Genomic DNA, 72,089 nt, shown 5'->3' with positions numbered 1-72,089 from the left:
GGTGTTTTTTGCACCTGTGTTGGTGTGTCACAGTGTAGGGACAGTTGCATAACCTAGTTGCTATCGATCCCTTGGTTTACTCCCATACTGCATCCTCCCTTAGGATACAGTTTCCAAGTAGGTGTTGGCTATTTCATAATCAATAGCTGTGGGGGAATGAAGGTATCAGAGAAGTCCATACTAAGCCAGCCCCCCAGTTCTATATTATTTTTGTCTAAACAAGGAATTACAAAGACTGAAGAAGTCTTAGGGATACAAGTTAAACCGGAAACGCCAAACCATCTATGAACGTGTTGGAAATGCCTTCACATAGTTTTCTGGAATCTACATATCTGACTTAGCTCTAATGACAACCAAGTCTTGCACCGGTTCTGATTCAGCATCCACAGGAAAAGGGATTGGTAGAAGGAGTAAGAGCAGATCACTTTCCAAATGGAATTATGATTTGAGAGCGCATTCTTGATGTGGAGCTGGGTGGGAGGAGAGGGCTGAGATAAATAGTAAAGGAATGTGGGTCTCCAAGATTTTTAAGGGGGACACAAGAGGTAAAATACTGGCTGACCATATGGGCTATTGTATCCTCGTGTTCTGTACATAAGACGGTTCTGGGAAGCCCTGCGGTGGGGGCAGCTGTCATACTGCACAAGTAAGCGGCAGCACTTGAAGTAGGGTCAGGCAAGTGAAGCACAAAATTTAAGGGAGCACCAAAAAAAAACAACACCTCAGTATTCAAGAATCAAGTAATCAAGATTTTTTTCATCAAAAATAAACATTGGGGCTTCCCTGGTGGCGCAGTGGTTGGGAGTCCGCCTGCCGATGCAGGGGACACGGGTTCGTGCCCCGGTCCGGGAAGATTCCACGTGCCGCGGAGCAGCTGGGCCCGTGAGCCATGGCCGCTGAGCCTGCACGTCCGGAGCCTGTGCTCCGCAACGGGAGAGGCCACAACAGTGAGAGGCCCGCGTACCGCAAAAAACAAAACAAAACAAAACAAAACAAAATTAAAAAAACATTGAATGCAATACTTAATAAAAACTCATGTAAAAATCCCTGATGAATAAAATAGCAAAATTCTACATATAAACAAGCTGTTACTATTTTTTTTAATGATCCTGTTTTACAGCCATTTCCAATCCACCCTTGGTTCCTGGGTCTGCACTGACATTGCGTCCTCTCCGGTGTGTGTATGAGGGTTGATACTGGTGAGCAAACGAAATAGGTATCACTGGGCTTTATATATAGATACGTTTTTTTTAATTGTAGAGCTTTCACTAATGTTTTCCCTTGGCTCAAAATCTGGGAGGAGATTTCAGTAAGTGTATATAGGTACACACACTTTTCCTTTGCCTCAGGTTCCAACAGGGCTCAGCCTGATACTCAACTGAACAAGATGTACCATAAGTAGGACTGAGTAGGGAAAAGCCGAGAACACTTGGACTGAAACCTTGATTCACAGAGGGGCTTTTGAGAATTCAGGACGAGTTGATTCACAGCTGAGCGGCCAGGGAATAACTGGCTGCAAATTCATAAGAATAAGAGCCCAGAACAAAGGAGACAGGTGGACTCCGAGTGGTGATGGAGCCCAGATAGCGGGGAGGGCTTTGGCCGAGGAATCAGCTACTCATTCCAGCCCTGCCTCTAACTTCCCATGGTCCGGCCACGGCACACCCTTTCTAAGCCTCAGTTTCTACACCAGTAGAATAGAGTGTCTTCTGACTTGCTTTAGCTGGGGGCCCTTTCTCCAAATAAATTGAATGTGACAGCCATAGTTAGAAGAATGGCTGATTTGGTTGAACTTGGGGTGTGAAACCAAGACCCTGACCTGTTCAGCTTTTCCTGACTCCACCATCTCAGGGCTCTTCAGAGGACAGTTTGAAACACTGTATTAGGGGATCATTGATGTCAATTCCAGTCTTAGCATTCTATACAAGCTGAGAAGAAAGCCCTACCTGTATTTTCATGTTGACATTTTGACAATGAAAGTTTACTCACATCAAAAAACCAGAGGAGCCTCCAGCCTTTGGATTGCACTTCTTCTGGGTGTGCCCTGTTCTGTTTCTGGGCTCTTCAAACCTGCAGGGCTCATGGAATTAGCAGAAGCATCAGGAGAATTTAGTCAGCCTTGCCATGGCCAGTACAATGATACAGTGAAATGAGGCATGCTGTCAGGATTTTAACATGAAGCAGGCACCCCTGGGAAACACTGAGAAGTGACCAGCCATTGTCTACACATGGCCAAGAGCCAGTGGCAGCCAGCTGGGCCTTCCTTTCAGATAAATATGACAGTTCCAGACCTGTAAATATTCCAGGACTGGAAGGGAATGAATTCTAGTGGTATTCAAAACAACAACAAGGTCCTTGTCATCTTTATTAGAATTGTTATCCTCTTGATTACTGTGGCTGTTATTCAATTGTTATGGATCTTCAAGGACATAATAGCCTTCTCTTAAAACACAGGTGGCAGGGAGGCAGCAGGAACTGCAGAAAGGGAAGGAACTTCAGGGTCTGACAGATCCAAGATGGAACTCCGCAGGTCTACCTCTTACGAGCTGTGTGGTTTCGGTCTGTTTTTTTTTTTGCAGTACAGGGGCCTCTCACTGTTGTGGCCTCTCCCATTGCGGAGCACAGGCTCCGGACGCGCAGGCTCAGCGGCCATGGCTCACGGGCCCAGCCGCTCCGTGGCATGTGGGATCTTCCCGGACTGGGGCACGAACCCGTGTCCCCTGCATCGGCAGGCAGACATACAGTGCCAGTAGAGCTGTAGTGAGCTCCATCGATTGAACAAAACTTGTACAGCCTAAAAGTTTTGAGTTACGCTTTACTCGGGGACCTTACTGAGAACTATAGCCCAAGAGACAGCCTCTCAGATAGCTCTGAGGAACTCTTCCAAAGAGGTAAGGGAGGAACTAGAGTATATAGAAGTTTTTTTGCTGAAAAAACAAACAAACAAAACACGTAAAAAACAAAAAATAAGCCATGTAGTCAAACATCAAGAGATTACTGCTATCCACAAAAATGCCAGGCACTTTCTCCTTCTCCTCTTGGGATGCTCACTCTGGGAATCCAGAGTAGGGAGGAAGCCCAGCAGCCTCCCAGAGAAGCCATGGGTAGGAGTTCCAGCCAACAGCCAGTACCAACTTCCAGTCAGGATGAGTCTTCAGATGGTCCTGGTACCCAGTCAGGTCACTTCTGGTTTTCAGACTACCCCAGCTGATACCATGTAACACAAACTGTCTCAGAGAAACCTTGCTCAGACTGTAGATTTGTAAGGAAAATAAATGTTTTCAGCCACTTAGTTTGGGGTGTTTTTTTTTTATGTGGAGCCTGAATCCCTCTTCCCAAGCTGGTGTATCCATCTCCCAGGTACTGTGAGTGTGGGCTGCTAAGAACTTGCGTCCACGCCCTTCCACATAGACTTGCCCTGGGCTGGCTGGGGTCACAGGGGAGGTTATGTCCACCACCCTGCAGCCAATGACTGATTGTCACAAAAGGTGGTCCCCTTGCCTCAAGGCAGCATTGGTTCTGGTACAATTCACACTCCGGTGGTCCCTGTGGGACTAGGCTAAGGCTAGATCCCCGGTGAGGCCACATCCTAGGCTAGCTCTTTCCCTGCCCCATCTCCTTCTCTCCCCACCTTTCTCCTGAGAGCACCCTCACTACTTCACATGTGTTAGAATCCCTGTCTCAAGCTCTATATCTAGGTACCTGACTAAGAACAGGCACTAATGGATGTTTTAAGTAGTGTAGGGGAGAAATTTTTCCATGCCATCTCCTGGTGCTTCCGCTACCCAGAGACGTTAATATTTTGGTGTACATGAAATTATCTAATACTAACGATAGGGCACTTAGTACATTCCCTGGCAGACAGTAAGCCCTCAATAAATGCTAGCCATTATTATCATATCTCCCAGGGCTTTTTTATATATTTGATAATCACGTTTTTATTGAGCACATATTAAGTGTCAGGCACGATTCTAACAACATATTTCATGTATAACACACTTAGTCACACAGCAGTCCTATCTAGTGAGCATTACCATGAAAAACGAGGCAACTGAGGCCCAGAGAAGTTTAATAACTGATCCAAGGATACACAGCCAATAAGCGACAGAGTTAGATGAGTTATATACGTCTACATTATATTTTAATCATCATTTCAATGATTACTTCTTTGTGGCAGATTGCTTCAGTGTGAGGCTGGATACTTTGCTGCATTTTAAAGGACTCAAGTATGCATAGTAATTCACTCCAGCTGTGACTGTCCCCTCCCTGTCCTGGGAAGTACTCTGCTCGTAATTTCAGATGGGTCTCTCTTCCTGGAATGGCCTCACCTCTTCTCTAATTATCCAGATTCTAACCTCCCTTCAAGAGCCACATCAAACCTTATCTCCCCGTGTAGTTTTTCCTGATCTCTCACTGTCCTTCACCTCTTCAGTTACAAACTCCTACAGCTTTTATTGTATGTCATTTCTGTCCCTAACAATTTCCTGCCACCACCGGCCCTGGCACATTTCCTTTCAATAGAGGTTATGCTTACAGATGGGTCTGTTTCCATCAGCTAGACTGCAAGCCTTTTAAGGACAGAGTCGAGACTTCTTTGCTGTTTCTCCAGTATCTCCTGTAGTGCCTGGTACAAAGGAGATTCTTCACAAAAATTTGTTGATTGGATGAATGAATCAACAAACTATTTCATGTGTGTGTGTATGTTTCTTGTTTTTTTGTCTGGATTGTAAGGCCCTTAAGACCCGGACCCGGTTTTCAGTTTCTTTTAAGACCCTCATGTTTAGCAAATGGTAGGACCAGGACAGAAATATTCATGGAACTGAACCAGAATAGTCTGTCCTAAAGATGGGTCACACTGTGGTCTTGCTCTGGGAAAAGGACAGCTCTCTATCAAAGGGAAGCAGTCCCATGTGAAATCTTACATGGAAATAAGAGAAATTTTTAATCTCTGAGTTTGGTGTGTGGCCGGCCCATGTTGCGTGCTGTTTCCATAACTGTGCATGTGACCGAATGTCCTTGACTTGACCTTGTGGGAATATGTAAACTGTGGGATTCAAGGGGGGGATGTTTGTGGGAGGAGGGGACCATGTGATGTGGCGCAAACTTTGTTTGTAATTCCCTGACTCAGGAGTGACTTCTGGGCAGTAGCAAGAGGTGACCCTGCGAAGAGCCTTGCTGGCCTCTTCAAAGACAAGACGTTTTAAGGAGAAGTCCCCCTGCCAGCCTGACCGGAAGTGGAGGACAAAGGGGCAGCTGACTGCAGGTCTCATCCTGACCAGCACCAGCTTTTCTAGGCTCAGTTTTAGCATGACGTTTCTCCTTCAGGAGGGGAAAACCTGAGCTCAAGGAATACAGCTGTGTCTCTTTGTCCTGCAAGACCAGATTCACGTATCTCTATAAATAAAAACTAATTTTTAAAATGCATCAAAGAAAAAAAAAATTGGGCTTCCCTGGTGGCGCAGTGGTTGAGAGTCTGCCTGCTGATGCAGGGGGCACGGGTTCGTGTCCCGGTCTGGGAAGATCCCACATGCCACAGAGCGGCTGGGCCCGTGAGCCATGACCGCTGAGCCTGCGCGTCTGGAGCCTGTGTTCTGCAACGGGAGAGGCCACAACAGTGAGAGGCCCGCGTACCGCAAAAAAAAAAAAAAAGGTATCAAAGAGCTGGCAAGTCAAAGTACCCCAGTGCACACTGTTCCAACATGGACCATCTCACCTTCCGCACTTTCCAAGTTTATCTATTTTGCAAGCATACATGATCACATGATCAATGTTGGGCCTTTTTCAAAGACATATAAATTTATCTTTAAAGAATAGGGAAGAGGCCGTGAAGTACAGGGGGTTAGGAAAGTTCATTATGCTTTGGAGAATGTTTCAACCTTGATCTTAAAGCAGTGGCCAGAAAGCTTCCCATTCAACCTCAAGGTCACTTGCTGTACCGCGCTGCTTTAGGCCAGAGAGGATGAGGGCTCCTTGGATTGGGGTCAGGGTTGGGATAGGGTAGGGAGAAATTCTGGGCATTCACAGCTGTAGGAAGTGCTTGTTTTCTCTTCATTTTGTTTTGCTTAAGAAGAGAAAAGAAGTTCACGTCTCTTTGAAGCCCCATGGGGCTGTTTTCACTGTGAAGGCACAGAGAAAGCCCATGATTGTTCCTGGAATGCTGGTCTCACCATTTATTGTCCTTGGATTTAATGCCTGCTTTGCATTTGGAATAAAGATTCATTCATTTCTGTGCCAAGAAATAAAGAATTCTATTGTCTCCCTGCCCAAATTGTTTCAAGACCATCTTTTTTTTCTGAGGCTGACAGGGCCAGATAACATCTTGCTTGGCCCCATGATCTGGTCTCCAAAGGAGACGTTGTGCCCTTTTTGGGCTGAGCTTTGCTGCCACAATCATGTTACACAGAGCAGATCGGTCCCCTCGGTACCGGGAACCTTGCCCCTTTCACGAGGATCCTTAACAAGCTCTGCGGATTGCCAGACCAGACTTGCACTAATTCTCCACCATAAGGACGGCTATGTCACTTGAATTAGCAGGTGATGATGAGCCTTGGGTGACCCATAATTCGATCCACGGGGAGAAAGGAGTGTAGCGGATTTGCATGCTGTAACATGCTCCATCCCAGAATATTCTTTGATGACTCACCAAAATAAAGGCCAATCTAATTAAAACGAACACAGAAGTGTGGAAAAATAAAGGGCAAAAGAAGTTCCAAGGAAGCTGGTTATCTCTTCGGAGGAAAACTTCCTCTAGGGGCTGTAGCCAAAACAGTTTGTTCTTAGGTAGTTTCATTCCAACCATCATGACAAAGGTCATGTTGCCTCTTCCGCATCTGCTCTCCTAAGCCTTCCTCCCTCCCCTCAAGCCTCCTCTGCCAGCAATCCTCCTGGCCTCTAGCCTGGGGGAGAAGATGAAGCCACCTGGAACCCTACACTTGGCTCTTTTCCTCCGGTTTCAGACAAAGGCAGCCTCTCTCCAATTTACTGCTGGTGCCTCCTGTTGTGCTGTTCATCCGAATGTATCCTCCAGGGGCTGGTTCCCAGGTATGTCTGCTCTGCACTGTGGTGTCCTTTTCTTAGTCACCTGGCTCCATTTCCATATGCTATGAAGATACTCAAGTCTCTCTCAGCTCTTAAAAACACCCTCTCTTAACCTTTCTCCCCATCTCCCCTGATAGCTTCCCTTTCTCTCCCCTTCCCAGATAAGATCTTTCAAAGGATGCTTCATATTTAACACCTCCACTTCTAGCCACACTTCACCTGCTTCACTCTTCACGACTACGGTATCCTCTTTAAACCCTCAAACTCCCTGACAACAAGCTTCCCACTTCCAGCTCCCAAGGCCATGAAAACGATTGGAAGAAGACAACATATTTCATGTATAACACACTTAGTCACACAGCAGTCCTATCTAGTGAGCATTACCATGAAAAACGAGGCAACTGAGGCCCAGAGAAGTTTAATAACTGATCCAAGGATACACAGCCAATAAGCGACAGAGTTAGATGAGCATTTGTGGAGTGTTTACTGAGTGTTAGCTAGCACAAAACATTCCCTGCTGTTAGTCAAACATTAAAATGGCTAAGCGCTTTTAATGCACTTTAATATTTTGAAGATAAAATTACAGTTTTGGGTCAGGGAACACTTTCGCAATTTGGATTTATGACTTTTGCAAATGGATTTGTATTTGACTGTCATGTACTAGCAACACAACTAATTTGAATGTGTGTTCTGCTATTTATTTTTCATAAGCACAGGCTCACTGAAAGCCTGTGAGGCTGTGAGGAATGCATCTTCAGGTTCATCCGTGTGAAATATTTGCCTAAAGGTGGCAGCAGAAAGACACATCATACCTGCGACTACGTACTGAGCATATATACTCTGCATATACTCTGTACCAGGCACTTTCATTCAATCATTTCAATAGCCTCGGGATGCAGGGGTTCATTTATGAAAGAGGCTTTACACATGCCATTCGGTAGAAGGGTTCCTGTTCAGCAGTGGGGTTTTTTTGTTTCTTTTTTTTAACATCTTTATTGGGGTATAATTGCTTTACAATGGTGTGTTAGTTTCTGCTTTATAACAAAGTGAATCAGTTATACATATACATATGTTCCCATATCTCTTCCCTCTTGCATCTCCCTCCCTCCCACCCTCCCTATCCCACCCCTCCAGGCGGTCACAAAGGAGCGAGCTGATCTCCCTGTGCTATGCGGCTGCTTCCCACTAGCTATCTACCTTATGTTTGGTAGTGTATATATGTCCCTGCCTCTCTCTCGCTTTGTCACAGCTCACCCTCCCCCCTCCCCATAACCTCAAGTCCGTTCTCTAGTAGGTCTGTGTCTTTATTCCTGTCTTACCCCTAGGTTCTTCATGACATTGTTTTTCCCTTAAATTCCATATATATGTGTTAGCATACGGTATTCGTCTTCCTCTTTCTGACTTACTTCACTCTGTATGACAGACTCTAGGTCTATCCACCTCATTACAAATAGCTCAATTTCGTTTCTTTTTATGGCTGAGTAATATTCCATTGTATATATGTGCCACATCTTCTTTATCCATTCATCTGATGATGGGCACTTAGGTTGTTTCCATCTCCGGGCTATTGTAAATAGAGCTGCAATGAACATTTTGGTACATGACTCTTTTTGAATTATGGTTTTCTCAGGGTATATGCCCAGTAGTGGGATTGCTGGGTCATATGGTATTTGTATTTGTAGTTTTTTAAGGAAACTCCATACTGTTCTCCACAGTGGCTGTACCAATTCACATTCCCACCAGCAGTGCAAGAGTGTTCCCTTTTCTCCACACCCTCTCCAGCATTTATTGTTTCTAGATTTTTTGATGATGGCCATTCTGACTGGTGTGGGATGATATCCCACTGTAGTTTTGATTTGCATTTCTCTAATGATTACTGATGTTGAGCATTCTTTCATGTGTTTGTTGGCAGTCTGTATATCTTCTTTGGAGGAATGTCTATTTAGATCTTCTGCCCATTTTTGGACTGGGTTGTTTGTTTTTTTGTTATTGAGCTGCATGAGCTGCTTGTAAATTTTGGAGATTAATCCTTTGTCAGTTGCTTCATTTGCAAATATTTTCTCCCATTCTGAAGGTTGTCTTTTGGTCTTGTTTATGGTTTCCTTTGCTGTGCAAATGCTTTGAAGTTTCATTAGGTCCCATTTGTTTATTTTTGTTTTTATTTCCATTTCTCTAGGAGGTGGGTCAAAAAGGATCTTGCTGTGATTTATGTCATTGAGTGTTCTGCCTATGTTTTCCTCTAAGAGTTTGATAGTGTCTGGCCTTACATTTAGGTCTTTAATCCATTTTGAGCTTATTTTTGTGTATGGTGTTAGGGAGTGATCTAATCTCATACTTTTACATGTAGCTAGCTGTCCATTTTTCCCAGCACCACTTATTGAAGAGGCTGTCTTTCTCCACTGCACATTCCTGCCTCCTTTATCAAAGATAAGGTGACCATATGTGCATGGGTTTATCTCTGGGCTTTCTATCCTGTTCCATTGATCTATCTTTCTGTTTTTTTAATCAAGAGCCTGCTTTGCTTTTGGTGATGTCTTTGGACAGAGTGTGGTAAGGAGGCAAAGGTGCTTATCTGTGAACCCTTGCCAATCAATGGCCTATGGTACCTGCCAATCACCTTGGGTATTGCTCTGCCCTGAGACCTCCATCCTTCTCTAGCCACCCAACATAAAGACCTGGTTGTGTCATTCTACCCTGCTTCTTTCACCACTGGTTTCCATGCTTCCTGATGACCTAAATGTCACTTTGTTTCATCCTCTGAAATTCAACACCTCGGAAATTCAACTTGAGCCAGATGTTCTTTTGTTAACAGGTAATGGGGGAGAGTCAGAGAATCTCTATCTTTCCCATTCATATAGAAAATTTGTATTAAATGCCTTCTTGAAATGATGTCACACAGTGTCAGTGTCATTTAACCAAAGGATGCGTCTTTGGGTAAATGTCAAGGTATGAAGTGAGAAAGGGTGATGTCACAGTTGGCCGGAAGATACACTAGCGTAAGGAAAGTGAGAGGCCCGGAGGTGAGAAAGTGCCTCAAATTAGCTAGAACAGTGCTGTCCAGTAGAAATATCATGTCAGACACATAGTCACACATGGAATTTAAAATTTTCTAGGAGCCACAGTGCAAAATCGTAGAAAGAACCAGGTGAACCAAATTTTAATAATACACTTTATTTAGCCTAATCAATTCAAAATATTGTCATTGCAACATATAATCAACACAAAAGACATTTATGAGATAGTTTACATTTTTTTACTACTGTGTCTTTGAAAGCTAATAATGTATTTTCTACATTGGATGAGCCATATTTCAAGTGCTCGATGGTTAGTGGCCATCCTATTGGATAGCACAGCTCTAGAATCCCAGGGCAGAAAAAAGACTCAAAGTCATTAAATCCTACAATTCTTTGAGGTTCAAAACCCCTATAGAGCATCCGGGTGAAGTGTCTGTTCTGTCCATGGGTGAGCACATTCCGTAACAGAAAACGGCCCTTTCCAACATTGGGATGTTTTGACCTTTAGCAAGTCTTTGGACTCTGATCCCCCAAGTTCAGAGAAAGGAGAAGGAGAATCTTTCAACTACCTTAAGGCCCTTGTGATCCTTGAGTTTGTGCTTTAGGTTAAGCTTTCCTAATGTTTTCAACTGCTCTCTGTATGAAGGGGAGGATTTCCAGAGTCAGAGGAGGTAGGCACAATGATTCCTTAAGTGCTTTCCAGCTCAAATGTTCTATGACTTCAAATATTAAGCCACCACCTTAAAGACTCTGCATAAAGTAGAAGTGAAAACATTCAAGGGAAGAAATAAGGCAAGTCAATGGATGAGTCATGTGTTCCTGTCCACATGTTATAGGACCTAGAACCAATTAAAGGGGAAAATTGTGATGTTTCTGACCCCATCAACAGGTTGAATCTAATTCCCCTCTCCTTGAGCATGGAATGGTGTTATGACTCACTTGGAACCCACAGAACTGGGTAAGAGTGCGTTTTGCAGTGCTTTTATTTTTTGTTTGTTTTCTTAAAAACTTGATACTACACTTACCTTACATTTTTAAAATTAACCTTTTTATTTTGAGATAATTATAGGATCACATGGGTTATAAGAAACAGTACAGAATAACCCAGTGTACTGTTAACCCCTAAGAGTAACATCTTGGAAAACTATAGCTCAGTATCACAACCAGGATATTGACATGGATACAGTCAAAATATAAAACACTTGCATTGCTACAAGGGTCACGAGTGTTGCTTTTTATAGTCATATACAGTCTCTTCCCATCCACATGTCCTCCTCAACCCCTGGAAACCATTAATCTGTTCTTTGTTTCTGCAGTTGTGTCATTTCAAGGACGTTATATAGAAAGAGTCATACAGTATGTAATTTTTTTATTGGCTTTTTTAATTTTTGCTCAGCATAATTCTCTGTAGATTCATCCAGGGGTTGTTGCATGTGTCAACAGCTTTTTCATTGCTGAATAGTAGTCCATGGTATACGTGTACCACAGTTTGTTTAACCAGTTACCTGTTGAAGAACATTTGACTTGTTTCCAGTTCGGAGCTGTTATGAATAAAGCTGCTATGAACATTCATATACAGTGCTTTGTATGACCATATGTTTGTACAAATGCCCAGGAATACGACTGCTTTCATATGGAAATACAACTGATTTTGCATGGTGATCCTGCAACTTTGCTAAACTCACTTATTAGTTGAAGGAGGGGTGTGTGTGTGTGAGTGGTAGCTTCCTTGAGATGTTTTTATGTAGATAATCACAGTATCTGCAAAGAGGCACAGTTTTAGTTCTTAGTTTCTGTTCCGTATACCTTTTATTTCCTTTCTTGCCTTTTAGCGTTGGCAAGAAGTTCCGGCACCACGTTGAAAAAGAGTGATGAAAGTGGATGCCCTTGCCTTGCTCTGATCCGAGAAAAGCGCTCAGTCCTTCACCTCTAAGCATAGTATTAGCTGTAGGCGTTTTGTAGATGTTCTTTATCAAGTTGAGGAAGTTCCTCTTTACTCCTAGCTTTCTGAGAGGTATTTTTAAAATCATAAATAGATGTTGAATTTTGACATGTTTTCCTGCACCAGTTAATATGATGGTGTGATTGTTCTTCTTTTGCTTTGTTGATGAAAAATTAATCAGTTGATCTAAGAAAGAAATGGAAACTTTGATTCGAGCCAAATTGGAGGATTATAACCCAGGAAGAGCATCTCAGAAAGCTCTGAGAACTGTTCTGCCCCTTAGAAGTCAAGGCACAGTTCTGTAAGTTTTTTGAGGCAGAGGACTGTACATCAAACGACCCATTATTGACAGTTTATATCGTCCAGATCTAAGTGCCGTTGCAGTGGGTCATGTGACCCCTTACGAGATCCAGAAGACATGTTATCTTTAAGGAGTTGTCTTGCTGATGCGAGGAGAATGTTGCTGTTTATGATCGAGCAGGTATTTCTGCCAACGGGGGAGGTTTGGTCGACGCCAAATGCAGATACACAGCGCACAGTGCGGGGAGGGGGGAGACCAAAGGGCAGAGAAGAATTTTTGCTTAAATTTTTCTTGTCTTGCCATAAAAATATGAATTTTTGACTGCTGGTCGCTGTCACCAGGGACCTTCTCCTGCAGCTCCTAGGCGAGACCTGGAAGACCACAGCCCTTGCCTGGTTACAGATTGGGTCAGGACTCTTTGATCACGAATCTCTCCCTCCTCTCCAGCCAAAGTAAGTCTCCAGTCGCCTCTTCTGTCCGTGTCTCATTCCTCCTTGAGATTTGTCACCAGGTCCATATTAAAGGAAGCAGAGAGCTGGCTGTCTCTCTCAGCACCCTTCCAATTTACAAGAAGTCTAAATGGCTGGGGCTGTCCTGTCCTTGCTGGTTATTTCCTTTGAGACAGCAGCCAGAGGAAGGGGTGGGAGTCAAGGCAGGCAGGAAGAAAAATGTTGTTGAACACAGCCCAGCTCAGCAGATGAAAGCCTGCAGGCCTTTGGCTGAGGATAGCATAGAAAGGGACAGGCAGAGCCAATCTTCAATCATTCCTTCTCAGTGTTTACATTAGTGAGCTCTGGGCACTGCCCTGCTGGCAGCCTGGGTATTAGTAGCTGTTGGCTCGTGGCCTGATTGGAAAGAGATTCCAGATTTTGGAGGGAGTTGAGGGAAACAAGAACAACATGTCCTGTTCACTCAGAGAGTATGGAGGCCTCCGGCGTGGTCGTATGTACAGGGCGCTCAGCTGCAGGGTGATGTAGCCTCCGACACCCAGGGCCACACGTGTCAGGAGAATCCCAGATCTGGAGCTGGAGGAGGTCCTACGTTCGGGTATGGTTCCACTCTCTGACCTCAGCTTGGGAAAATGGGAGCTTGCCCAGTTTACAGATAAAGCAACCAAGGCCTGGCCTTATCTTGGGATATACAGCTAGAAAGTAGATTGAGGGAGAAGGATGATGGTAAAGTAGAAATGCGGTCTGTGGTCCCCTCTGTCCCCTCCTGGGGACACTCTGGCAACCTGGCCAGCCTGGACCAGCATAAGCGACACTGGGGAAATAATGCTTGCCTGTCTGCCCCGTATTTACCCCAACCCATCCAAATGCCACCACCTCCTTTTCAGGCACTGTCAGCATCTAATAAGCCTATTGTCCAAGGCTTAAGTGTGTAGTGTGGGTTACTTACGGGAAGTCGTTCCCGTAAGAGCTGGAGTAGTCAGGGAGAAAGTAGCCAGGGAGAAGAGAGCTTGATGCAGGCTTTAAAGTTGTCGACTGAAAGGAAATGCACACCCAGAAGTTGAGAATTATGTTTGATTCACAGACTTGGCCTTGCTGAGGACTAAAGCCCAGGAGGCAGCCTCTCGGTTAGCTCTGAGGGACTGCTCTGAAGAGGTAAGGGAAAAGCCAGGATCTAGGAATTTTTGCAACAAAAACCAGGTAGTCGGAACATCCAAAGACTCCTGTTAATCAAAGAAAACCAGACATCTCGTTAATGATTTAGCACTTTTCTGTGTACGGGAAGATACAAGAGTCTGGGCTTGTTGAAATCACTCCTTTGATATGCATCTTAATTATCTAAGGCCGGTATCCTGTTTTTCTCCACCCTGAACCCCTCAGGGTACACAGCCCGGGCTGGCTGCAGTGGCTGGTGGCTCCATGGCTGCAATATCCTTTGTTTACTGATATGGCAGGCGACATTCTTCATCCACAAAGTCTGCGTAGGACTTGAGGAGACGGAGAAGAGGGAAATGGGCATTCCAGGAAGCTACTTTTTAAAAGCGTTTATTAAATGCTAGTCATTAGCAAAGCACTCTACACATATTACCTCATTTAATCTTCACAACAACCCTATAAGGTAGGCATGAATTCTTCTAGGTTTATGAATGAGGCTGGGGGAGGGAGGCAGTGAAATATTTCATTCAGTATCATCAGATGATGAACCCAACGGATGTCTCCCTGAGCCCTTATTCTTGACCCCTGCCCTATACTACTTCTCATGGTGGAACAGGAGAGACAAGAGGGTGTCCTGAGATGAAATGGGAGTAGAGATTGATTGGCAGAGTGGGTGCAATTGACATACATTTTTTGTGATCAGACATGGGTTAGGTGCTCAGTACTCTTTTGGGCATCTGCTGATCTAACACTTAGCCATTATACTAATGCTCTAGAAAATCCTGCTGTGACAATGGAAACGGCATCCTCCAAATTCAGGTTCAAATGGTGTAGGGTCAATTCATTGGGAGGCTAACGAAATGACCTGGATGAATCTGCTCATCATCAGTCCTATTAGACCCGAATTCCTGTTATAAGTGACGTGGTATCACCCTTCTGTCTATTTGTTCGTGCCCTTTTTTAACTTGTATGTTCCCTGAGGATGAAGATTGTTAGTATTTAGCTCAGTAAGTCCCTCAGTAATGGAAGGAACTCTCCATGGGCTCTCAAGTTGAATTAATTAAATCAGATTATTTAGTGGTAATAATTTCACAGTATATGCATATATCAAATCATCCCATTGTACACCTTCAACTTACACAATGCTGTATGTCAATTATATCTCAATAAAGCTGGAAAAAGAAGAAAACATTTATTTTCAGCCATGTGATTTTGAGTAGAGTTACAGAGAAGTTAGACTCAGAGCTTCCATTGTCTCCCTCTCAAATGGTTGAACGCTTTTTAAGGATCTAAAATCCTTAAAGGATCTAGCAATTAAAATTTATATTCTGGGACCCAAATGAAACCTCTGAAGTGACATCTCTTTTAAGCAATAGGTCCACAAACTTTTATGCATTGTGCATATTGGAGAGGAGATTCGTCCATTGAAATGTCTCAAGACTTCTTGTAAAGTTTGCTTTTAACCATGTACTTAAGGTCTTGTGATTCCTAAATTTGGACGGAGAGGCACTAAGGCATGATTTCAAGATCAATCATGAAAAGCTCAGGAACCCAAGGTGGATAGACCTGACTTCCGGGGTCAGCTTTGCCACTGGTTGTGTGACCTTGGGTCAGCTGGCTAAACGTTCAAAGGCTGGGTTTCATCCTCGTGCAAGGGAAGAAAAAACGGAACCCATCATAGGTGGTTGTTGTGAAATTTAATTGAGAAAATATATCCAGAGGATTCCCTGGCACTAGGCAGTGTCCCATAAATGTGAAACTAGAAGATGAAATAAATTAGTGGTACTGCCTCGGCTATTTTCATTCAGAGGCTATTTGCGTCTCCTAGGAAGGGGTAGGTGGCAAAGGAGGCTGGGTGGGTGGAGGAAGTGCTGTGGTGTGTTTGTTGTGGGACAACGGCATGGAAAACCACTTTAATGTGTTGCATGAGTCGGTGGGGGAAGTGCACAGGTGCTGTTACCCCTGAAGAAATTCACTGCCTCTCGTCCCGAACCCCCGCCCCAGAGAGAGGGAGAATCCTCACATGTTCACCGAAGGACAATTCTCCTTGTTCCTTAGTACAGAAACCTGTTCTGTGAATCATTACACCTCTTTCCCAAAGGCCACCCAAGATGGTCTACCCTCAGCCGAAAGCTTCTTTTCCTTGGATTTTGTTTCTGGACTCTTGTGTGCAAGCCAATACCTGAAAGTGCCCTAATGACTAGAACTTATATGAGCACCTCTGAGTGTATTCCCCATGCCTAAGTGGTCCCTCTGAAAATACACTGCCCTTGGAGACCTCTTGGGATGTTGGGTCATGGTGAACACAGTAATGATGCTTGGTGAGTACATCTGAATGGTCCAGATATTGTTTAGCTAGTCAGAGTTGTTGGGGGCAGTTGGACGTAGTGTTGGGCCCGTCATGTGCTGTGTGTCCTCTGATTGAGGTCGTAGGAGTCATCTGTGGGATGAGGGTGGCTAAGGTGATGCAGGTGAAGTGCCGGAAACTTTCCATACCATTGACCAAGGATAGCAGGTTTTGATCTGTTGATGGCTTCTGTGTTATGCCTGTACCTCCTTGATTCTTATCTATTTCTGATGGGTTAACTAGATGGGTCGCAACAAAAGGGTATAATTTTATGGTTTTTAAAGAACGTGGTAAAAATTATGTGGAGCCCTGGAAGAGCAGCATGAAAAATCTGGAACTGTAGACTCTGGGCTGGACCGTCTATAGCTAGTTAGCTCGGTGCAACTGTTCATTTTATGTGTCAAGTCAAATGGGACACAGCGTCCCCAGATATTTGGTCAAACATTATCCTGGCTGTGTCGATGAGGGTGTTTGGGGATGGGATTAACATTTGAATCGGTAGACTGAATAAAGCAGATTGCCCTCCCTAATGTGATGTGTGGCTCTCATCTAATCAACTGAAGACCCGAATAGAACAAAAAGCCTGACCCTCCTGTGAATAGAGAGAACATCACCTGCCTGATTGATTGAGATGGGACACTGGTGTTTTCCAGACTTGCACTGAAACCTCTGCTCTTCTGGGATCCTGAGACAGCCAGCTTTTAGGCTGGAGCTTACTTACACCATTGGCTCTCCTGATTCTTCGGCCTTTGGGCTCAGCCCACAGCTACACATTGGCTCTCCTGGGACTCTGGCTTGTCAACAGCCCATCTTGTACTTCTCAGCCTCCATAATCACATGAGCCAAGTCCTTATAATAAATCTCTTTGTATCTATATAGATGTATACGTATTTCCTATTGGTCCTGTTTCTGTGGAGAACCCTGACGAATTACACTTGGTAAATTATGCATGCTTTTGTCTGGCTGTGTTAGTGTCTTCAGGCATTCAATGGGTCACTTAAATTTGCTTTTCTGCATTTAAGTATCTGCACCCCAAACCCTGACCTGCTGCCTAACAGTGAGCTGCTGTTATGTGAAGGAAACGAGAAAGGGAATACGGATTTATAAAGATAAATTTAGACCTCCTCCTAAAAGCTTCTAAATTTATGTGGATTTTTTTTAAAGTTTTTGTTACAAAGTTTTGCATATGACAAATTACAAACTAGGTCGCCAGCTTGCAAAGTGTAAGCATGAGACTGTGTCCAATCAATTTATGAATAAAGGCATACAGAATATATGCAAGGAGCACTAAGTTGGAGACTATTCTGCATAAGAGTGTGCTTTGAGGTCTAACAATTAAAGTTAAGGCAAATTAAAGGCACTCTTTTAGGAGGGGTTAAAATTACTTCCATGAGATGCTGCCACGTGCTGAAGACAAAATAAGTTCAGCAAAGGGTTAAAAATTTAATATATGATAACACTGTGTTTGTTGGTTTACTAAAATAAGCAGGAAAACCAAAAGTTAGAGCCCCAATCTGTGGAAGATGACATCATAGGGCAAATTGGCTGTCCCACCACGTGGAAGTGAGAGGGGACCCGCAAGTGTGGCATAGCTTAAGGTTTTGATTAAGTTCTTATGATATTGAGGTTATTATTCTGCTTGTTGCTTTTATTGAATGTAAGCAGGTAACAGGCATTGGAAATGTTCATTGTAACGTATAACATTGTTCTCAATTTTTTTAATGCATTAGTGCTCTTTCCCATGCAAAACTGTCAGCTCCTTACATCCTGGGACCTGGTTTATTTCTTATTGTGTCTCTCACAGTACTTAGATATTAGTACTTTGTGCCGGGCTCCATGCATAGAGGGTCTCGGTATATACTTGTTGAATAGAATTGAGTTTATCATCCATTCAAACAGGCATGGAGACACTATAATTCAAAGTAGGATGAGTACAGATGTAAACCAAAGAAGGCATACCTTGTATTTGTACAGCATTGTTCTTGCACAGAGCACAACTTCCTTGTTATACCTTATGGGCTCAGATATCATGCTAAGAATGTTATATATATTCTGAGTAGTATTCCATTGTACGGCTATATCTGAATTTGTTAGTCCCTGTGCCTATTGATGGAGATTTGAATTGTTGCCAGATCTGAGCAATTATTAGTAAAGCCGCTATGAACATTGCATACAATTCTTTGTGTGGATAGATTATTTTCATTTCCCTTGGGTAAATATCTAGAAGTGTGTTATGAAGCTACAGCAAATAGTGTTGAGCTGGTTCTTGAGTACATACAGACGAATGCAAAGAATGTAAAGTCCATACATAGACACAAAGAAACATGGGAATTTCGTATTTAATAAAGGTGGTACCTCAAATCAATAAGGAAAAGATGAATTATTCAATCAACAGTGTTGGAACAAATGGGTAAATAGCTGGAGAAAAAGTTACTAGCTTTAATTGCTTTGGCTGGTTTAGACTATGCATTATAAGAAAAAGATGGCTGTTCTCAAAAAGGAATAAAAGGACAAAAAAATAAGTCGCCAAACTCCAGGATCTGTCAGACAGAAGATGTAACTAATTCCCATTTCTAACTGGAAAAATATAAAACCGAGATGGCCTTTGAGTGATTAAGGCCAATTACTACTAAGCCTCATGACAAGAAGCAAGTCAAGGGTATGACCATCAAAACCTTTTGCTTAAACATCTGGAATAATTAAGGTGGTTCTAAGTAAATCCTTTCAGTTGGACAAAATTGCTCCGGGAAAATAGACCAAAGGTACAGCTCTCCCACCAAAGCCTGATATGCTCAATATACCTGCCTGGAAAAGAACTGGGGCATAACGATTGGCACATAAAGCTAATTGAATAAAATAGATAAAAAGCCAACTACGTTTTTAAGAGAGTTACACTGTCAAGAGAGCCACTAGCTGTGCTAAAAGGGGTTCTAACTTCTTTATCTAAGACCACAAGCTTATTCAGCATATTATTATCTACCAGACAAGTTCTCACAAAAGTTTTACTGCATTACATAGATTGCCTTCAATTTAGTCTCCTGTAACAGTTTCTTTGTTGCCCATTAGCTAGACCAGAAGCAAATGCCATTAATTTTCAAATTGCTCTTATGGAACTAATTTCTGTATTAGCCAACTAAGTCAATGGTGGTAACAATGAAAAAGAGTGAGTCACTTATAATATACATACAAAATATTTTCCCAAATAATTATTTATATTTGGATGCTATTTATTGTGGTTTTTTGCCATGAAGAATCCCTCCCACCTGTTTATATAGTCAAATACCGTTTGGTTCTCTTTGTCATTCTGGGTTATGGTTTTACTCTGAAAAGGTTTTGTCATTAAATCAACAAATTAAGGGACATAAGAGCAACAGCTCCTTGTTTTCTTCTAGTATTTTTATAGTTTCATATTTTAACATTTTTAACCCAGATGAAATTGATTCATGGTGGTAACAATTTCAGTTGTTAAAACAAAAAAGGTTTACATTTTGTGCATATAACATATTTTAAATAAATAGAAGCCACGACACCTATTGATGGACTTTTGTATTGCTTCCAATTTTCACATATCACAAGTAATTCTGCATTGGACATATTTGTACAGATATCATTCTGCACGTGGGCAAGTATATCTGTAGGTTCTCTTTCTAGAAAATAGAATTGCTAGGTTAAAGGATATGTACATTTTAAAATTTGGCATAGACTTACTGATTTATACTCCCACTAGCTATATATGAGACTGCCTATTTCCTCCTACCTGCAACAATAGCATTAACCTTTTTGATCTTTGCCCCACCTGAGAGGTGAAATGTAATATTTCATTAATGTTCTGTTTTTTATTTTTTCAAGTTAGATTAGACTTTTCCTTGCTTTTCATATATTTCAGAAGTCTTTTTACCTCTTTTTTTTTTTTTCATATCCCTTTTTCCATTTCTCTCTTTGGTTGTATTAACAATGGTTAAAGAAGACAATTTAGTTGATCCAAACAAGCTTTATTTAACACTTCATGAAGTAGACAGTCTCCATTCGGAGAGGTGCAAAATGGGGTAGAAGGCAGGAAGCTTTTGTAGGTAAAGAATAAGGAATAAGGAAGAGAAAAAACAAACCTATCTGATTGACTGGGGCTGCAGAGTCTACCTTGTTTGGGGTGAAAAAGAACAAGGAAATAAGGGTAGATCCCGGAGCTGACTTGGTGTTTGGCTAACAGGATAGACTGCATTTCACGTCAAGTGGAACATTTACAAGGACACAGAAGTCACCCAAGTTTGAGTTTGCCTCTGTGGCACTCCAGGCAGAAGTGGATCCATTTTGGGCCCAGAAAGTTATTTCAACAGACGTAACTTTTTCTTATAGATTTATAAGAACTATTTACATAGGCAATAAAAGACTCACTTATGACACACATTGAAAATATTTTTCCAAGTAATTATTTATATTTGGATGCTGTTTTTTGTGGTTTTTGCCGTGAAGAATCCCCTCCCACACCTTTTTATATAGTCAAATACCAATTGTTTCTCTTTGTCATTCTGGGTTATGGTTTCACTTTGGAAAGGTTTTCTCATTAAATCAACAAATGAATGGATATAAGAGCAACAACTCCTTGTTTCCTTCTAGTATCTTTATAGTTCCATATTTTGTTTTAACATTTTTAACCCAGATGAAATTGATTCTGGTGTAAGTTGCTAGGGAGGGATACATATTTATACAATACCTAACTGGTGAGGGTGGGTGTTTTTGTAGATGATGATCTGTGAGCTGTGGAACAAGAGTTGTAGAAGATTAATTTTCTAATGAATATATTTTTGTAATTTTGGGTTTTGTACCTCGTTCATGTAAAATCTACCAAAAATTCATTGAACTAATTAAATTCTTTGCTGTGATGAAAGAAAGCAACAGGAACATGGACAGTCTCTGCTCAGCTTCAGTTAAATGTCACCAAGGCAGAAATATGGAAACAGTATTGTCAGACCTGCCCACTTTTCAAAAGAAGCTGAAATCTGGATTTTCATGTGAAATCCCTGGATGTTTAAATGTTAACAACTAATTCAGAGTTTTAAAAACATTGCCTGGGCCAAGCAAACACATCTGTGAGCCAGATGGGGCCCTCAGGGTGCCAGTTTGAGACCTGTGGTTTAGACATGTTTTCCTCTTACCCTCAAAGATTCATTTAAGTGCCTCTTCTAGGGGAAGCCATAGTGTGGTCAGCCTGTATCACAAAGGATTTTAATTGATTGTTGGTGGCCTAGTTTTTCTATTAAACTCAAGCCTTTCTATTAAGTTATAAAGTTAGAAATATTTATAGATTTTGAGATCCCCAGGGCCTAGCACAGTATCTTGTACCTAGTAGACATTTAATATGAATGTATGTTGAATGAATAAGTAGATGAATGAATGAACTCCACTGCAAATAGAATCCCTGCCAAACATTTGGACAAAGTAGCTCAGGTTCTCAGAGGTTACCTCCCCCCAACCCCCCAAGTCCCCCAGTGCACTCATGGCAAGCTGAACATTTGTACCCGATTTTGTTCACAGGTGGCCTCTTCCACGTTGTGAATCTTGGCCACTAGATGTCTCGCTTTGCTTAAAAGACATTCTGGACCCCTGGGTTCAACTTGTGGTTTGCTACAAAGAAACAATACTTAAGTAAAAAAGAATGCCTTAATCTCAGGCCACATCTTCTACATATGTTTGTCCTCTTGAAGAAGCTGAAGACAGCCACAATATCAAAGAAAAAGTGCCTAGGGATGGAATCAGATTTATTTTGTTCTGGGAGAATTTTTTATCCACAGGAATGCACCCTTGGGGGCACTGAATGACAGTCTGTTGGGTTTTCGCCTCTAATCCAGCAGATTCATGAGTGTTCTCCACAAGTCTTGTTGGTGTTACTTTTCTCTGCTGCTTTCGGCTGGTGGAGAAATGCATCTTACTGCTAAGGGTCTGGGACTCTAGAACCCGTGTAGTAAAAGCAGAATTCTTGTAAGCTGCATCAGGACAAACTCCCCCACTGAGGCTGCCCAGATGCTCATTTGAATTCCTGAGCTTCACGTGAACACAGGGGATATGCTGGTGCCTGTGGTTGTGTCTTTCATGTGCCCAGTGAGGGTCTGCTGAGCTTGGAAAGGTGGGCTGCTTGGTGCTGTATAATTCTTATTTTCTTCTTCTTCTTATTATTTTGGCCACACCCACGCAGCCTGCAGAATCTTAGTTCCCTGACCAGGGATCAAACCTGGGCCCTGGCAGTAAAAGCACCTAGTCCTAACCACCGGACTGCCATGGAATTCCCTTTCTTTTTTTAGTGCTCTATAATTCGCGTTTTAAAGACAGGCAGAGTAAGGGGTAAAAAAAAGCTCAATACTTTTATAGCCCATGGCTTTCTCTTCTCAGTGTTACCTCTGGCATTCAAACACAGTACATTCTGAACTGATTAAGGGCAATGGATGGAAGATTGCCCAACCCTGTTAAATGCACCCAGGGCCTTGAATTGAATGATACTTGAAGCTACTTGAATAAAATGGAACTGTGCATTCTATGGGGCTCTGGTGGCTCTCTGACTTATTATGGAAGGTTCAGATGGTAAGAACGCTGTGTCTCATTAGCACCTGAGACATAGCCTTGCCTTTATCTTTTCTTTGGTTATTTTGCAAGGGTTTGACACTTCTCTTTGCATTTCTCATCTGTCTTAGAGAAGCAATGGAGTGTAGGTTCAGAAAACAGACTTTGAAGTCAGCCTGTGTTAGTGTCCTGGCCCACCATTGAGACTACATCAATTTTGATTGTTTTACCGTATTTGTAAGACTTACCATATTACTCACGGTAATTTACATTTTACAGTCAACTCTCCCCCTCTTTACTTCTCCTTTCAGTTGTTTTTTGTTTTTGTTTTTTTTTTGCGGTACGCGGGCCTCTCACTGTTGTGGCCTCTCCCTTTGCGGAGCACAGGCTTCAGACGCGCAGGCTCAGCGGCCATGGCTCACGGGCCCAGCCGCTCCGCGGCATGTGGGATCTTCCCGGACCGGGGCACGAACCCGCGTCCCCTGCATCGGCAGGCGGACTCTCAACCATGCGCCACCAGGGAAGCCCTCCTTTCAGTTTTTCTTTCTAATTATACCTGAATTTTAAAAATTGCATTTAACTCTTTCACAATTATGGAATAAAGCCACTGGAAACAGTTCAGGACATATCCCTCCCTTGAATCACCATGTCATTCAATGTGGCCCTCTGTGTTTGCAGCCCCTGGATCAGAGCTTCTCAAAGACCAAACGCAAAGGATACCCAGCACTTCTGATGGAAGGACACTCCTCAGAGTGGCTACATGTCCTTCGCAGGTCCACCTGCTGATCAAATTCAGATATTGTCTCAAACCCACTCAGGGAAAGGTTGCCATCACTCAGGGAAAGATTGTTGAGGTCATAAGAGTTAGATGACTAGTTCCAGTAACACGATTCTGTTTGCTATTTCCTTTCTCCTAGGCCTCAGTCTTGTTGCTGCTTATTCCTGTGACTCTTCTCTTTTGCTGGGAAACCAAGCCGTCAGACCAAAACAAACAGATGGAGTTAGGAGGCCTGAAGCTCTTCCTCAGCCCCCGGTCTTTCTTCTTGTTCTTCTTCGGCATTTGCAGGATGCTAGACCCAGACTCACCAAGGAAGCTCTGTGGTCAAGTTCACCAGAGGAAAAAAATGTCAGGTTGACCAGATGGACCAAAACGCATTGGTTTAGCTACCTTTGTACCCTCAGGTGAACAATTTTGTTTCTGCTTCATAGGTTAGTGGGTGAGATTTGGGGGCAGAAGGAGCATTGCCATTGCACCAGAGCAGCAACACTTCCTCAGCTCTGCCTTCACAGAAGGTGGCTCTTCTTGGGCTCATAACAAAGACATGTCACAATGCCACCACAAGGCTCAAAGCATGCTTCTTCTTTTTGGTCTTTGTCCTCTGCAGTGATGGGGGAGCCCCATCCCCGAACCAGGAAATATTGAAAAATTCAGCATCGCGTGTGTTAGCATATTATTAGGAGGAAGCTGGAAGGGGTGATTAAATGGCTTGGTGGTGAGTCATCGGTAAACCCTCTTTGTGAAACAACCTGAATACTGGGCATACTATGATCTCCTTCTATAAAATATGGAATTAACTATTAAACACATACATTTATTTGAATTCAGGGTTTCACCAAAATCAATGTACTCATGAAATCACTGATGTTTATTGGTTGCCTAGTTTTCTAGTATCTGCTGAATGGTTTTGAACTAATAAGAAACTGTAGGGGTCCCTTTGGTTCTGAGGACTATACACCAGCCCCTAGGAAGCTGCTGGGCTTCATGACAAAAAGAGCTGGAAGTGAATAACAGAGCTGCCGTACGAGCTGCCAGCCCTCACCACGCTGAGCTCCACACTGATCGGCCACTTGGTCTGCTCTTCTGCTGTTTCCTTACCCCTCCCCCTCGCCCACCACCCAATTCCATAGCTACTTTCTCCCTAAGTAATTAATAAATTATTAGTCCATTTTATAGACACATTCCCACTGAGATGTCAGTGACTTATATGTTCCTACAAGCTCCTGAATTTTCATACAGACAATAGGAAAAGGGCAGCACTGAACTGCAAATACGGCATCTAATCCTAGGATGTTAGACATTGGATCAACTGAGTAAGAGTATATAGTTCTAGAAGTCCTCTACCCTTCATATTGAATGGAAATTTGGTCTCCACGTACCATAGGTGGATCCCCAGAACAGGCAGAACCCTGCAGAAAAAGCACATGAGGAGAAAGGAATTCACTTGACTAAATGATGAGATCAGCTTTATTCCACCCAGGCTGGTGGGGGACACAGGAGAGATGGTTGATGCCCTTGAACTATTGGAGGTTGTCGGAATGGCTTTGTTCTCTTGACAGCTCTTCCACTGGACCAGATCCAGACCTGGTCATGAAGAGACAGGATGAGGACCAAGTGGCCCAGATGGTGTTGGAAACAAGAGGATCACATGAGTTCAGGCCTGATTGGCACTAAAGGTATTCAGAATGAAAATATAGACCCTAATATATGGGAATATTGTTCACTCTAAAAAAAAAAAAAAAAAAAAAGAGAGAGAGAGAGACTTCTGTTAGGTTTTAGTGCCCGAAGACCATTTTGTCCTTCCTGAGAAAATGGCTGCTTCCTCTTTTCTGATAATAAGAACAATGTATCTGACTAGCTTCCTCTTTTCATTGCTAGGAAGCTCTGTTCCTAGAGTTACATTTTAAATTTACAAAACACTGTAACTACCTCATAGGTTTTTATTTACATTCTTTTTCTTAGTTGACTCCCTACTCTTTTTTTATTTTATTGGAGTAAAATTGCTTTACAATGTTGTGTTAGTTTCTGCTATACAATGAAGTGAATCAGCTATATGTGTACCTATATCCCCTCCCTTTTGGACTTCTCTCTCCCCCCACCATCCCACCCATCTAGGTCGTCACAGAGCACCAAGCTGAGCTCCCTGTGCTATACAGCAGGTTCCCACTAGCTATCTATTTTACATATGGTAGCGTATTTATGTCAAACCTAATCTCCCAGTTCATCCCACCCCCCCCCCACCATGTCCACATGTCTGTTCTCTATGTCTACGTCACTATTCCTGTGACTCTCCACTCTTATAGTTTCCCCTTCTTATAGTTCATGTACATACATATAGTTTATGTATAGAACGTTTATGTTTCTTTATTTCTATTCTAATGTAATTTTATGCATTAATATTGTAAGCTGCCTCAAATCATTTGTAAGTTATAGAGTGGTTTAAAGTGTCAACTACCTCAAGTCATTGGTAAATGTGGAGTGTCAGCTTTCAAATCGGATGACTCCTTAGAAAGAAACTTATGAAAGAAGTTAGTAAGGTTTAGCTCGAGGTTTTCTAAGGACAAAGAATATACCGAAAGCATTTGCCCTGGGCGTGGACGCCGTTGCTCTCTTTTGCCCACCTCCATTACATAGTATTCCACCCAGAAGTCCGAGGTGCCTTTGTCTGGGAAAGTAGCAGGTTGATTCTTCAGCCTTGAGTGAGAAAGTGGGAAAAGGAAAAATGATATCTACCTCTCCCCGTACCTCCCTGGAAAGACCCACCTCTCCCCAGCTGAAATTTATGCATGAAAGGCTACATTCCTTCTGCTTTATGGGCTATGGCCCTGGGTGTCCAGAGGCTGGATGTGAAAGCTTGACAGAGTGGCATCATGTGACACGTGAATCTAGGACAGAAGTATCCTGCATTCCCCTAGAGCGTTTTTCTCCCATTTTCCTTCTGTGATTTCTGTGTGCTGGGAGAATCATTAGGTCTTGGACTCTGAGCTCTTTCCTCTTACCAGGCCTCTTAGGGACTTAAGTGGGAGGGAGAGTCAACATAAAGGTATTTCTCTCTTCCTTCTTGAAGGGAGTGTGTTCTGGGCTTGTCTGCCTACTGGGCAGCAACGTGCTGCAGGAGTTGCTGGTGAATCAGTGGCCTGTACACCTGCCAGCGAGCCCCTGTGGCTCAGATATTACGATTATCTTTCCAAACAGAACAAGAAGTGATTGAGCCACGGTTACACCAGAGGAAGGGCTCCCTGGGGCTGTGATGTGAAGAGAGGAATCACAGGTAAGCCTCAAAGCTGTGATTTGATTCCTTAGAATGTGTCTTACTATCATCCTTATTACCTGTTAATCTGAGATGATTTTTCCCCTCCGCATGAGGAAAACTCTGATTTCAATATCCCATTTCCTAAAGAAGGGTAACTAAAGGAAGAGAGAGTGGAAAAAACAATGAGCAGACACGACAGAGTTCAGCTTCTCGGTAATTATATAAATCGAGATGTTTGGTGAGTCTCAGACTAGAGGTTTGCTGACTCAAAGCGCAGCCTTCTCTCTGTCGATTGCAACACGGTAACCCCTATTCTTGGGGGTGTGCCTGGGAAATGGATTGACTGGAATAAAGGGTAATTGTTAAAACGTCAATCTCGCGGCTTCCATGAATTAGTCATAGATTTCCCCTCGCCATCTCTTGAAATAAAAATATTCTTGATAAGATCAAGTTTATTTTCACTTTAAGACGAATTAGTTTAAGCTTTGACCCATTTGGTATATTTCCAGGAAGTGCTTCCCAATTTAACTCCTTCCCTAGACTCTAAAAAATCCACAAACTGACCCTTTTAATCCTTTCCTCTGCTCCCTCCCCAAATAAATATAAAGTGATACACTATATTTTCTGACAGTCCTTGAAAATTAGTCATTTTTCTTTTCCCTTTTCTTCTTTTTCATGAAGAATTAATTTATGCAAACCTGATATTCTATGTAATCCATCCAGGCCAGATACTAAATAATGAGAAGTTACCAAAGGAGGTATAGGAAGAAGGTCAGGGTGGAGAAATGTGGAAAAATGATGACTTTGGCATTTCCATGGAGAAATCCATTAAACTAAACCTGATAATAACACACATAGGCTGGAAATTACAGAGACAAGAGAAGTAACAAAAACAGATAAAAGTACATTCTATAATTTATCAGAGTATTAGCACAAACCTTTTGTTACGTTCTTAATAAAACCACTATTAATTATTCAACCATAACTCAAATTTAAAAGGATTGTATATTATGTAGCCACATATAGTACTTTATTCAACCATTAACAAGTAACATAATCTTGAGCAAATTATTTAGCTTTCCTAATTCTGGTCACTTGATTTGCAAAATGATAGCCATGAGCATGAAATGTTAAAATGAGAGCCTGGGGCTTCCCTGGTGGCGCAGTGGTTGAGAGTCCGCCTGCCGATGCAGGGGACGCGGGTTCGTGCCCCGGTCCGGGAAGATCCCACATGCCGCGGAGTGGCTGGGCCCGTGAACCATGGCCGCTGAGCCTGCGCGTCCGGAGCCTGTGCTCCGCAACGGGAGAGGCCACAGCAGTGAGAGGCCCGCATACCGCAAAAAAAAAAAAAAAAAAAAAAGAGAGCCTGTTTGTGTTGAGTCTAAGAAACTTGACTTTCAAACACTCCTATTCTGTGCATGACCACAAGTTGATGGAAATTGTTGCCGACAGGCCTCAAAGGTACATATGTCTTGCTTCTCTAAAAAGACAGTGTATTTCTTTATTCCTTTTTAAAAGCAAGGACAGGGTTCCCATCACAGGGTTTATCTCTTGTGGTGCTGAGGGTTAGGCGAGCACAATACTTTGGCATCCATGTGCCCTCTGGTGTCATTCATTGCACAATTAAAGGGATACAAATATCCTCCTAGAAAAAGTAAATGAACACATTCATTCAAACTAGGGTGTCAGTGACATTTTTTAGCAGCTTGGCTGGGAGCAAGTGTGAACTGGATGAAGCAAGAGGGTACTGGGTACAGAAGGACACGAGCAGTGGCAGCAGTGTGTCCCCAGGGTGAACGACCCAGAAAGTAGAGGGATGGCATCCCTAGGACAATGTCACTGAATTCACAGTTTTGCTTATAGCCGCTCCTTAAGAAACCACGTTCTACCCAATCTAAACGTATGTCTCTGCCACTTTCAAAATGGTCTGCCTTGTTCTCTTTCTAAAGGTCTTTGGCAGGGAATACCCATAGCTACATAGAGTGTGTTTGAGCAGAGATGTGCTCACAGGATGTCAAGGTCTCCATAGTTCTGGACTGGATACACGGTCTTGATAGCTATGAAAATAATCTTAGAAACCTGGAGGGATGGTGCAAAAGATCTAGAACATCATCCTCTCTCCCATGCCCAGCTGGTTCTAGCCTTGCTGAATTCCACCACTGTAGTACACAGAACTGGGCGGGGAGGCAGATGGGGTGGGGGTGGGGGTGGGGGTGGGGGGTGGCTTCTTACCCCCCACCCCCACCCCCCGCCCCAGCAAGCCACAGATAATCTCATCAAGGCTCCAGTTCAACGGCAGATGAAAACCTGGGCTCTGGCATGTTGAGGCCAAAAATCCATAAGAATTACTAAGTGTGAAAGTGCCCTGGCATTTCCTAGAATTATAGTAAATTTCCCATGCACAGTCAGTTGAATGAATAAAATGCAGAGGTGAACAGCCATGAGGTATGTAGCCCTAAAATGTGCAAAATATAGTTAAATCTTGTTGACGAAGGTCATCTTGTCTTCATCGTGTCTCTGGGTCCTCAGTGAGAATGTCAGTCTTTGATCCCCAGAGACTCACAAACCATGGAAACTCTAGTGTTTTGTTTTGTTTTGTTTTAAAGAAAGGCTTTTAAACTAAAAACTTTAAGTAAAGTCTTGAAGATAATTTCCTTATCACTTGCTTCTTTCTTATAAGACAAAATTTTTAAAAACCTGATCATACGAATTCCTTTATTATTAGGGATAAGCAGGCATTTACTCTAAGTTTGTGGTGTTAGGACAGCTTTGTCACAACAGAACAGATTCACACCTGCAAAGTTTTGGGTAAAGAGGGTTTGTATTAAGCAGATTATATTTTCCATGACGACTTTTCACACTTGTGTTTGTACGTTAGCCTAATTTTGCTTAAAGACATTCCTGTGCTTAATCTCTTAAGAGAATCGGGCTAATTATTTCTAAGAGAACAACATATTTCTTAGGCATATAACACTCTTCTACATTGTCGACCAAGATGCCAATTAAGCAAGTAACTAGCAAAAGAAAAGACACAGCATAGAATTTAAAAAATATTTAGGTTAGAATTTTATTATATGACCATGTGCACCTTTAAAATTGATAAAGAATTTTACAGGTGGTCTTGATAAAGAATGGTTTAGTCAAGAAATGTAGTTAGCATAACTGGTTGTTCATTTGGAGGAAAATGAAAGTAAACCCCTATTTTATACCAAAACCTAAAATAACTCCAGAAGGACTGAGAATTTTAAAGTATATAACAAATGAACTAACTCACTGAAAGAAGTGTTAGAAGATAATATAGGAGGATATGTTTACCATCTTTTTATAGAAAAAAAATTCTTAGCATGACCCCAGTTTAAAATCCATAATGGAAAGGATTGACAGAGACATTCATTGATGAATGTCTTAAACTTTTGTGCCGAACAGGACGACGTAAAAAGTTAAAGACCAAAGACAAATGATGGGCACATATCTATAACACGAGTGACAAAGAGCTGATATCCATGCTATGATGAGCTCCTAGAAGCAGTTCTTAAGAAATAGGTGAACATTCCAATAGAAACACTTTGGACAATGACTTAAATAGTCAAGCCAGAAAAAAATATATATAAATGACCAATAAACATCTGAAAAATGCTTAGTTTTATTAATAATCAAAGGCATAAAAATTAAAGCAATTAGATAAATATTTGCCTATCAGTTTGGCAAATATTATAAAGATGTTGGGGCCAGTGTGATGAAACAGGCATTTCTACACCTTACCAGGGACTGTAAATGGGTACAAATTAGGAGGGCCATTTGGCCATGTCTATCAAAACTCAAAATGTAATAACCTGGAATTAAAGATGCGCAAGAAGAAGGTTAACAGAAGGAACATTTGAGGCAGATTATAGGAGTCTAAATAACAAATTTGCCATGATAACGTGTTAGATTTTCATCTGTACGTAACGTGAAGCCCAGAAGGTTTTTGAATGTGGATTGGCATGACATTTGCAGGATAGGTAGAATGCCAGGCAACTGGCTTTATTTCTAGAAAAATCATTTGGGGAATATCATTGGAAAATGTGCTTTTACTTATTAGGAAATTATGATGAAAACACTGTTCATATGCTTAGGGAAGCTTAAAGAGTGAGTGTTTTTTGGTAGATTTGAAACAACTGAGGTTTAGCAGTGTGAGCACTGAATGAAAAGTCAGATATTGTTTCACTCTTATTTAAAAATAGATCACGCAAGAACAGTTTGTAACATCTTTAATCTGACCTTTCACCCATGAAGGCCCCACAAAGCCCGTTCTGTAGGTTCTTTCCAGTAGGCCTGATGAGTTGTGTTTTCTCCCTTGAAGAGCTGAGTTTCTTTGGACACTGGTGACACTCACATTGTTAGGAGGATAGCTTTGAAACATACATTCTTCTTTTTCCTGAATAAAGAAAGCTTAATTGTCAGGAACTCGGATGGGGATCATGTTAATAATTGTGACTCTATTAAAATCATGGCCTAAGCAACAAAACGAACTGGGCCCAGAGTCCGAGAGAAATAACAGGTTCTTTGGGGAGAGAAATTTAAGGAAATAGTCAATACATTCTTTCTATTTAGAATTTAGGTTTACCCTTCTCATTTTACACAAGTGTAAAACCCAAATAATTCCCACTTAACTGCCAAATAATCAAAGCAATACATATGAAAGTATTTTGTAAATTAGAAAGAATTGTCCTATTTCTTCTTATGTAAATATCCCCGCCCTTGAGTGCGGTTCTGGTACATTTTTCAAGCAAAAGGTCCAAGAGGAAGGTCAGATTCTCTGGGCTTGTCAGTAAGCAAATTCGAGTGGGGAAGATGGGAAACAATGACCTGGGGATTCCAGGAAGGCTGGGTCCCCAGTTGCTAAGCTGAAGTCTTGACTGAAGAAAGAGCTTGGCACCTTTCCTGGAATGCCATTAATCATGCTTTAAGGGCTTGGTGGTAACTTGTGTTCTACTGAACCATGAGTGACAGGAGCAAATCCTCAGTTACAGGGGGTTGGAATAGAGCCAACCCTTGAGGCTGGCAGTCAGGCTTTTTACGACAGAATTGAGCTAGACTTGTCTGTGAGTGATAAACTCAACCAGTACACCCAAAGCAGTATTGGGTGATGAGCTAAGAACGACGAGTCATTCTGTATCTCTTCTAAGAAACAAAGCAGAGATAAATGAATTAAAAAAAACCAGAATCCTTGTGAGGAGGGAGAAGACAGCTGAGCTAGGCTGACAGCACCAGCAACAGGAGAAATGCTCTCTAGCTGAAGTTCCGATTCGTGGCAAAGGACAGAAGGCCTCGTCAGAAATGTATCTCAATTTTTGGATGGAAAAGAATCAGATAAGAGGCATGGCCACAAACTGGACTCTGAAGGGAGATCCATTCAGTGAAACATCAGAGAGTTTAAATAGGGAACAGAGAGACCCCAGCAACCCAGCAGTTGTTTTCAAAAGTAGGTGTGATCATGGCTCTTGGAGTTTCCCCAAGTGGGTGGCACGAACACCCTGCCTGGGAAATTGGAGGCGCTCAATACACAAGGCTCTCGATACACAAGTGATTGGACAAATCAAAGTTTAGCAGATTGGTAAAGTGTTGCAAGGAAAGGGACAACTTAGCTAAGTAATTCCTTTTGTCTCTTCCAGCCTTCCAACTCCGTAGGTCTTAAAAAACCTACCGCTATTCTCAACCGAAGGGCTTAATTCTTATCAGGTTCTCAGCCCATCTCCAAAGATGTTCCGGAATGATAATAACCAGTATGAGGAGGACACAGGAACAGAGTCCAGTAAAAACAATTTAATCTTTCTAGACTCAGATTTGCTGACTGACAGACACTAATGAAAAGAACAATTACATATACAAATAGAAACTGGGAAATGGGCATATAATAATGGAATCTGAATGTGAACAGATCTGAGGGCACCCTATTTTCTTGCTTACTTTATAGAAAAGGAAACTGAGTCCAGCAAGTTTTCTTTTTAACTTTCACAAATTCTAGCAGATAAGGGACAGTGCTGAAGTTAGGGTCTAATTCATCTAGGTCTTTTCCCACTGAGTTTATTCAACATGAACACACTAAAAACATGCTGCAATATAAAATATGTGTTTAAAATTTTACTGGGAACACATGTTTATACAGACACTCACTGAACTTTTAAATAACTTTATAGTCCTTCCAAAAGAAGTTGGTCTAGCTCATAAAAATTACCAAACCACCAAACATTTTTCCGTATATGACATTGGTTATCTTTTCCGTCTCCCACCTATATCCCCACCTGTCTTTACCATATCTGCCTACTGAAAGGAATGCAAAGAAACTCTTCTCAAAGGCAAATGGCCCAAGGACTCCTATCCAAAGGCAGATCCCAATGAAAATGTGACCAAAAACTTATAAAATAAGACATAAAATAAAACCGAGATTTTAAAGGTCCTCTGCCTATTAATCAGTTCTATTTGAATCCTGATTTCTTTCAGATCCCAGCTGGAGATCTGTTCTTTCCATTTGTGTGTGTGTGTGTGTCTGTGTGTGTGTGTGTGTGTTATGCATGTGTGCACATGTGAGTCCAAGGCAGAGAGGAGGGTGACAGTTCTACTGGGAATTCTTCTATTTATAGAGGAAGAAACATAATACCATACATATTGATGCCAGGAAAACAGCCCAAGAGTTTAACTCTTCTTAAGAATAGAATGTTGCTAAAAATGCTAGAAAATGTATGTGAGAGTGCTAGTTAAGCACCACTGTTGATAAGGAGACAGCTGTTGATATAAATAAATGATATTTGGATCCATAAATACATAACTGGAAGATTGAGGAGACAATGGGCAGCTGTCTCCAGAGGCGTAATAGCAAATTCTAATGATTGTTCTCTAAAAACTGAAGGACAGGGATTATCAGGAATGAATTCATTTGAATGAATTCAAGGAAGTGAGGGGAGTCCCACCACGGCCAAGTCTTCCCATGGATGCCAGGGCCTCCCATGGACGCCCGGGCCAACACAGCTGTACGTCAGGCATCACTGGCCCCCAGCTGCACAGAGAGACGTGTGTTGTAGACAAGCACACACACTCTGATGACAAAAACAGCTTCTCGTCTATGGCAAGGGAACGTGGATTCTGAGAATTTTTTTTTAAATAATCAGGACCCTTCCAGTTTAGAAGGGACGTGCTGAAAATACCATGGGGTTTGCCTCTAGGGAAGGCAAAGTTAAGTTGGATTTAAGATTACACCTCAACACACACACACACACACACACACACACACAGTATTTCTTGACCCTCTTTAGAGTCAGATAACTAAGTTACTGTAAAAATGTATTTTTACTACCTCCAAGCTGGGATCCCTCCATTGATACAGTGCTAGCTATCAACCCAGGGGCACCTCTTATTTGACCAGTTAATTTGCCTCAGATTGAAGTCAAATTCTGACACAATCCAACAAGTAACTACAAAAACTGGTGGTGAGATTGAAACGCTAGTCATACTAATATTAGCAGCTATCAATCATTGAGGCTCACCACCTGTCAGGCGTTGTTCTGAGTCCTCTATATTCAATTACTCATTCGATTCTCCGAAGAACCTCTGAATTAGATACGACTTTCCCCATCTTATAGATGAGCAAACCGAGGCATAGAAAGCCTAAAAAAGTGTCAAAAGGAGTCCGGTTGATAAACGCCAGGACCTGAAGCCTTTGCAGGCTAGCCACAGAGCCCGTTTTGACCCATGCACCCGGAGATAACGATTCTCCTCCTTTTGATTAGTTGTCAAATACAGCCCAGTTAAATTTGAATTTCAGAAAAACAGTTGTAATTCTGGACAATGAATAGTGTCCCAAATATTGTGTGGCACATACTTACACCAAAACATTATTTGTTATTTATCTGAAAGTCAATCTTCCAACCCTACCCCAGAGGGAGCTGAGTGCACCAAGGGAGCAAAGAAAACATTTTGATAAATTTGACGTTTGGTCCCAAATCCCAAAGGAGAATTCAAATCACAGTATTAGCCTCGGGGCAGAACTCTTTTTCCCTCTCCTAGAAGCAGTCTAGAATAACAGCTCTCAAAGCTGTCTGGGGGTCAGCCTCGCTTGGGAAGCTTTAATAACCTTAATAACCTTAAAGGTTTAATAACCTTTAATAACCACATGGCAGTGCCTGATCTGCATAAGATTTAGTAGGCTTACTGTGGGATAGGGGCACCATTATTTTCAAATGAGCCCCTAAGTGTTTCCTTGTCTCCTTCCCAGCTCCTCCCCCTTTTTCATAGTCCGGCTATTCATGACTGGCCTATAGACCAGTGACTGGGAATCACTGGTCTGAAACCCTGATTATAAGTTCCAGTTGACCATTTCTAGCCAGTCCAAGGAGACAGCCCAGGCTCCACCCTCCAGTGTGGGAAGAAGAGAGAATTAACAGGCTGAGAGGATGAGAGAGTTTCCTCACACGCTTGGAGCTGTCACCCAGGCCTCCTCACGGTGGGTTTGCAGCCTCAGGCCTGAATGCTACATGCGAGAAAGAGATTTTTCAAAGAGAGAGAGATGGAGAGAAAGAGCCATATGAGGGCCAGGCCTCCCGTTTGGAAGCAGGCCCTGGCGCAAGAGAGAGGGTAGATCATGTTAAAAATTGTCCCTGGAAGTGGAGGAAAATTGGGAAAGGGGCTGGAAAGAGCACAAGCTCTGGCAGCACTCCAGGAGGGTACTGGGAAATAAATTTAGCAGGACGTGGCAATTCACCAATAAATAAACAAACAAACAGATATATAAATAAAAACAAATAGAAAATATCCAAAGGGCACAGAAAAAGAAGTTCTATTTCACAAAACTGTTCAGTTATTTTACATATATATAAAATTTTCATTATGTGTGAGTATATATATATATCTATATATATATACATAATACAGATATATACACATTTTATTATGTGTGTATCTATACCCTCATGTTATAAAATATGTTTCTTTCTATGGGGTCAAAAATATTTGAAAAACACCACTCCAGAGGCAAACATCCATCCCTTTTGGAAAGCAGAAAGCACAGACCAGAGCGAATAGGACTCAGAGCAGCTTTTGGGAAGGAAGATGGGGAAGAATGATCTGGAGACTGGACAGCTGCCCAAAGAACGTTAAAGCTGTCGATTTAGGGGGAGTCTTGGCAGGCAGGTGGATGGGAGCACGCGAGGACCATTCCCTAAGGGGAGAAGGTAAATACAAAACGGGTATGTGTCTCATGGCTTATTTTTCATGCTGCCCTAGAAAGCCCTAGAAGGAATCTCTGCTGACATGTAGGCACATCTGTGGGAGTCGTTACCCTGTCTCTAATGCCTTTTCTCTTTTCTTCTTTTTAATCAATATTTTTTAAAATTGAAGCATAGTTGATTTACAATGTTGTATTAATTTCTGCTGTATAGCAAAGTGATTCAGTTATATGTATATATAAATTCTTTTTAAAAATATTGTTTTCCATTATGGTTTATTCCAGGACATTGAATACAGTCCCCTGTGCTATACAGTAGGACCTTGTTGTTATCTATTCGATATATAAAAGCTTACATCTGCTAATCTCCGCCTCTCACTCCATCCTTTCCCACCTGTTCTCTTTTCTTGTAGGTCAGAGAGCAAAGCCTGAGGCCGCACTGTTGGGATGGCAAGGCGTGTATGAAGTTTAAAGTGCACCCAGGAAGCAAGGTAAGGGCTGGAGAACCAACCCTGGGCTTCTGTGCTGCTGTCCCCAGGCACTTATTCCAATGGTGGGTTACTGAGCTTGGGAATCATAGCTCTTCATCTTTTCCTATGGAGATGTAAAGAGAAAGGGAATTTTATGACCATGACTATGGACTTTTGTCTAAATTATTCTGAGATAACCATGAACTTGAGGACAATTTGTTGCTAACCACATCAACTATGAGGAAGGCCACAGGGAAGTATTCCTTCATGTTCTGTCAATACTGGCCAATAAAACTTTTTAAAAAATTTTTGTTAACAAAACCCCACACAACATAAAACATACCATCTTAGCCATTTTTAAGTGTAAAGTTCAGCAGTGTTAAATATATTTACACTGTTGTGCCACAGATTTCTAGAACTTTTCCTTTTGGCAAAATTGAAACTCTATACCCAGTGAATAACAACTCCCCTCTACCCCCTCCTCCCAGCCCCTGGCAACCGCATTCTTCCGTCTATTTCTATGAGTCTGACTTCTTTAGATCCTCATATAAGTGGAATCATATAGTACTTGCCATTTTGTGATTGGCTTATGTCATTTAACATAACGCCCTTAAGGTTCATCCATGATCATAGCACGTGACAGAATTTTTTTTCTTTTTAAAGGCTGAGTAATATTCCATGCCCAATAAAATTTTTGGCAATGATGAAAGTGTTCTGTGTCTACACTGCCTAACATGGTAACCACTAGCCACATGTGGTTATTGAGCACTTGAAATGTGGCTAGTATGACTGAGAAATTGAGTTTTTCATTCCATTTTATTCTAATTAAAATTAAATTTATTCTAATTAAAAGTAGACTGTCACATGTGGCTAGTGGCTACTACATTAGACAGAACAGTTCTAACTCGTGATTTTTTTCATTGCCACCAAATAACCTGTGTGTAAATGATTAGATCTTGTGACCATGACTATGGGCTGAGTTTTGTCTAAATTATTCTAAGATACCCATGAACTTGAGCACAGTTGGTTGCTAATTACATGAACTATGAACAAGGAACTTTGCTGGATTGGTTCACTATTATTTTTATGCTGAAATACTCAGAGTCTCTCTTTATATTAATGGTTCTACGGTCCTTGGTTATTTGAATGCCTGCCTTTACTGAGATGAAAAGAAAACCTCAGTGAAATATAAAAGGCTGGATGTTAAATGCACCCAGCTACAAAGTAAAGCAAGCCATGATTTTAAAATAGCCTGTGTTGAGTCAAATTTGATCACTTAGATCAAACTTAAACGTAGAAGAGAGTTCTGGAGAAATTTTCTAGTAGGTTTGTAAGAGAAAAATTCACTAGTTCTGCAGTGGGAGTGGAAGTGATGTTGTCTCTGGTGGAAAAATATAACCATATGCTCAGGGCTTCTGATGAGCCCAGCTAGGCTTTACCCCTGTGTGCATTTAAAAATGTTGGCTTGAATGACTTGTTTTTGTGCCTCAGCCTTGCATGGCACACACGTCTAGTCACAGACTGTGACTCCAGCTGTTCTTGTCCTGTCCAGAAGCAGGAGGGGCCAGGGGAAGATGAGAGTTCCTATGCCCTGGCTCTTCTCCTTCTTCATGATCACCGAGGGCTGGAATGTCTTCCTGGGGGTGAGTTTGCATACGTCCCGTTTTCTTCTCTACCACCTCCCCTCTGTCCTTCTGGCACTTTGAGCGTCTGTCACTCTCTAGGCAACTGCAGTGACAAAATTTCATAGACTTGGCATCAGAAGTGCTGGGTTCTTGTCTCAGCAGTACCAGCATTAGCTGTGTGGCCTTGGATGAGTCATTTCACCTCTTGGAGCTTGGATGACCTGACTGCAAAAACCGGGATCTTGGACTAGGCCATACTGGAGATGTTTTCTAACTCGGCGCATCCTCTCCTATGGCCTCTTTGATGGAGGAAAAGCATAGAGATCGACATTAGCAGTCCTTGGCCTCTTCCCTATCTATACTCACTTTCCTTTTTTTCCCCCAATAACCTTTTTTTTTAATTGAAGTAATAATTTACATATTTTAGTTTAGTTTACATAGTTAATTTACAATGTGTTAGCTTCAGGTATACAGCAAAGTGATTCAGTTATACATATATATATGTATACATATATATATTCTTTTTCAGATTCCTTTCCATTATAGGTTATTATAAGACTTTGAGTATAGTTCCCTGTGCTATACAGTAGGTCCTTGTTGTTTATCTGTTTTATACATAGTAGTGTGTATCTGTTAATCCCAAACTCCTAATTTATCGCTCCCCACCTGCCCCTGTCCCCTCTGGTGACCATAAGTCCATTCTCTAAGTCTGTGAGTCTGTTTCTGTTTTGTAAGTAAGTTCGTTTGTATCATTGTTTTAGATTCCCCGTATAAGTGATATCATATGATATTTGTCCTTCTCTTTCTGACACACTTCCCTTAGTATGATAATCTCTAGGTCCATCCATGTTGCTGCAAATGGCATTATTTCATTCTTTTATATGCCTGAGTAATATTCCACATCTATGCCACGTCTTCTTTATCCATTCATCTGTCAATGGGCACTTAGGTAGCTTCCATGTTTTGGCTATTGTAAATAGTGCTGCTGTGAACACTGGGGTGTATGTATCTTTTCAGATTAGAGTTTTCTCTGGATATATGCCCAGGAGTGGGATTGCAGGATCATCTGGCAACACTATTCTTAGTTTTTTTAAGGAACCTCCATACTGATCTCCATAGTGGCTGCACCAATTTCCATTCCCACCAGCAGCGTAGGAGGGTTCCTTTCTCTCCACACTCTACTCACTTTCTTGATGCTTTCATCTGGGGTCATGGTTTTAATGTTCTCTGCATGCCAATGACTCCAAAATCTGTGTCTCCTTCTCACACCTGTTCCCCGAACGCCACACTCACCTATCTACTACCTACTTGGTATCTCCAGTTGGGTGCCAATATCCCCTCAACTTAGTATGTCCAGAATTAAACTCTCGTTTTTTTCTCACCAAACCTGCTTCTCCTTGCCCATCTCAGCAAGTGGTATCACTGTCTCTCCAGCTGCTTAGGCAGAAAAATTATTATTACGCTTGACACTTCTCATAATCCACGTCTAAACCATTAGATCTTTTTTTCTGGTTTTCTCTTTAAAATATATCCAGAATCCAAACACTTCTCACCAACTCCATGGCTACCATCCTGATCCACACCTTCATCATCTCTCACCTATATTATCTCGGTAGCTCCTGAAACGCTCTCATTGCTTCGGTGCTTGTCTATCCCCAACACGGCTGCAGGATTGAGCCTTCTAGAAAGTGGAGCAGAGCACATCTTTCCTCTGTTCAGAACTTTCCAGCGGGCTCCCATCCCACTCAAGCCAAAGCTAAGCCCTTGCCACAGCCCGGAAGGATCTACAGGACCTGCCTCCCCAGAGATACTCTCTGACGTCACTTCCTGCCCCGCCTCCCCGACTCCACTTAGCTACTCTGGCCTTCGCGTGCCAGGCATATTCTTATACCAGGGCCTTTGCACCTGTTCCTCCCTCCTCCTGGGAAGTTCTTTCTCAGGGATCCTCACTTTCCTGCGTCCTTCAGGTTTGTGCTCAAAAGGTGCCTCAGCGATGTCCTTTTCTGCCCCCCTCCCCCACCATCCCTGGCTTGCATTTTAGATCCATGATTTCAGTTTATCTGGGAAATCCAGCGAGGCCTTATGAAATACAATATGACCAAGCCTCGCTGTAATTCTTCTTCTTTTTTTTTTCTCTTAACAGAGTGATGATGGCATCAAAACAAAGCAAGAACTCATTCGGAATAAGAAAAAGCCTCTAGGTGAGACTCCCTCAGATAGCACGGTACAGTACACCCTGGAGCCCAGAGAGCAGGGTTCAAATCCCAGGGGCGCTCCTGGTGGGTTTTATGATCTTTGGCACATCGTTAAATACCTCAAATCCGTAAAACGCTAATTACAGTAATTCCTTGTGAGGATGAAATAATATAATAGAGGCATAGTATCCTGTCCCATAGCCAGCCAGTAGCTGCTGCATACTCGTCCTTTCCCTCTTCACCTTGATCCCAATAATGTAATGCATGGCACAGACTTCAGTCCAGGAAGGAGTTGTGGTCTGGAATTTGATTTGCGGGTCTGATGTTTCAAGCACTGTATATATTTCCTCATGGAAACAATGGTACACACAGACGGTGGTTAGGTTCCTGGGTCAGTCCTCAAAAGCCTTTTTACGGTGCCATGAATCTGCCATCCAGCAATGTGCTAATAGGGCCATAGACCTTCCCACACTGTAGCAAGGCTACAATTCATTGGGAAAATGAAACCAGAGCTTCAGCTTGGAATGCCATGGAAAGGTGTTACCAGTGCCATGCACTATCCTAAGTGTGTTAGAGGAATTAAATCCTCACAAAGATCCTCTGAGTTAGGTACAATCTCCATCTTTGTTTTACAGATAGTGAAACTGACAAGGCCGGTGGGTGGGTGGGGCAGGATTCAACGCCCAGTCAGTCTGGCTCCAGAACCAGAGCCATTCATCTTTCGCCCCTTCCCCACCTATTACCTGCTTGGGCCTCCCCTTAGCTTACATCCCATGGAGTAATTCCCAAGGCCGGGACAGAGTTTCCGGCCTTAAGGAGATGCGGAGAGGGGTGAGCTGGTGGCAACTACAGCAGGCAGGAGTCTCCTGTAAATGTCCCGGGACATGCTGCAGCTTCTGGATTTCCTTCTGAGAAGCCTAGGGATTGATCCAGCTGCTTTTCTTCCCTCTAAATCTCCCAGCTCCCCCGGACCCTTAAGAAATGGGACAGTCTCATAGAAGCTCCCCATCTCACCTGTGCCTGTAGAAAGCATGGTCCCGTCCTGAGAGATCTAAGGGATTCTAAGAGATTTCACTGCCGATGATAACAAAATGAGACCCAGGAAGAAAGGATGTTCACCTTTTGCCTCTTTTTCTCTGAGGCCCTTCACATTCTTAACCTGGGGTCCACAGAGGACCTTGGGAAGATTTTGAGACCCCATGGAACTTCATACAGAGTTTCATGTGAATGTGCCGAAGTGAATTCTGGGTGCGATTCCTCTTCTCTCCCAGCCCCAAACACCTAATGGTCTCTTCTTAGGGAAACAAAAGGTACTGCTCAGAAACGATAGGGTGGAGGTGAGGGTGCATCAAGGCTCAAGTAAGGTTTGGTTTGGTTTTACTCGTGCATTTCATCTCAATAGCAGACTCAGCTAATTAGTGGAACATTTGTACAGGAGAAGGAAGGGCTCTTTGGAGAGGAAAGAGGGGACTGGGGGTTTTATATCAAAGATACATCCAGGAGACCAGAGCTGGGGGAGGAGTCGGGTAGAGTGACCAGGACTTTCTCACCTCTTCTCCCTTCAGTCTTGACCCTGAAACTTGACTCTGGATGTGACCTGAGAAGTATATAAAGTCAGGAGGGCGATGCTGGGGTGGGTCAGAGAGCACAGAGCAGCTGGCCTGGCCGAAGTCAGAGGAGAGAGGTGTCTTAGGCACCTGTGGACCGTCTGATGCTTTGCTCGGGATGCCCATTTTTAGTCCATGTCTGGATGAATGGAAGTGACCAAGCCATGTCAGTGACCCTCAGGCTGAATCTGACAAGCGCTCCGAGGTCACTTGCTCTGCAGTATCTCCCTCCCAGCCTGAGAAAAGAAGCCTTTGACGGTCTCTCTTTCTCTCTAGGTCCAGTCCAGGAATACGAGCTGCTGCTTCAGGTAGCCTATCGAGATTCCAAGGAGAAAAGAGACGTGAAGAACTTTCTGAAGCTTTTGGAGCCTTGCCCTGTTTTTGGGCCAGTGAAGATTATCAGAGCAAAGGCCACCACGTGTGAGTCAGTCTCTGGTAACTGGGAGTGGAAATGGGGAAGGTGGTGTGTGAGTCGGGAGAGGTTAGGTTATGCTGGGGAATCAATCATCCCCCCAATATCTGTGGCTGAAAAGAATAAATGCTTGTAAAAAATATCTGGCCAACAGCACTAATGACCACCACAATGGGGTTAGGAGAAGTTAAATGATTTATCTAAAGCAAGGGTTCTCAGAGTGTGGTACCCAGACCGACAGTAGCAGCAGCATCAGGGAACTTAAAAGAAATGCAGATCCCTGGCTCCATTCCAGACTTACTGAATCATAAACTTTGGGATGAGACCCCTCCCAGAAGGTTCTGATGCATGATCACGTTTGAGAACCATTTACTGCACACCATTGTGCATATTTTCACAACCGTATGTGGTGACTTTGCCCCATTTTTTTTTTTTTTTTTTGTCTATTGAAAAGGAAAGGTTTTTTTTTTTTTTTTTAGAAGGAAAGGTTTTTTATTGAGAGTTTTAGGTCCAATACAAGCATACAGGATTGGTTAATAAAATTTTTCATCATGACTCTCAACAAAAAGGTCTCTCTGCCTTTGCCATATTGCTAACAGGGACTTTGGGGGAGTGATGCTAGGTGGATAGGAGCCTCCGATAAGACAGTGGACAAATATCATCTAGAACCCTTTAAATAACTCTCAGGTCGACATATCCTCTTCTGCTTCTTTCTCCATGTAAGTGGTACCGACTGGGCACACATCCTTCTTTTGGACGCTAGCCCCGGACACTTGATTGTTACATTAGCTGGGTTTCTGATCAAACCTCAGTATCTATTGAGTGGGACGTTTCCTTAACCTTAAACATACTTGTTTCCATCTTGTTCTCATCCTTACAGCTTTTGGAGAGAAATATCTCTAGCTTTCGGTTCAGATTCTATATCAGAACCAAAGAGGAGAACTCAACCATAGCCAATTTATTAACCAGGTCCCGTGAGACCGAGCTCTGTTTTTGTGTGCAGACTGTGGCATCCAGAACGGGGTCCTGCGCTGTGCCTGTGACGACGGCTACTCCTGGTTTCCTCCCTCATGCCTTGATCCCCAGAAATGCTACCTTCACACGGAGGGATCTCTCCAGAGCTGTGATTGTCATCTCAACAATCTCACCCAGAGTGTCCATTTCTGTGAGAGAACAAGTAAGTGTGTAAGGATACCAAGAGGGGAGCTGGGGCCCCTCCCACCTCCACATGTGACAGAGAGAGAAGGACCACCGGGTCTGTGCCCCAGTGTTTCTCTCTGCCTCCCAGAGAAGAGCCAGTGTTTACGGGGAGTTGGAAGGGCAGTGATGACGTACCCTGCTAGGCTTGGCTGGACAGAGCGAGAGCTTCGTAAGTGCAGAAAATTCAGAAATGCGAACTGATGTTTGGGCGCTAGTTCAGCCTGGAGGTACGTCCAGCTCACCTCGACAATTCTACGATCCCTCTGAGATTTGGGGAGATTCCCTGAAATTCCAAGTAGGGGAACAGCTTGAGTAAATAACGTTTTTCTTCCCACCTTCTGTTTACTTCTTTGGCCAACATCAATTTCCAGAAAATAAAAATTTAGAGGTGTGCAGGCAGGGAGGGCTGCCTAGTGATTACATTGAAAGAAATTCTGTAAATTGCCAACAAATATGTGTGTTGAATGAATTGCCAAAACCAAACCAAAGTTGAAAGTCTAGTTTAGGAGCCAGTGGACGCTGAGGGAGCTACTGCTGACTTAGGCTGATGCCCAGTGGATGATGGGGTGAGCCGCATGACGTGGGCTCCGACAGCTTGAAGGACTTTAAGAAACGTCCCCAAAGACTAGTCCAGTTATCTTGAAGCTCCAGATTTTGGTAGAGTGGAGCAAAGAGTGAAGGAGGACCTGAAATAGCCCAGCTTTCCTGGGTGTCTCTGGGTCCCTTTCCCAGAACCACAGCAGTTCAGGTTAAGGTAACACTTCTTTATTTATTTATTTAAAAAATTTGATTGAAGTATAGTTGATTTACAATGTTGTGTTTAATTTCTGCTGTACAGAAAAGTGACTCAGTTTTATATGCATCTATCTATCTATCTATCTATCCTTTTTCATATTCTTTTCCATTATGGGTTATCAAAGGATATTGAATACAGTTCCCTGTGCTATGCAGTAGGACCTGTTGATTATCCATCCTGTATATAATAGTTTGCATCTGCTAATCCCAGACTCCTAATCCTTCCTGCCTCAAGTAACACGTATTTATTAAACACCATCTTTATACCCAGATCTGGGGCAAATTCTGGGAGGTCACCATGAGGCATTTCTCTTGCTGTCGATAAATTAGCAAGCTACCTGGGGAGGCCAGAGGCTGTTAACACATGAAAGAAGACAATGTGATCTCTTCAACAAATTTTGATGAAAGCCTACACTTTGAAAAGTGGTCCAAGTCTGATCCATCTTTGGGGGATACAAAAATGGATCAGATAGGGATTACACTCACAGGGAGATTCCCAAAGTAGAGTGGGGACACACATACATGAGGTGTGTTCACAGATAGATGTGTAGGTGAAGAGGCTGGAAGGGATGTATGGATAACGTACTGTAAGAATTTAAAGGAGAGGGAGACTCTTTTCATCTGGGGCCCAGGGAAGGTCTTGCTAAAGAGGCTCATTTAACTAAGTCCTGAATGAAAGATACACAGGATTTGTCCATCCAGAGGTGGGGAATAACCTGTCCCAGAGGAGAAAAGCACCAGTGATGGGTAAGCAAGGGGTAAGTTGGAGTTAGCAAGTAGTGATTTTTTTTTTTTTTTTAATTTTTAAATAGGGACAACGTTTAAGCTCAGGGCCTGGACTGGGATAAGTGCCTTTTATAACCACATGTGAGTGGCTACTCATTCACCTGCTTATAAGGTCATCTTGATGATCGCACTTTCCCATTATGTTCCAAATCCACAAAGAGAATTCCGGTTTTATAGATGCTTCCTATATTACTTTAGGTGAACATTCATCATAAAAAGAAAATTGACAAAACAAAGAAGAAAGGAAGGAGTTGAAGTACTAGTGTCAAATAGACGGGCTGAATTAGACTTCTGTAATTTTAAGCTATAATATATCAAGTGAGTAATTTTTATCTCTGTAAATTTCTTTTTATTTTCCATAGAGGTTTGGGGTACTTTCAAAATTAACAAAAGATTTACAAAAGATCTTTTGGATTCATCTTCTGCTATATACTCCAAATATACCACTGGAATTGAAATTCAAGTAAGTACCTTCTACTTATTACAAAAGAAATCCTTGCCTAAACGTAAGTTCAGGTGTTTCCAATTCAACATATTTATTTAACACATATTCTTAATTTTTCATTTTCAATGACTTATTACATAGCAGTTAATCACTCTGCCCACAAGTGATGTACTTTGAACATTTTCTTTCAAGGAGCGTTAAGCAATTGACTTCTTCCCATTCCTTTAGTGTTTAGTTTTGCTCATTTGTTAGGATAATATTAAACCAAGCCCTCTTGATTCTTTTCTTTTTTTTTTTTTTAAGTACTAAGGATCTTTATTCTCAGGTCTGATATTGAATCTGTGGCTGCAGATAATGTCACTATTTTGAGAATAAAAGTTCCCGTTATCTTCATTCTTTGCAAGTCTTCAGCCACAAAGTTACACCTTATTCTCATAACAAGATAAGTGAATCAAGCCTTCTTGATTATTTCCTGATTTTTATTTGTCAAAAGAAAGTTTTCATGATCCAAGCTCAATTGTTAACATTTGGGATTTGTTCCTTAAAGAAGCCTCTCTTGTTAGAGGCTAAAGAGGGTTACTGACCAAAATTCTGGACTTCATAATGAAGTAACATAAACTACCTCTACCTTGGATGGTGGCTTAGATGTGGTCCGAACTGAAGACATGCACAAACACTTCGCAGGCAGATTCAGTTTAAGCATCTATTGAAATCAATGGCTTATTTAGGGGAAGGAGAAAATAGATTTTGGATGAATTTATTACATTATCTGGCATCCGACCCATCCTCTAGTCTAAGCAGTTGGTTCTACATTCTTTATTAGCAACCTCAACATTAAATTATATGTGTGTACGGAGGCGTGTGTGTGTACATTTTCTGCTATCATTTTAAATGTATTTCTACAACATGCAACTACCTCTCACCATATCTCTTTCCTTTTCTTGCGGCTTCCGTTGGTTATTCATTGTCTGCGACCATTTTTTGCTCAAATGTCTTTCTTGTGTGGGAACAAAGATCAACATATTGCTTTTTGCTCTCTTTGTAAAGCTTAAAGAAGCCTACAAAAGTATCCAAGGTTTTGAGTCAGTTCAAGTCACCCAATTTCGGTAAGTAATACAACGGTCTTAGAAGGGCATCCCTGGAATCATGCACCCGTCCTGCAGGATGCCTCATGCTGTTTCCAAGTGACCTTGACAGAAAATAAGTCAACTGCTTTTTGAAGTAGGATTCTTACTAAAACTGAATAGAAGTCTGTGGTGCTTTAAAAAATCTTAAGAAGAAAGCCTATATTCTCATTTAAATGCCTTTGCGAATATAAATATTAAATGGCATTCTCGAAGCTATGGATCGGAAACTAGAACTGGAAACCCGCATGGCTTGGAAGGAAGCAGGAGGATGTGGTGTGCATGCATGGGAAGGGGCGAGTGGTGGTGACAAGGTTTGTGGGTTGCGGAGGGATGCGTTTTCTCCTTCCATTAACACAGAGGGTGTGATGTTGTATAACTGGGGGCCAGAAGGGGCTTCTTGGGTAAAATATTATATTTTTATATAGATATCATGTATGCACCATAGTTCAAGCCCAGTAGTCATTGTCTACAGCAAAGAAAGAGATATTTAGTAAATTACCCTTTTGTTTATACTTTAATTCAAAAGTTATTTGGTTAGTTACCCGTGTGTGTATTGATTACCAGCTATTTATAGTCTGCTTGATAGGGGAAGTGACTTACAGGTCAGAGAACTTAACTTCTTATATACTTTTTTCACAGCTAAAGAAGAGCTATAGGAAATTTTCAGTAGCTTTTGCTATAAATATACTGTCCTGGACATTATCCTTTAAGCCCTCTCATGTACCTATAAAAAGGCTCACACGTATAATATTCTTTAAAATTCAATGCTAGGAAGAACACTGCTTCCTTTTTCTTATATCAAGGTCTATATAATTAATCTAACTTCTGTTTTTGACTTTGCCGTCATTGAATTCATAGACAGCATTGAAACTCAATCAACAGTTTTGTATTCAATATTCACATGTTTCTTTTCCTTGGTCCTGGTTTTCTATTTATATTTCTAATTTATATTCCATCATATATATATATATATATATATATATATATATATATATATATCTTACAAACTGTCTCCAATAATTTGTAGACAAAATCACAGTAAAAGTAGACATAAGTCTATAAAACACAACTATTTTGGTTTTACTCTTTACATACATGATCTAAAGTAAATCTTAGTCTCTCACAGTCTCAATTTATTTATCTGTCAAACAGGACTGTTAATACCTGTGGAATTTGAGTTAACCTCATTACATAAAATGAAATAATAGAAAAATACTTTTCAAACACGATAGAAGGGCCGTATCAATGAAAAGTCATTGTGATCATCACAGCATAAAAGGGTATTTGGGTTTATTTATTGTGAGTTCAATGTAGTTCAACGTAGTGATTAAGAATTTGAGCTTTAGAGAGCCAGAGGTTCATATCCATCAATTAATAATTAATGACTTGACCCAGCTTCTTTAGGACTCAGTTCTCTTATCTATAAAATGAGAATAACCCTAACCCTAACCCTCATGGAGTTGCAGGATTAAATTAATCCATGTTATCTCACTTGCTTTCATAACTTCAAATACCATCTGTATACAGATGGGTTCTAAATTTATTACTTGACCTCAGCCTCTCCCCTAAACTCTGGACTCCAATATCCAATGCCTATTAACATCTCCAGGTGATTTTCTAGTAGGCATGTCAAATGTAACATGTCCAAAATGGGAGTCCCCCAACTGCCCCCCGTCATAAACTTTCATCTCCTTCTCCTACTGTCTTCCCCATCTCATTTCCAGAGATGCTGTTCTTCTAATTGCACAGACCCAAATCTTAGAGCTATCCTGTCTTAATTTCTTTTCCAATAAATTATACTTAATTATTGAAGTATAATTTACATACAGTGATATGCTCAAAACTTAATTGTATAGCTTTATTAGCTTTGACAAATACTAATACACGCCACCTCCTATCAAGACAGACCATTTCCATTATCCCCAAAGTTCCCTTGTGCCCCTTTCCAGCCAATCTCCATGCACATTCCTACCTCCCTACCAGAAATAACCACTATCACCATAATAACCTATCACCATAGGCTGGTTTTGCTTATGCTAGAACTTTACCTAAATGGAATCATGTGTATTGTTCTTTTGGGGGGGCCTGGCTTCTTTCACTCAGCCTAAGGCCTTTGAGACTCATCCTTGGCTTTTTGAGTATCAGTGATTCCTTCCTTTTTATTGCCCAGTAATAATCCATTGTATGAATATACTACAATTTGTTTTTCAATTCCCTGGGGTCGTTCTTGCCTGGTTTCTTTCTCCCACACCCAAAATCTGCTCCGTTAGCAAGTCTTCTGGCTCCATCTTCAAATACAACCTGAAACTGACCAGTTCACTTCTCCCCACACACACTGCTACTCAATCCGTTCAGGGCACCACCCTCTCCTTCCTAACTAGTTTTCCTGCTTCTCTGCTTCCTCCCTTCACCTATTTTCTACACAGCAGCCAGAGTGATGATCTTAAATTATAAATCTGATCATGCCATGCCTTTTCAAAAAGAGTAAAACCTTTTAATAAAAGATGAAATTCAGACTCAAAGGCCCTGTTCCCTCTGGCTCCTGGGTACCTCTCGAGGGTCATCTCCTATCCATCTCTCACCTGCTCATTGAATTTTAGTCACGTTAGCCTTGAAGCTTGTCAGACTCACAGGCATTTTCTTGCCTCCAGCCCTTCTCAGGTGCTGGCCACGCTGGACCAATTCTCTTTGCATCACTGGCTGTTTCTTTTCATCCTTCAGGTCTCAGCTTCAAAGATCCTCTGCACAGAGAAGCCTTTCCTCACCAGTCTTATTTAAAGTGGGCCTCACGTCTACTTGATATTCTTTTTTTTTTTAAAGATCTACATGAAGAAAACTTTATTTTATTTTTAAAGTTGTATTGGCATGTTGTTGATTTTCAATGTTGTCTTAGTTTCAGGTGTACAGCAAAGTGAATCAGTTATACATATACATATATCCACCCTTTTTTAGATTCTTTTCCCATATAGGCCATTATAAAGTATTAGGTAGAGTTCCCTGTGCTGTACAGTAGGTCCTTATTAATTATCTATTTTGTATATAGTAGTGTGTATATGTCCATCCCAATCTCCCAATTTATCCCTCCCCCCACCTTACCCTCTGGTAACCATAAGTTTGTTTTCTACATCTGTAACTCTATCCCTGAACTTGTCTCTCATAACACTTAACAAAATTTGGAATTATATATATATATATATATATATTTATAATTATGATTTTATATATTTGGTGGTTATTTGTTTCTTATTTGCCTTGCCTTCTCCACTGGCACATAAGCTCCAAGAAGGCAAAGACCAAATCTGTTTGATCTATTCCCACGGACCCAATGCCATCCCCACACAGAATAAGCCTTGAGTGACTGAATGAATGAATCTCATTTTTCTTTCCACATCATCATTGTAGAAATGGAAGCATCATTGCTGGGTATGAAGTTGTTGGTTCCAGCAACACATCTGAACTGCTGTCAGGCATTGGGCAGGCGGCTAAGAAGGCTAAGACAGGCCTGCATCAGCTGTTTCCTCTAGAAGACAACTCTTTCAGAGTGTTCGGAAAAGGTAACACTGGATTCCCGTCCTCTGTAGGGAAGTAGATTAGGGGAGCCTAATAGTAGATTGTATTATATATCGGAGATGTTCCCGAAACGGAATTGTTCTAAGACTGACTTTTAGTAGAAACAAGCAGCTGTTTCTCCTCCCGACCAGGATGAAACTCAATTTCAGCTCCACTATTTCAGACGCTTGCTCATGGGTCAGCTGACCTCCAGCTCTTAGTGTAAACGTCACACAAGACTGATTCACTGCAGGCGCTGATGGAAATGATTCAGCAATCGTTTCCTGGTATACATGCTGGAAGAGCCCTGGGGCTGATGAAATTCCTAAATCATAATCCAAGGGACCCAGGAGAGAAAGCATTTTTTCCAGGTCATTCACATACACCCAGACACACAAACACACACAGATATACATAGACACACACACCCTACTTCTTTTCTTCAGATGTTTAAAAAATTCTTTACATTCAGTTTTAAACCTCTCTTACCAAGCTTTGTGCCACTTTCAACATTTATTCAACAAATATTTACTAAGTATCCAAAGTGATTAGGCACTTAAGACACAGCAGTGGGGAAAAGAAACAAAATTCATAGCCCTTGTGGTTCTTCCTTTCAAGGCTTCCTCTTCGCAGTCCCAACGTGGGAAGAGTATATTATGAAGGGCCAGCTGCAGGAGGAACTAGTGGCTGATCACGATGTGAGAAGCCTTTAAAGGGGTACAAAGTAGGACATGTCACCCCCGAATGGCAACTGCCCATCTTTTAACCCTATCGTGCCTGCTTTGTCCCATAGTGTCTTGAAGATTTTCTGGTTTTCTAGCATTCCCTTAAAGAGTGAAAATATTTCCTGGGAGGGATCACACCCTGTCTTATTTTCACCGAATACTTAACTATTTGATAGCCCATTAAATTCAGATTGTTGGCATAGATCAGACACCTGGAGGGAAAGGGGGCCAGCCTTGGGGAGGGTAGGACATCAGGAAAGAGGAAAAGGGGTTGATGGGGTGAAGCTGGGCATCAAAGACAAACTTCTCCTACTCCTGAGTTTTGCCTGGGTTTTGCCTGAAAACATGACTTAAAAAGTACTGCTTTGTAGTTTATAGAGAGTGTCAAAATATTCAGAGACATTTTTCTTCTTCGTTTCCATTCTTCTTCAGCCCAGTGTAACAGCATAGTCTTTGGATTTGGGTCTAAGAATGATGAGTATACTCTTCCCTGTAGCAGCGGCTACTCCGGAATCATCACGGCCAGGTGCCAACCCTCTGGGTGGCATGTCCTCAGGGAGACGTGTGTGCTCTCTGAGCTGGAAGAGCTGAAGAAGGTAAAAAATGCATTTCCGCCTTGCAGATTTGCCCTGGGTTTTTTTTGTTTGTTTTTTTTGTTGTTGTTGTTTGTTTTTTGCGGTTCGCGGGCCTCTCACTGCTGTGGCCTCTCCCGTTGTGGAGCACAGGCTCTGGACGCACAGGCTCAGCGGCCATGGCTCACGGGCCCAGCGGCTCCACAGCATGTGGGATCCTCCCAGACCGGGGCACGAACCCGTGTCCCCTGCCTCAGCAGGCAGACTCTCAACCACTGCGCCACCAGAGAAGCCCTGCCCTGGTTTTGAGTTTCACAGTGGGTGTCTCCCAGTGAGCATGGCTGGGTGGAAGGTAAAATGTATCAGTTTGTCTCATTGGTCAGAAGTCAGTGACATCAGACCCTGGGAAACCCAGGGAGTGTAGGCGTGAGTCGTGAGTCTAGGTAGCAGCCGAGAACCTCAGAAACGTAAGATTGGGTGGTTTTGGGGGGAGGGTGCTGCAGAGGTGTGAATCAATGCTGAAGAGAGCTGACGATGGCAGAACAGCAACTAAGCTGGCCTCTGAAAGCCTGGGAATCAAAGATCCAAGTGAAGGTATAAGTCAGAAGCTATAACCTTAGTACATTTGTCAGAAACCGGGGCAGGGAATGAGTCAGCCATATAGAATGATAGAACTTCAGTGGCTCTCCAGGGCCATGTGCCTCACCAACTTCCTTCTATAGATCAGAAAAGGGGAGACTAAGGGGCTAGTGGTCCCTCTGGTAGCAGTAGTGTTGAACTTGAAACATGGTCACTTGATTTCCGGTCCAGTGCTATGACCTTCACGTGACGCTCTCTTAGGAAGTTTCAAGTACTTAAGATGTAGTAGATAGAATGATGGAAGCAAATGGTGAGGATTTAAAACTCAAGTCATGGAAGAGGAACTCCAGGACCAGCTCACAGACACTATCCTGCAAATAGTTCATAGTGAGCAGAACTTCAATCCCAGCCAGAGACCCTGCTTTGGAAGCAGAGAACCCCACAGTATTCACCAAGGGACCGTGGAAGGTTTACTGCTCTCTTTCTGGACCTCAGTTTTCTCATCTGTAAACTGGGGATGGAGATTGGAGCAGATGTCTTCTGAGGTTCATCCTTGTTCTTGCCTTCTTTGGCCCAGTTTCTGGACACGAATCGTAGCTGGGACCAGGTCACCCCAGGGTGTGAGGACAGTCAGATCCCAGGCGCCCTAGGCAGAAAACAGCTCTGTCAGCTGAGAAGAGTAAAAAGGAAAACAGGGGGGATCTGGGATCCGGGGTTGATGTGCTTTGAACAAAGGGAATATCCCTCTTGGCTGCCTTCCAAATTAGCTCAGTGTCGTGGAAGCAGATGGGAGCCTCAAGGAAGAAGTAAAACCCCAAATCCAGTGACCAAGTGTAGCAAAGTCTCCACTTATGTCCCTCTAAATCCTCTATAGGGATTTCTCAGCATAGTATAATGGATATAACATAGGATTTAGTGCCAAGTAGACCCTGCCTTTCCACTTCCTAGCTGGGTACTGTTTGGAAAGTCACTGAATCTCACTGAACATCAGGTTCTGTATAATCAGGGTAACAATTTATATAAAAGTGCTTCTTAGCGAATCTCTTCAAGTTTCAATTTCCTTAATCATAAAATGAACATATCATGGTACCTCCTTTAAAGGATAATGTAAAGATGAAATCAGTGAATCCCCAGTAAAACTTTTAGCACACTGTATGGAAAATAAAAAGCACTGAATGACAGCCATTATATCGTTGTTGTCATTGTTATATGATTATTCGTGGCCATGAAATCTGATTTAAGTCTGATGAAGCACAAGCATTTCATTGTTTTCTGGAACATAACCATTTCTATTCCTAGAACTTCAGTGTGATTGCCAGCAACGCCACTGAGGCAACCGTGTCATCCTTGGTGCAGAATCTTTCAATGGTCATTCAGCAAAACCCATCAACCACAGCCGGGAATCTGGCTTCTGTGGTGTCAATTCTGGGCAATATCTCATCCCTGTCCCTAGAAAGACACTTCAGTGTGTCCAGTTCGACAATGGAGGTAAGGTCTGCCTGAGCTTGAATGGCTCACTTTAAATGCTCAATCTTGCAGGAGGAATGGCAGAAGCCCCAGTTGATGGGGTGCTGTTGAAAAGGACCAAAGAGCCATGTAACAGTCTTGACGTGAGCTTCACTGCTTCCTCAGCAGTGTATAAGCAACCCCCGGGATCAATTATGTGAGTTCAAAGTGAGAGGGAGCCGCCTCCAGGCAGACTGCCTGGATAGCATCTGGCTGAGGGGAAGGCGTGAGCCTCTGCCCTGAATGACACAGGTGCCAACTTTTTAATATTTAATATTGAGTCGGCAGTTGTTCCTTCCCGTGGCTATAAGCTCTGACTTTAGTATATCATATTTAATATATTTTAAGAGCTCCATTTTTTCGACCGGGGAATTCATGACTTAGTTTGGACATTTAAAAATTAACTTTAAAAATTACTCAAATGAGACATGCTCACTATAAAATATACAAATAAACAAAAAGAAAAATAAGTGATATGTAATCTTGTCACCCTAGAATAGCCACTGCTTACATTTTACGTGTCACCTCAGTGCCTAGAAAATGGACAAGGGACACATAGCAGGTACTCAATAAATATTTGTTAAATAAATATCCTTCCAAACACTTTGGATGTGTGCATTTTATATGTTAAAGCATATAATATTTTACAAAATTGGATTATATAATGTATATTGTTACATAATCACACAATCCTGCTTAACTGTATAAGGTGAACATAATGTCAGAGATGACATTAAGTGTGAATAAGTTAAACTCCCTGAATCAAAGATGCTCAGATTTGTTTTTTTTTTTAAAGTCTGACTATGCATTGTTTACAAGAGACCAACTAAAACAAGATGACACAAAAAGGCTAAAAATAAAATGAAGGACAAAAACAGAGCAGCAAACACAAACAAAAAGAAGGCAGAGGTTGCTGGGGCAATAGGAGAAGCTCACTATGCGATCCAGGTCAGAAGCCACAGAGGGCTCAGTTAGGGTAAGACTCAGCCAGAGGGATAGACGCCCACAGCAGATGCCTGGGAACCAGACCCGTAAGAGTGAGTGAGGGTCCTGGGTGAGAAAACGCTGCCTTTCAGGTACGTTTGGAAAAGGAACCTGGTTTTTGTTGTTGCTATTATTTTTGTTTGTTTGTTTGGCCTTACTGCTTGAGGGATCTTAGTTCCCCAACCAGGGATCGATCCTGGGCCCTCAGCAGTGAAAGCACAGAATCCTAACCACTGAATTGCCAGGGAATTCCTTGAAAAGGAATCTCAAACTGAGACTGACACTTAAAACCCACAGCAATTCAATGCTTCCTTGTTGCATGTCCAGTGTTTAAGGATTTTTGCTTTATATTCTCCTCTATTAAAGAAAAGTCATAAATACAAATGAATTAAAACTTGAACATTCATGACATGAATTTAGAACTTCTGATATTAGCAAAAAAACATGATATGGGAAAGCAATTACAAGTAACGTTTCACTCTTGGACCCTCAGCCTGAGGAGTCATGCAGTCCCGTTTGCCATCTCAGAAGGAAGAAAATGCACACTCTGCAGCACCCATTGCAGGATTCTCCTCTTCTCCTCCGAAGCCCCAACCGGAGTATGAATTGCCGGGGGTGATCACCGTGGAACTGACATGATTCTGCTGACCCTCATTTCTTTCTTTTTTTTTTTTTTTTGCGGTACGCGGGCCTCTCACTATTGTGGCCTCTCCCGTTGCGGAGCACAGGCTCCGGACGCACAGGCTCAGCGGCCATGGCTCACGGGCCCAGCCGCTCCGCGGCATGTGGGATCTTCCCGGACCGGGGCACGAACCCGCGTCCCCTGCATCGGCAGGCGGACTCTCAACCACTGTGCCACCGGGGAAGCCCTGACCCTCCTTTCTTAATCCAATGCTTCCACTGCGCGGAGCCCCAGAGCTGAATTTCATTGCTGAGTTTTAATGTGGTCCTCAACTGAGCCAATTCTCTGGGCCATTTTCCTGAGCTTAAGACTAACGCCTATCCACCTGTAGTCCTCTGATCTGTTTCCTCAAAATCCAAACTGACTTTCACCCTTGTATTTCAGAATGTCATCAGTATATCTGACCACATCCTTAATTCTACCTCGGTGACCAACTGGACAGTGTTACTTCAGAAAGAAAAGAATGCCGGGTCCCAGTTCCTAGCGTCACTGGAAAACATCAGTGTTCTGGTCCCTTCGACAGCTCTGCCTCTGGAATTTTCTCAAGAATTCATTAACTGGAAAGGGATTCCAGCATCCTCAAATCAAAGCAATTTGGGTTACAACTATCAGACTGAAATGTTCCTAAAAAACCCCTCCATTCCCATCAGAGGCCATGCATTAATTAGGTCAGACCAATTCCAGGAGCCCCTTCCAGAAACTATCATCAGCATGACCTCCTTGACCCTGGGGAACATTCTACCTGCTACCAAAAATGGAAATGCTCAGGTCAATGGGCCCATGATATCCATGGTTATCCCAAACTATTCCATCAATGAAATTTTCCTGACTTTTTCCAAGATAGAATCAAATCTGAGCCAGCCTCATTGTGTGTTTTGGGATTTCAACCATTCGCAGTGGAACGATAATGGCTGCCACCTAGTGAATGAAACTCCAGACTCGGTGACGTGCCGCTGTACTCACCTGACCTCCTTCTCCGTGCTGATGTCACCCTCTGTCCCCCCTGCCATCGTTCCCGTTGTGAAATGGATCACCTTTGTGGGACTGGGGGTCTCCATCGGAAGTCTTGTCTTATGCCTGACCATCGAAGCTCTGTTTTGGAAGCAGGTCAGCAGAAGCCAAACCTCGCACATGCGTCACATTTGCATGGTGAACATAGCCCTGTGCCTCCTGATCGCAGACATCTGGTTTATTGTCGCTGCCTCCGTGCACACCACGGCGAACCCGTCTGGAGTCTGCACAGCTGCAGTGTTCTTTACACACTTTTTCTACCTCTCCTTGTTCTTCTGGATGCTTCTGCTCAGCTTCCTGCTGGCTTATCGGGTTATCCTGGTGTTCCACCACATGGCCACGCCTTTGTTGGTGGCTGTCGGGTTCTGCCTGGGCTACGGGTGTCCTCTTATTATATCCATCGTCACCATTGCGGTCACACAACCCAGCAATGGCTATGAAAGGAAAGATGTGTGTTGGCTTAACTGGTCCGATGGGAGCAAACCTCTCCTGGCCTTTGCGGGTCCCGCCCTGACTATCGTGGCTGTGAATCTGGTGGTGGTCCTGTTAGTTCTCACGAAGCTCTGGAGGCCCGCTGTTGGAGAAAGGCTGACTCAGGACAGCAAGGCCACTGTCGTCCGCGTGGGGAGGAGCCTTCTCGTTCTGACCCCCCTGCTAGGGCTCACCTGGGGGTTTGGCATAGGAACAATGGTTGACAGCCAGAATCCGGCCTGGCACGTTATTTTCGCATCACTCAATGCATCCCAGGTGAGAGCGGTGAGAACAACCTATTACATCATCGGGTAATTGGAATAATTGTAGAGAATTGAGGATGGGAAAACCACTCTGGGGGTGATCGATCTCATTTCCCTGCCTCTAGCAGGACTATTATAACCCAAATTGCCTGGCAACAGTGAATAGAAAAAAATAAAATAAAATAAGATCCAGTCTTCCCAACAGTGATTCTCATACTGAAGCAGAATATTGGGCTTCTTCAGTAATCCATTCCAGGGTTTTAAATCTGTTAGAGTTCACATAGCTAACACTAATCTCTCTTGCCGTTGACCCAGTCCTCTTTGTCTTGTGCTGATGTCTGTTAAAGCACACAGGGAAAGGGAAATAAATCCAGAGTGCTTTTTGAGTCTGAATGGTGCAGAAGAAGTCCCTAATGTGCCATAAAGTAGGGCCTGGCCAATTGTAGGCAGCACTGTCTCTGTAAATAAAGTTTTATTGGAACACAGCCATGCCCATTCATCTACATAGGGCCTGTGGCTGTTTTCCTTACACAGGCAGAACTGAGCAGTTGTAAGAGACTGGATGACCTGCAAAACCTGAAATATTTACTCTCTGGCTCTTTACAGAAAAAGTTTGCCGAACTCTGCTGCCAAGGATGGGTTTTACATGCCATGATCAGAGAGTATTCAGAGAGTAGGTGGGCAAAACAATCCTTAGGTTTTGGTGAATCTGGAAGAGAGCCTTCAGTCCTGGTTCAAGAAATATTTGCTGGGTCTCCTCTGGACAACGACTCAGGGTAGTGGTGGTTAAACATTTGAGCTCTGGAGTTAAATAGCTCTGGGCTCAAATGTGTCATGCTATCCAACTGTGTGACTGCTAACAAATTATTTAATTTCTCTTTACCTTAATTCTCTCATTAATTAATTAATTACCTGTAATATTAAGTACCTGATAATATTTTTAATATTAATTAATATTAATTATCTGATAATATTATTACCTGTATCTTAGAGTAAATGTGAAGATTAAATGAGATCATTTTAGCACTTAGTGCAGTGCCTGGCACAGAGTAAGTGCTCAGTAGGTATCTCCTGAATCCAGTTGGTTCTCCACCTACTGCAACAAACCAGGGTACATTTAGGTGGTGGCACAGAGGGCAGTCATGGAGAGCACACACCTAATGGTGACAGGTTTAGGGAACTGCTGTCCAGGGCCCTTGGTGACACGCTGTCTGAACAGGCACCAGCTGAGGGTCCTCTGCCTGGGAGGAGAATTTCAAGGTCCAAGAAAGACTCTGCCAAGGGTTACCCAAGGGCTGGATGGACCTGATGGAAAGGATGCTGATATAGTCAACTTCCTCTACTTGGCCTTGGGGTCGGACTTCAGTGACTGCTGACATCATAGACGCTTAGTTAATGTTTGTTTAATGCCTAAAGAAAGACTAAGACATAGAAGCAAATGGAAGTTCTTTGTTTTGGGTTTAGGATAACACAAAGGGGAAAATGGTGCTCCACGTGTGTTTCAGACTTTATTCACGCAATAATTTAATTATATGTTCAACCAAAAAAAAAAAAATGTTTGCGTACTTTGTGTTAATCCAGGCATCGTGGAGTTTACACAGTATCCTTACCTTCAAGGACCCACAGTCAACAGGGGGACAGACAAGGAAATAATTTCAATGTTGGGGGATATAATAGAATAGAAATACATATAAATGCTTTCTTTACTGGAAAAGGAAAAGATAATACATGTGCCTTATTCCTTTTTTTAAGGGCTTTTTCATCTTATGTTTTGGAATGCTCTTGGATAGTAAGGTATGTGTATTCATTTCTCTCTTTCTCCTTTAACCCAGGCACCTAGTCCCTCCCCTTCAGTTCTAGGGCCCTTATTCATATATAAGAAGTTAGACCATGGGTACCTGCATAATAAAATTCTATAATTTCACAAAAGGCAGGTTCCATTAGGAGACAAAGAAACTAAACACTCATTGCTGAAAATAGAGCTGTAGAGAACTAACCACAACATATAATGTGAACATTGTAGAAAAAAAGGGGAAACTTGTTTTTACTTTTAAATTATGATTTGGCATAATTAACCAGCAGAAAAACTTTCCTTAGGGGTGAATTCCTTTTTGCTCCTTTACTTAATTTATTCATTCACTTAGAATATGCTGAAAGGCCTATCTATATGTATGTTTCTAGAATTTTATGTAGTAAATATTACATAGCCTCTAACATTAAATAGAATTCCTAATCAAGGATGACCAATGTAAGTAAAAGAAAATAGAAAAAAACTTAAACTTCTTTCATTATTTTTCCAAGCTTTGAGCAATTCTGCAGAGAGAGGTAAAGACAATAAGCTAAAAAATGTAGCCTCTGTTTTAATAAGAAGATAAGGATATTTTATAATTATCATAATTGTTGCACATGCCTCCAAACCCCTGTTTACAAAGAATCAATTTGCCTCCTTCTTGATTGGACTAAATAATTCTGTTGTTTGCACCATTCACTTGATAAGGACACTCTTCACTTCAAAGACAAACTTCGATTTAGCCATTATTGCCAATTACTAATGTCTAGAATCTGAATTATTATGTTTTTTGGAACTGTTGCTTTTTGTTTCATTCTAGATTTGTTTACAGGTAAAGAAAAGAAATAAAAGAAAAGAAATCCTTTCATCAGATCCACATGCTTATCGCTTATTAAATGCTTCCGGGAAATACTACTACTAAATAACAATTACACTCTTCAGTTTTGTTCTTTTTTTTTTTTTTTTTTTTTTTGCGGTACGCGGGCCTCTCACCGCTGTGGCCTCTCTCGCCGCGGAGCACAGGCTCCGGACACGCAGGCTCAGCGGCCATGGCTCACGGGCCCAGCCGCTCCGCGGCACGTGGGATCCTCCCGTGTCCCCTGCATCGGCAGGCGGACTCTCAACCACTGCGCCACCAGGGAAGCCCTTCAGTTTTGCTCTTGATTTGCCTCTGTACGATTGCCTATGTGTAGTTCCTCACTATTTCTTTTTTGCCCTGTAGCTGCGACAGCTGCTGCTCAACAAGTTGTCTCCTTTAAGCTTTTGGAACCAAGCATCAAAGGTAATCATCTCCTGCAGCCGTGGAGGCAGTTCGTGAAGTTCCAGTTTTGCACTTTTTTACACAGTCCCACGGCAAGCCCACTTTTGTGTAAACCCCTTGAGTTTCTGTCCCGTTATATTCCTGGTATCTGGCACGATGTCCAGCACATGGTCAATACTCATTAAAGAGCTGTTGAATGAATGGGTGAATGAGTGAATGGATGAGTGGATGCGAGGGTGTGGAAAGCTTCAAGGATGCTCAGGCATGGGGGTCTGTGGTGCTCTTGTGAGCAAATACATTTCAACGGTGTTGCTTGTTATAGTCTGACTTGTCTCCCAATGTCTAGAATCAGTAAGGTCCTTTTCTCTGCCTGCCTGTCTAGATCTCCTGCAGAGCACTTTTCCTTCTCCAGAAAATCAGACGGGGAAGCCTTCATTAACTTCTAATATGTAAAATGATCTTTATGAATTTTCCCTTATGCTGGTGTACCTGACTTTGTTACTTGCATTTTAGCTCTTCAGTCTACAAACTGATAAGTTTGTATGGAAACAAAGGATTCTTGTTTCCATTCTTTGCCACAAAAGTGCAATCCACTTAAGGAACAGTATAGTTAGGAACAAAAGTACTTGCCTCTCGGTTTTGTATTTTTGACATTAACTCAGACTTGTGTCTTTTAGCAAGACACGGAGGGCCTTTCAGAAAGGGTTCTAAAGCAGAAATTTCTGTGTGTGATAAAAATCAGCTGATTTAAGTGCATGAAAAACTACATGGATATTTAGAGATTCTTAACAAGGGATAATATAACGTTTTGAAATTAAAAAAACAGTGAGGAAATTAGCCTCTGGCATTTTTATAAAATAATTTTCCTGGGTCTGCATTTCATAGGAGAGGGCTGTGGGTTAGGAAGCTGTGACCCCAGGAGCTGGCAGACCTGATTGTATTTCTGACTCAGTAACCAATTGGCTGTGTGACCTCGGGAAAGTCACTTAGTACCTTTTGGTTTTAATGTTCTCAAGATGTAAAAATTAAGTGTTAGACTAGTTACTCAAAGCAGAAGTTCTAATATTCTGTGATTTTGATTTTATGTCTTGAAGAACTAAAATCCCTTGAACCAGAAAATGTGAAACTAATGAATCATTCTCTACTCTTAAGAAAAGGAGGGAGTTACAGCAGTGTGACTGCATTAAAGTCAAACCTTTAGTTAGTAAAACAAGACAGGACACTCTCCACCCTACAAAGCAGGAAGTCAGAATTTTTCTCACTGGAAGGCCAAAGAGAGAAAAACACTGAAAAGGAAAATACACCAAAACCAAAAGTAAAGACGCCTGACAGTGGTTTATCTCCCTGTTTTTATTTATTTTTATTTTTATTTTTTATTTTTTTGCAGTATGCGGGCCTCTCACTGTTGTGGCCTCTCCCGTTGCGGAGCACAGGCTCCGGACGCGCAGGCTCAGCGGCCATGGCTCACGGGCCCAGCCGCTCCGCGGCATGTGGGATCTTCCCGGACCGGGGCATGAACCCGTGTCCCCTGCATCGGCAGGCGGATTCTCAACCACTGTGCCACCAGGGAAGCCCTATCTCCCTGTTTTTAATGTAAATTGTTGACCTTTTTCAGAAGGCAGCAGTGGTCAGTGAGGGCTTTGCATCTTCTGGATTTGTACCCCTTCTCCAGTTTCACTTTCAAATTAGGTGACAGAAATGAGATTTTGTTTTCTGGGTAGGTGGCTCATTTGCTTTAAAGTAAATGCACATTTGGCAGAAGAAAAATTGAGTGTTTGTAATCTTCTGAGGGAGTCTGAATGAAAAAGCAGGCACCTGAAAGAATACTTTGAATGCCTAAATGACTTGGTTTTCTTTTGTGCAGCAAAACTCATCAGATTCATCTGTCAAACCCAGATTCAAAAAGACTTTCAACCCATTCCAACACAAACGTGAGTTACAACAAACCAAAGGTTCTAAGGGGTAGGAAGAAAGAACATGAATCCATCATGGGCAACTCACTTTCGAGTCCAATCAAAATTCTTTGGATTTCAGATAAAGTTCAAGTGTCGGAACTTGAAAAAGCATGTTTCCCTCCCAAAATGCTCAATGTGCTCATCCAGAAGCTTGGGGTCCTGTTATCACTGCCACCAACCAGCCTGAGGGCTTTTAATAAATCTGTTTACCTTTTTGGGCCTTTGTTCCTCATCAGTAAAAAGAAAAACTAAGAGATCACTAAGTTTCCTTCCAGCAGTAACATTCAGTGATCTCAAACCAATCTCATTCCCCAACGTCTGAAAATACGGTGCTTCTCTTCTCAAATGAGAGATGTCTGACAAATGTAAGCTACTATGGCATTAATAAAATGCTGTACACCCTAACCTCTTCCTAACACTGTCCAAAATTGTAAGGAATTGCATAGGCTTATTTTCATTTTGGTCTTATGCTTGATTCCAACATAGTAGCAATAATTCTTATCCTCTTTTTCCTCTTTTAGGCAACTATGTACTTTCTTATACTGGAGAGTCCTCAAATGACATCACGCTAACTCAGTTTTCATCAACTGAATAAAACCGGGAACCCTAAAATCAAGGAAAATTTTTTGGAGCAAATTGACATTAGAGCTAAATGTCAGTGAAGAAATCATGCTCCATATTCAATGGATTTTTCTGATTTCGGAGTCTGAGAATATAATAAGGAACTCTCAGCAGTTTCATGACAGCCATCTTTATCTTCAATTAAATGGAGAGATTTACTTCCATGGGGTTTGATTCAAAGGAATTGCTTCATAAATGTAGAAGATTAAGTTTTTGTCGGAAATTATGTCAGTTGTACTAGCCTCTCACTGCCACAAACTATGGTTTCCTTTTTCATAAAATAGCGTTATTCATGTGACATTTCTAATCACCTGAATTGGAGTAAGGAAATGTCATGAAATCACTTTAGATGCATTGATGGACCATGTTCACTTTCTTATAAAAAAAGTCACTGGTGAAATTTCCTAGAGAAAAGGCGTTTTCCTCCAAAAACTTCCAGTTGGATTTTATGCTTGTTTTTGTTTTTTAGGTACAGTCACTGAACTTTGAAAGTTAATCAGAAACAAAATAGAAGTGTCCATTTCAGATAGCTTCATAGCTGTTACTTAGGAAGTATAAAGCAGTATATATATATATATATATATATATATATATATATATATATATAATGCATTATTTTTCAGTTTACAAGGCACTTTCATCTGGTCCCCCATCCAATGACGTGAGGTGTCCAGGCAGACCTAGTGCAGACATGATGAAATAGAGGCTTGGACAAGTGAAGTGACTTCCCAAAGTGAAGCCAGTAAAGGGCGCTTTTAGGACTTTTGGTTCCTAGTCCATTTCTACAGCCTCATAACAGCCTTGAAAATTACCTGCAATCCTAAGCAAGCCTTATGAGGTTAGATACGAGATTCATCACTCCCAGAATTCTCTCTATGTAAGAGGAAAATTGAGGGAGAATTTGGTTGTCAGCATCCAGAAAGACCTTAAAGCACCTGGTTTTCTTTCATGATGCACTGTCGGCACTTTTGGAAGTTATTTACATGTATGGCCGTTGCTACTTTTGGATGAGATAGAGAGCAGCAGGTGAAGGCACTGCAGGAAGCAACATTTCCCTTCCATACTGCCATCACTTTGGGCTCACCTGAGTTTCAGTCCTGACCACAGTGCCCAGAAGAACTAAGCCCTTTGATTCATCCTTGCTTCCAGAGCCTCCTAACAATCCGCTGTGGCATTTTTAAAGCAAGTGTTGATTTCTTTCAATAACAATTGCAGTGATGATGATGATGATGGTGGTGGTAAGAAGTCATAAAAGAAGAAGCTACATGTAGAGGGTCCTCACTATGTGTCAGGCATTATTCTAAGTGCTGTGCATCTATTAACTCATGTAATCTTCACAATAAGCTTGTGAAGGGGGAATAATATCCCTGTTTTACAGCTGCTGAAACTAAGGCACAGAGAGGTGAGATGTGAGCAGGGCAACATGGATGGCAAATGGCTATGCCAGGGTAGTAGTTATGGAAGTTGAATTACAATAAGAAGAGGGTTATATAAGTCAGCCTAGCAGGATTGGAACTGCTAATTTGATTGTAATTAGAATCCTAGACTACTTGGTCTGCAAGGGAGCTCAGGTATCATCTAGCTACTATTTTATGAGTAACCCTGATGTCCTAAGTCTCAGCAGCCTGTGATTACAAAAGTAAGTCAAGTCCACATTTACTGCTATCTGTAGGAGTATATTAGTCAGCTCAGACTGCCATAACGGAACATCACAGACCAGTGGTTTAGACAACAGAAATTTATCTTCTCATGGTTCTGGAGTCCAGGAAGTCCAAGTTGAAGCTGCCATTGGGCTTGTTTTCTAGTGAGACTGCTCTTCTGTCTTGTCTGTGTCCTCACATGGCCTCTTCTCCATGCACATGCAAATACAGCTCTCTGGTGTCTCCTCCTCTTCTTATAAGGACACCGATCCTATCAGATTAGGGCCCCACCCTTATCAGCTCATTTCCCCTTAATTACTTCCCTACTGACCCTGTCTCCAAATAATCACATTGGCGGTTAGAGCTTCGACATACAAATTTTGCAGGGACACTATTCAGTCCATAACAAGTAGCTAGAATTTTTATTTGCCTGTTTAATTGAAATTAGGGTCTTTTAAAAGTGTGTTGGATCACATACCATATATCATGTTTGTCTAACCCACTGACTACACACACATTCAGCTCAGCTCCCTTCCAGAATGCTACTGAAACAGCAGTAAAATAATTAAAAAAGGAGAAAGACATTGGAATATTTTCTATGACTGTGTAAAAAACTGCCACAAACTTAGGGGTTTAAAACAACCTGCATTTATTTTCTCACAGTTTCCCTGGGTGAAGAGTCCAGACACAGCTTAATTGGGTCCTCTGCTCAGGGTCTCACAAGACTGAAGGAGCTAGCTGGTCTACCTCTTTATCTGGAGACTTGACTGGAGAAGAATCCACCTCCAACTCATTCAGTTTACGGGCAGAACTTATTTCCTTGCAGCTGTGGTAAAGAGAACCTTGGCTTTTTGCTGACTATTGGCCAGAGGCTACCTTGGGACACTAGAGGTCACCTACACATCCCTGCCACTGGGATTTTCCAAAATGGCCGCTTATGTCATTAAGCCTGCAAGGAGAGTCTCTTAGTCCAGTCTGCTTTTAAGACAGAGTCTTGTCCAATATAAGGTAATCAGGGGAGTGACATCCTATACCTTTTTCCATATTCTATTGGCTAGAAGTGAGTCACAAGTCCTGGCCACACTCAAGGGAAGGGGATTTCTAAAGGTGTGAACAGTAGGAGGAAGGGATTACCAGACCTGAACTACTGAGGATAAGGAGAGAGAGAGGAAGCAACAGCAACAGAGCTTTGGAGAGCAGGTGGGGTGAGTGCAAACTGACTTAGCTGGCCTAAGAAAGCTAAATATGAAGCCAGAAGCGAGGGAAGCCAAGAAGCAAGCTGCTTTACCCTGCGGAATCCCCCAAGAGACTGGAGACTTGGCAGCACCAGTGTCCATAAGAAGTGAAGTGAAGGTGGAACTGAACCGTACGGTTGTTCAAAGTCAGTTTAAGAAACAGACTCTCAGATGCCTCCCTCACCCCAAGCAACCAAGTAACCATCCCTTCCTCCATCCTAGCAATAGAATATATGGATATGTGGGGAAAACATGGGATTTGGGGACTGTGAGACTCCAGAAGCATTTGAGGGAGAGTTTACCATCTCCAAAACAGAGAGATTCAGTGACAGTTAACATATAACACCAGCAGCAAGGCTTACCTCCTCCTGGCAAGAGACTGGGACGGTCCTCTCTGGAGAATCTGATCACCAGGAGAAAACACTGAAAGATACTGACTCTGGGTGTTTGCTAATGAAATGTTCACACCTACAGTGAAGCCAAGAACCATCCTACGCACTTTGTTCACAGACCTTCCAATCAGCTCTTCAATGTCCTACTCTGAAAAGTATAGCCAAACTGTCACAGCCCACTAGGCTCTCTAGGAAAACACCCAGTATTAAATGCAGAGGGCAAAACAAACAGAAAGAGCCAGTATGGTGTCACCTAGAATCCAGTTCTATGAGCTCGACTAGAAGATGAAGGAGAAAACAGAGAAAGGAAGCTGGGGCAGGGGCAGGGGTGGGGGGGGGGGGACGTGACTAGAAAGAGGGGAAGGGCAGGGATCAATACTAACCTCCAACAGAACATTGCCTTTATGAACAGGGTGCTATAAAAAGGCGTACTGGGGCCACAGAAAGAATCTTTGGAACTAAAAATAGAATAACATAACCACTAAAATACTTCAACTGAGGGGTGGAAGATAAAGTTGAGGCAATGACCTGGAAAATAGAAATAAAAGAAAAAGATGTAAAATGAAAGAAAAAAAATTAGAGGACTAGACCCAGAATTTCACCATTTGAATAGCAGGATTTTCAGAAAGAAAGACTAGAGGAACAAAAGGAAGGCATCATTAAAGTCATAAACAGAGAACAATTTTTGGTCACTTGGGGCCATGAGTTTCTCTACTAAAAAGGCTCACAGAATGCCCAGTATGATAAGTGAAACTAGACCCACAGTTAGACACGCTATCATCTGAATGTTTGTGTCTTCCCCAAATTCATATGTTATGAATTCATACCTAGTCCCCAAGGTGATGGTGGTAGGAAGTGGGGCCTTTGGGAATTGTTTGGGTCATGAGGGTGGATGTTGCATGAATGAGATTCGGGCTCTTATAAAAGAGGTCTCACAGAGCTCCCCAGCCCTTCCCACCACCCGAGGTTGTAGCAAGAAGCCGGACGTCTGCAACCCGGAAGAACCTTCACCAGATCTTGTACTTCCCACCTCCAGAACTGTGTTGAATAAGTATTTGTTGTTTATATGGCATCCAGTCTACAGTATTTTTCTATAGCAGCCCAAATGGACTGAGACAACATTATTGTGAAATTTCAGGTCACAGAAGAAAAAAAAAGAAGATGCAAATATTTTCAGAGAGAAAAAGTGCGATTTACCTGAAGGGTCCAAATCAGAATATTATCAGGACTCTTCACAGAAGCAGTATAAGCTAAAAAACAATGGAAAATGTCTTCAAAATGTTGAGAAGAAAAGACTGCAACCTAAAAGCAATTAAGTGTGAGGAAGAATAAAGATAGTTTCAGACGCAGAAATTCTTGACACGTTTTCCTGCAATACTGCCTTTCCCAAAGGTTACTGGGAAATAGACTGCACCAAAGGCAGCAATAAGCCCAGAAAGACTTGGGACACAAGATGCAGTAGAAGAGAGAGAGAGAGGGAACCTCTAGTGTGGGAATAAGGGAATCACTAGCCAGACAGCAGCCGTGGGGTCGGTCCAGGCTGGACCCACAGCAGAGACTGCTCAACAAGGTGAAAATGATAGGATACCTGATATACTTGAGTGTTATTTAGAAGAGACCTACATACTTTGAGGTAGGTTGGGTATGGATTTTTCATAAGAACACAGAAATCTAAGCAAGTAAAAAAAGTTACACCTAACAGAAATAAAATGTTGTGCAAAAAAGGAAGAGCAATTAAGCATACTACCTGGCTCAGCTATGAATAGAGCATACAGAGTGCCAATAATGTGAAATGATTTTGATATAACCAAAATAATAATGATGTATCGGGAAGGTGGAGAATAGGAAGTATATTTGAGAGGATAGGAAAAGAGATGTAAATACTCATTCTTTGTTTTTGGAAATCAATAAAACTGAGAAACCAAGAAGTAGCATTATAGTCATGTTATTCAGAAACATAGAAATAAATATCAAAAGAATCAACTAAATCAGTTAAAAGAGTTTGTCTCTGAGAAGCAGGGAATTATAGAGTTATTTGACTCTTGAAATCATATCCATGTGACTTTGGTTTAATGTGTGTGTGTGTATAATTGGAGACAGCATGGGACATCCTGAAATAGGAAGTCACCTTGATTGATTTGATTGGCCACAAGCTTATGTAGCCTTGGTCAGCTGCTTCAGTTCTTGGAGATGCCTATGAAAGCTTCAATTTGTAATGTCCAGTAGGACACTTGGCATACCAATCTATTGTTCCAGGGAGAATCTGGGCTAGAGATACACTCTTAGGGTCTTCACCCTGGAGATTATGGTTAAAGCCATGGGACCAGATGAAATCACCTAGCAGGTACAGGGAAAGAAGTGAGTAGGTCCAAGCATTGAGCTTTGAGTGTACCCCATCATTTAGAAGTAGGGAGAGGACGAGGATTCAGTAAAGAGGAAGGAGAAGGGCAGCCTGTGAAGTAGGAGGGAAACCAGGACAATGAGACCCAGAAGCAAAGAAAAGCATTTCAAGAAGGAGTTCAAGGACAGCAACTGGGTTAACTACTGCTGAGGGTCAAGAAAGATAAAGAGCCCGACTTGCCCATTCCAGTTTGAATGTGAAGATCATTAATGTATGAATATAATAAGCACTCAGGGTAAGGAATTCCACTAGTGGAGAGTTTCACATTGAACACAGAGAACGGAATCGTGTTTAGATGTTGCCATCCCTCATATTGGATAAGCTCTTCCAGATCTGCAACTAGCTATTTTAGAAAGATTAATTTTCTCCATTTTTTGGATGCTTCCAGAACAAATGGAGGGGCTGAGGGATGGTCATTTTGTCGCACCTAGAATGTTTCCCAGCCGGATGCAGATTTTGGTAAAAGTCCCAAATCTATTTCTCTCTCAATGATTCTTATGAGGAAAGACAATGTGCCTTTTGTTAAAAGAAGGCAGCAAAACTGTGCTGTACTTACCTTTATTAAACTTCAGGGGGCAGGCTCTGACCAAGAAATAAATCCTGGACAAATTGCTCAAAGCTTAAATACACCTGAGATCCAGCCTGGAATGTGGCGAGGTGAAAGGCGTTTTAATCCAGCTACTCTAATTAGGAACAATTTACAGTGTTGCTACTGTGTTTTGTCTAGTAAAAGAGATTAGGGAGCTAAGAACATAATAACTCTGTTTGGGGCTGGGAAACAATACCTCTGTTTCCTGGGTTTAAGCCCAAGGGTGCTGACGGACAGTTGAAGCCTGCTTTTAAGCAAAGCAGGAATTAGCCATGGTTGGCAGGGGATTTTTGCCTGCTAGAAAACCAGTGTTTTATTTAAAATGTAGGTTGTCTTAACAGGATATACCTTGAGTAACTTGGGCAAATGCAAGTTAATTCAAGTATGTGGCACCAGATAGATTGGGGATATTCCTAGATTTTTGGATTCATTGTTTACTTTGGGGGGAAATGGTTTGGCAGATTTTGTACAGTTTTGTCATACATGAGCTTCCATGAACGCATTACCCTAACTCTTCAGGGCGGAGGGAACAAAACAAAAGAAACATAAAATAGTGACTTCATTCAGAGCAAAGATTTACTAGGTCCTCAGAGATGAATCAGGAAAGATCAGGGCTGCTTGCAATTTATTCCTCAGCCCTCCCCTTGCTGCCAGGGCTCACGTTAGTGTTATGCAGTCCAAGCTCATACTGCCCGCTGCACAACAGTCCAATAGATCAAGAGACGAGGTGTTGGGACGAGGAATAGTGACCTTATCTGGAAAGCCAGCAGACCAAGAAGTGGGTGGACTAGTGTCCCAAAGAACCATCCTGCCCAGATTTGGGTGCTAGTTTCTTTTATAGAGCCAAGAGGGGAAGGTGAGGAGGTAAAGTAAAAAAAGTGTTAAGTTTTGCAAATATTTCCTGGTTCCTGCCAGGCTCTGGAGGGGATGTGTTGATTTCTTCTTTCCTGCGGCCATTCATAGGTTGGCCTGGTCAGGATGTTTCCTGTGAGCTAAACAAAGGTATTTTAGCTTAATCCTCAGGCATGGGAGGCAGGGTTCCCCAGGATGGGCCATTATGTATACTTTAAGCCTTAGGCAACACCCCTTTAGTGATTAACTTGTAGCAAAAGCAATAGAATACAAAGATTAAAATAAAAGAGACAGATCCAATATGGAGTCAGATTTGTTCTTCCCTATTACATTATTGACAGAAAGGGTAGGAAAGGGAACAGAGGTGACCAAAGCCCTCAGGATCCCAGTTTCTGTCTTAGACTCAGCATAGATCATGCTCGTTAATCCTCAAAACAACACAGTAAGTTGCATATTATTTTCCCCCTTCTATAGATAAGGAAGCTGGGACTCGGAGAGTTTGGGTAAGCTGTACACAGCAGGAAGGGTCCAGAGCACTCCACTCTGCCTCACTTCCCTTGTTCAGAAAGCCTCCTTGCTTCACTCTATGCAAGCAGCAACCATTCCTAATATTTTGTGAATAGAGATTTATTGCTTTGGGATAAATATTGGACCCTCAGGCTGTACCATGAAGTAATTTATCCAGACACTCGACTCCAGCTTCTCCTGATAACCCGGGCAAGGTCAGGGAAGGGTTAGAACTTGAGAAAAGGACAAGTGATGGGGGAAGAGTCCACTGGTGACCACAAACTCTTCTGTAATTTGTCTCCATTTCACCTGCTTGATCCTAAAAAAAAAAAAGTGCCCATGTACATTTCCATGATGGGCTCCATGGGGCTTATGTAGAGGGTTCTCTCTGGGATGGAGTCCTTGGGAGGCCCACCTCTAGTTTGCCTCCATCACTTCTCTGTGGGTCAACTTCCCATCAGTAAAACCACAGATCTGCATTAATTCGATAAGCTCAGAGATCCCTTCCAGTCCTGACTTTCTCTGATTCTGCGTCTCTTCATAGGTAACACCCTGGGAGAAGAGAAATTTATCACCAAAGAGTACCAAGTGGGTTTGGCAAGACCTTATCTTGCTGGGTAGGAATCACAGACAAAGCATTGCCAACAACTACTTTTATGCCAGCCAGATGGGAGGCAACACCCCTCTGGAATTCTGACCTGACACTTGAAACCAGAGGAGAGGAGAGCCCCAGTGTGATGTGTTGCCAAGGGACACATTGCTTTTATGGATAAGGTTTCCTGGTTCTTAGATCTCAGCCATGTCCCCCAGTAGAGCACGGCGAGGCAGCTGTGGATTCCATGACAATACACAGCCAGGCACTGCCAAGGACAACTCTTTGTGGCACGAAAGCTTGCCTGGTGCTGGTGATAACGTGACTTTGTTTTCCTGAAGTAGGCTGGGTGTGGGGAGCCAGCCCCACCTGTCCTCTATGTCACCTGATGCGGGGAACGTTATACAGCCCCCCTCCCCATCAGCTTTCAAAGGAATATGTAAGAAGTCACATTCATGGAATCACTTTCAAAATTTGTGTTGATAATTTTTTACATATTAAATTCTGCAAACATGCAGTGCACCTGCCCTGCGTTCTTTTAGACTAGAGCAATGATTCCCAAACTATATCTTCAACCGGCAGCATCAGCATGACTGGAACTTCTTAGAAATGCCAATTCCTGGACCCCACCCCAGACCTCCTAAATCAGAAACTCTGGAGTGGTGCCCAGGGAGTGCTGTTTTAACAAGCCCTCCGGGGGATTCTGATGCACACTCAGATTTGGGAACCACCAACTTAGAGAACTGAAAGGGGGAATGTTTCAGGCTGAGGGCAGGAGATTAGGATCTGAATAAACCTTGCCCTGTGCAGGAGGGTAGGGCAGGGAGTGAAGACTTTTTTGTTTCATTTTCTAATGACAGCACTTCCGTGAGCCTCAGGGATCAAGACAGTCTTGGTACTGGTGCGAGCAGAGAAGTGTTAATGATAGATGTGTAATGTAACAGAATTGATAAGAAAGAAAAGGGGTTGAGGCCTGGCTCCAACACTTACTAACGGTATTAACTTGGTTCCATTCCCAAAGCCCAGTTACTTCATCTGTAAGCTAAGGGTAATAACTCTTTGGAAAGTTATTGTTGGGAGTTCATGAGAGAAGCCTGAAAATTCTCAGCATACTGCCTGGTATTTGGTAAGCCTCCAACAAATACCGGCTATTACTAATATTAATAGTGCTGAAGTTAATAAAGCAGCATGAATTCTATATGATATTGTCATGGCCCCAAAGT

At 42.3% G+C, this 72,089-nt stretch overlaps 1 protein-coding gene across 3 annotated transcripts; it reads left to right on the top strand.

Moving 5' to 3' along the window:
- Positions 1-25,133: 25,133 nt before the first annotated feature.
- On the top strand, positions 25,134-66,235 carry ADGRF1 (adhesion G protein-coupled receptor F1). Of its 3 annotated transcripts, XM_049716335.1 has the most exons (17): positions 25,134-25,252; positions 26,772-26,847; positions 36,442-36,519; positions 37,990-38,141; positions 40,267-40,324; positions 42,202-42,345; positions 43,341-43,514; positions 45,481-45,581; positions 46,611-46,669; positions 50,093-50,244; positions 51,397-51,560; positions 53,415-53,603; positions 55,672-57,045; positions 58,785-58,826; positions 60,044-60,103; positions 61,947-62,013; positions 62,559-66,235. In XM_049716335.1, the coding sequence occupies exons 4-17, from the start codon at positions 38,073-38,075 to the stop codon at positions 62,630-62,632; spliced, it is 2,727 nt and encodes a 908-aa protein (XP_049572292.1). In that variant the 5' UTR covers positions 25,134-25,252; positions 26,772-26,847; positions 36,442-36,519; positions 37,990-38,072; the 3' UTR covers positions 62,633-66,235. The 3 variants fall into 3 exon arrangements, with proteins under 3 accessions (XP_049572292.1, XP_049572291.1, XP_033279757.2); XM_049716334.1 differs by lacking the exon at positions 25,134-25,252 and having other exon boundaries at positions 26,691-26,847; positions 38,051-38,141; XM_033423866.2 differs by lacking the exon at positions 25,134-25,252 and having other exon boundaries at positions 26,691-26,847.
- Positions 66,236-72,089: the final 5,854 nt, after the last annotated feature.

This window comes from Orcinus orca, chromosome 10, assembly GCF_937001465.1.
Source record: "Orcinus orca chromosome 10, mOrcOrc1.1, whole genome shotgun sequence".
Classification (NCBI taxonomy): domain Eukaryota; kingdom Metazoa; phylum Chordata; class Mammalia; order Artiodactyla; family Delphinidae; genus Orcinus; species Orcinus orca.
The sequence above is the reverse complement of the archived record's forward strand: the minus strand, read 5'-3'. Positions and strand labels throughout refer to the sequence as shown.

Coding starts and splice junctions, on each gene's coding strand:
- ADGRF1 (XM_049716335.1), top strand. CDS start 38,073: ATGAGAGTTCCTATGCCCTGGCTCTTCTCCTTCTTCATGATCACCGAG. Junction 57,046..58,784: donor CATCACTCAATGCATCCCAG/GTGAGAGCGGTG, acceptor CCTTTTTTTAAG/GGCTTTTTCATCTTATGTTT. Junction 62,014..62,558: donor CAACCCATTCCAACACAAAC/GTGAGTTACAAC, acceptor TTCCTCTTTTAG/GCAACTATGTACTTTCTTAT.